At 44.5% G+C, this 72,089-nt stretch overlaps 2 protein-coding genes across 6 annotated transcripts in view; both read right to left on the bottom strand.

The window, feature by feature from the left end:
• LOC121569489 (MAGUK p55 subfamily member 3) overlaps positions 1-14,865 on the bottom strand; it is a 53,157-nt gene extending 38,292 nt beyond the window's left edge. For 2 of the 4 annotated variants that reach the window (XM_045213654.1, XM_045213655.1), the window contains exon 1: positions 14,695-14,863. The gene's annotated coding sequence lies outside the window, so the exon portion shown is untranslated. Of the gene's footprint in view, positions 1-14,694 lie in introns of all 4 variants that reach the window. The other 2 variants (XM_045213652.1, XM_045213653.1) reach the window with 2 other exon arrangements.
• A 16,604-nt stretch (positions 14,866-31,469) lies between these two features.
• Positions 31,470-57,278, bottom strand: LOC121569490 (mucin-5AC-like). Of its 2 annotated transcripts, XM_045213650.1 has the most exons (13): positions 57,097-57,278; positions 37,930-40,002; positions 37,482-37,724; positions 37,254-37,360; positions 37,096-37,154; positions 36,738-36,883; positions 36,326-36,460; positions 35,211-35,253; positions 34,957-34,994; positions 34,741-34,828; positions 34,119-34,314; positions 33,666-33,698; positions 31,470-33,278 (listed from the first exon to the last, which is right to left on the bottom strand). In XM_045213650.1, exons 1-13 carry the CDS (start codon positions 57,146-57,148, stop codon positions 33,147-33,149), a joined length of 3,345 nt encoding a protein of 1,114 aa, XP_045069585.1. In that variant the 5' UTR covers positions 57,149-57,278; the 3' UTR covers positions 31,470-33,146. The 2 variants fall into 2 exon arrangements, with proteins under 2 accessions (XP_045069585.1, XP_045069586.1); XM_045213651.1 differs by lacking the exon at positions 33,666-33,698.
• Between the last annotated feature and the right edge of the window lie 14,811 nt (positions 57,279-72,089).

The following is a 72,089-nucleotide window of genomic DNA, read 5'->3' as shown; positions in this document are numbered from 1 at the left end:
TTACAAGTTTATCAACTTTGAAAGCAGAATTACTTTCCCAAAAAACAGAATTTCAAATGTTGCTACATAACACCGATTTGAGCCGGTTGGTCACATATAGTCCACTACTTTTGACCACAGCCCTATGTGCCCTGGTCGAAAGTAGTGCACTATTGGAATAGAGTGCCATTTGGGATGCATACCTAGACTGTGGGAGGCAGAGTGTCACTGTACTGTAGACTATATGCAGCCACTGTTGCCAGCAAAGCCAGTGTTAACACTGATGCCACCACTACAGCCACAGCTGATTCAATACTATTGAAATGCTATTGAAATTCAACTAACATTTTTCAAGTCCTGATTAAACAACAATTACCACATATGCAAGTGCATCTTACGCTTCCAAATTGCACCCATTACACCCATCAAAACACAGACACACACACACAGACTCAGAAACAATTAATACACAGGCAGATCCACTCAGTCGCACTCACACTCACAGATGCCAAGCCGAAGGCTATTTGGAAGGCAGGCACTTCAAACAGTGAGGCTACAAAGGACCTGACTTGTTCAAGCAAAACACAGAATCCTCAGCATCAGCTCAGCCAACCAGCCAGACAGATGGAGAGATAGAGATAGAGAGAGAGAGGGAGGGAGAGATAGAGAGAGAGAGAGAGAGAGAGAGAGAGAGAGAGAGAGAGAGAGAGAGAGAGAGAGAGAGAGAGAACAACTAACTGTAATATATGGAGCTGGAGGGGAAGAGGGGAAAGAAGGAGGTAGGCGGCAGAGAATGTAGATGGAGAGATGGATGGAGGTGTTTGACACTCACCTGCGAGGGTGTTGATGCTAAACTTACATGTCAAACAAAATAAAACGAAGTATAGGGTTGGATAACAATGCATTGCCCTGTTCTCTCTCCTGCAATGACTGACACATCCATGGCCCACTTTGACATCTCTATTGGCAGAAACAGAGCTTCCACTCGTGGAAACGGTTATATAACACAATATATGTGATATATATAAGCTTGTTGATGTATTTTATCTTTCATAAGGACAAGCTGCATTTAGCTCTGCATGCACAATAACTAGTGAGGTGGAGAGTGCTTCATGTAAGGTTTAAGCAGGTATAATAATAGCTCTTTCCAGGTGTAGTGTTGTAACCCAGAGTGTATCCTCCTATCAGAGTGTGCTTCAGATCCTTCCTCACCGTGCTGCTGCGATGCTACGTAATTACAGCAGGCTTAACTCCTACTGAGACAGCAACCAGCTCATGAATTATGAACACAGAGAATGAAAAAGTGAGAGAGGGATGGAGAGATGAGAGAATGAGGAGGTAAGGAGGGAGGGAGGATGCCTCTTTCTTGTTCTGTACCTCCTGTGAGAATAGAAACTTCTGTTCCCAAGTGCCACACCACAAGGGTAGCCATTTTTTCACTGAGAAGATGAAGACAAAAAGAAAAAACATAAACACAATTCTTTCTTGGAGATGCACTAGAATGACAGTTGGTAACAATCTAACTGAAGCAGTAGGCCCTATACTCTCTTGAAAAACCCCAGCACGAGAGCATTCTTAGAAATGCCATGTCTGTCGGCTTTATTGCAAGATGGCGCCGACAGACATGGCAGCTCCGCTTCTAGCTCCTAAGCAACTTTGCAGTATTTTGTTTTTTTGTGTGTTATTTCTTACATTATTAGCCCAGATCTTTTTTTTGTCACAAGCATTTCGCTACACCCGCAATAACATCTGCTAAATATGTGTATGTGACCAATAAAATGTCATTTGATTTTGATTTGAACAGTTGACAGCAGTCTTGCTGATGCAGTATACTCAAGGACAACTCGTGACAAAACCCAGCAGGAGAGCTACAACATCAACATTCAATTACATGCACTATATGTGCCTATTGCCTACGATGGGTATGTATGTATCCCTTTAAAAGTTCCCCTCCTCCCTCTAACCGCTCCTTTGACAAGCAGAATCAGTGGATGGGGAACAGAAATAGGGAGATCAAATTTTTATATCTCATTTTCCTATGTGCAGAGACTGAGGTTAATAAAGACAGGGTGGGAATGCCTAATAAATCGAACCACAAAGACGGCCGAGAGAATTGGAGCTGCAGAGAGAAGAGAGGAAAGACAGGCTCACAGTGCCTCAACACACTTATCATACTCTCAAATGAACAAACCATACAGTCACAAAGATACAGAAAGATAGAAAGTTATAAAAACAAAGGCCCTCTAAGACATGCACAGAAAGACACCTGAGGACAGGACAGGGAAACATACACACACAGCACCACGCAGGCCCACATGGTGCCATAGGCAGGTAGCAGAGGCATCAGTACCTTGATGGTGTTGATTAGAGGCCTGGGTAGAGGCCTGGGAGGAGGCCTGAATAGAGGCCTGGGAGGAGGCCTGAATAGAATACTGGGTAGAGTCCTGGGTAGAGGCCTGGTTAGAGGCCTGGGTATACCTGACAGCCACAGGAGGCTGCTGAGGGGAGGACAGCTCATAATAATGGCTGGAATGGAGTGAATGGAATAGTATCAAACACATGGAAACCATGGAAACCATGTGTTTGATGAGTTCGATACCATTCCATGTATTCCTTTCCAGCCATTACTATGAGCCTGTCCTCCCCAATTAAGGTGCCACCAACCTCCTGTGCTGACAGCAAGGTTGTAACCTTGGCCTGGGTAGACCTGTCTCAGCCTCAGCCTCTCTCTTGGAACAGCAGGGGTCTCCTAGTCTGACAGGCATCATACTGTGTGACAGGCACCATACTGTGTGACAGGCACCATACTGTATGACAGGCACCACACTGTGTGACAGGCACCATACTGTATGACAGGCACCACACTGTGTGACAGGCATCATACTGTATGACAGGCACCACACTGTGTGACAGGCACCATACTGTATGACAGGCACCACACTGTGTGACAGGCATCATACTGCTCTACAACCCCATCACCCCAGGCAACAAGACACAGGGGTCATAGGCTAGAGTTTGCCCCGGAAGAAAAATCAGCAGGAAAATTGTCATCATCTTCATCATTTTAACCACCAACCATATCAAAGACTACAATCCATACTATAGCATAAATTATAATGACTCTACTAGATTCTAGGGAATAAAATGGAAGCCACCATACTGGACAGGAGCAGTGTTAGCAGAGGACAAATTAGTAAGGGACCATCCTAGGTGAAAGATAAATATGGATATATAGCATCTTTACAGCAGTGAGAGGAGCTTGGTCCCCCACTGCACATAACATAATGTTGTCTCTCTGAGTCTGCTGGGAGGATGACATCACCTCCAGGGCAGGTTGCACAGTCCCATTGTGAGGTCATCAGAGAGAGAGAGGCAGTGTGGAGGCACATCTAAGTAGGACCCGGGGGTGTGATGGAGCCAGGATTAGGAGGAGGAGGGGGGCGGAGAGAAGCAATGAGGATGGGGATTACATTTGAGACAGGTCTGTGGTTAGGGGACAGGGGACAGGGGACAGGGGACAGGGGACAGGGGACAGGGGACAGGTTCACGGGGGGAACAGGGAGGGGTGTCAACTGTAATGGAGCTCAGTGATCTATGGTAATAGGGTGCGTCCCAAATGGCACCCTATTCCCATATAGTACACTACTTTTAACATGTCTCACTTCAACTGGGCTGTAACCATCAAATGCTAGCTCCTGTCAAATACACTGACAAAAATATTCTAGCAGCACAAACTGATAAATACTGCCAAAAGGATTCAAAGACAACACATAAACACCACTGCTTCTTATCTAGCTGCACTGACTCAGAAAAGAATCACCAACGTGATATTTCCATTTCCACTGAGAAATATTCTCGACATTTCTCCTTGACATTTCTCCTCAAATTAAATTAAGCTTACACACGCAAACATGCTCGTCTGTGAAGTTATGCAAAACTCAGAACTCAGCCAATCAGATCCTAACCTCCAGAATGAATCCCTCGTCCACAGAGACTGCATGTATTAGTGTCGCCCAGTGGATTACTGCCAGTATGGTGATTCATGCGTCAATGTATTGACCTTTGGTTTACATACATAGATAAAGTATGTTGAATGGACATTCTCATTCAGTTAGATGGACCCAAAGATTGAGATCACACAGAACAGGACTCGCACAGCATTCATGCTCAAATTCTATCAGTGGTGGATAAAGTACCCAATTGTCATACTTGAGTAAAAGTATAGATACCTTAATAGAAAGTTACTCAAGTAAAAGTGAATGTCACCCAGTAAAATACTACTTGACTAAAAGTCTAAAAGTATTTGATTTTAAATATACTTAAGTATCACAAGTAAATGTAATTGCTCAAATATACTTAAGTATCGAAAGTAAAATAATAAATCATTTCAAATTCCTTATATTAAGCAAATCTGATGGCACCATTTTCTTGTTTTTAAAATGTACGGATAGCCAGGGACACACTCCAACACTCAGACATTATTTACAAAAGATGCATTTGTGTTTAGTGAGTCCGCCAGACCATAGGCAGTAGGGATGACCATGTGTTCTCTTTAAAAGTGTGTGAATTTCACAATTTTCCTATCCCACTAAGCATTCAAAATGTAACGAGTACTTTGGCTTGTCAGGGAAAATGTATATGTACTCACATATGTACATACTCAGACTTTCTGTCTCTAGGACCCTCCCACAGAACTTCTGTCTCTTTCTTTCTCCAAAAAGCCAAAACAAGCATTTCTCTCTCTCTCTCTCTCTCTCTCTCTCTCTCTCTCTCTCTCTCTCTCTCTCTCTCTCTCTCTCTCTCTCTCTCTCTCTCTCTCTCTCTCTCTCTCTCTCTCTCTCTCTCTCTCAAATCAATTCAATTCAGTAGACAATTACTTACAGTACATTGTCAAAGTATACATATAACAAAAAATGGTGGGACCAATAGCAATAAGGCATCAATAATAATAGTAGTAGTTGTAGTAGTAGTAGTGGAAATGGGATTACCATTAACAGCAACTACAACAACAATATGAATGGTAATACAGTTTTTCTCAATTGCTAAAACACAATTTCTGAAACCTTGCTCCATTTCCTGAAAACATTAAACACAAAACCTCATCTTCAAGCACTATTTACAAAACCTCTGACTCCTCTCGCAAAATGAAACATTCGCCTCAAAACAGTTTTACATGTGTTCAAAATCAAACACTGCTCTCAAATCATAAACAAAGTGATCAAAATGATATACACTCTCAAGCAGTCAGTAAACAATACACCGAAAAATAGAAAACACATTGTTCAAAACATACAGTTCTCAGGGAGAAGTACATTTTTAATCTCTAAACAAATTTCATATTTTTCCGTCATTGTCTTTTGATGAACGAAAACATGTTCTATCATAGTAGCTCAAAATGGATCAGAAATTACTACTCTGCTTTGCTCTTTGCAATTTTGTTTTTTGTTCTTCCTCCTCCTTGTACCCCTATTTTTACAGTACTGTACCCTGCATCTCACAAACTTGTCCTTTGTCTCTGTGATACTGTAATTCTTGTTCTTTGTTGATATGAACCTGCAACCAGTCAAAATCTATTGAGCAGTCAGTACTGTTAACAAATGGAAAGCACAATGTTCAGGGCCATACAATATGTCCATTGTACAGTATACAGCCTACAATGCACTGTACTACAGTATACAATACTAAAAGGGACAAAAATCAAAGGAGTAAACATGTGATCAATGTGCTTCTTCTTGTCTTTGGGCTGGGTCAGGCCAGAGCACTTCGTCGACATCACAAGCAATATTGTCCCTCCTGAGGCAACGGGGGAAGAAGCCTCTTGTGTGCCGTATCCAGCCCTGACATGATTCCTCACCTATATCACCACAGGCTAAATCCATGGCTTGCAGCAGATTTACTCTGGTGTAGGGTTGTCTATCATACACTTTCCATCTCCAAGAGGAGAAAAACTCCTCAATCGGATTCAGGAAAGGCGAGTATGGAGGGAGGTACAAGTTCATAAACTGCCCATTGATGTCAAACCATTCCCTTACCTGAGCAGCTCAGTGGAAACTGACATTGTCCCACACTATCACATAGGTGGGAATGGGATTCTCATTTAGCTCTTGACCCTGCTGCTCTTGAACCTGCTGCTCAAATAAAATATCTCTTAGATTGGCAATAAATCTTAGAAGGTGCTGGGTGTAATATGGCCCGAGTGTAACATGGTGATGTAGAACACCATGGTTGCTGATAGCAGCACAGATTGTGACATTGCCACCTCGTTGACCAGGGACTTCAACAATGGCCCGCTGTCCAATCATGTTTCGGCCTCTCCTTCTCCTCTTTGTTAGATTGAAGCCTGCTTCATCGACAAAGATGAACTCATGGGGTCTGTCCAAGGATTCCAAGTCAAATATTGTCTGTGTAGAAATACAATATACTGTATGTAGGATTTTGTAAGTCGTACACAGACAGTGCTATACTGTAGAGTACAATTAGGCCTACTGTATGCACTTCTGATTCACATACATTGTATGTACTGAAGAGTAATGTCATTCACATAGTATGTGTTAGTACTGTAGACAATCTGGATGACAGTAAATCTTTCTGAATGTACACTTACTTGCACATACTGAGCTCGCAGTTCTTTCACCCTTGGTGAGTTGCGCTCAAAAGGTACTCTGTATACTTGTTTCATTCGCATCCTGTTACGATGGAGGACACGTCAATTGTGGAAATGCTCACACTGTCGATTCCCTGGAAGTGTGTGTTGTCTTGTATCACTCGTTCCTGGATTTCTCTGAGTCGTATTGCATTATCTTGAAGGACCATGCCAACTATAACGCCCTCTTGCTCCCCAGTGAATATAGCTGTCCTTCCACCTGCATGTGGCAGCCTTGCAATTCTACAAAAAGTAGTTGTGCAGTTACAAACCATATTCATGCAGTACAATATATACAGTGATTAACTTTACAAACGTCTATTGAAACAGCTGCATATAGTGTAGTACAGTAAATTTGCAATTACAAAAATACAGTAGTACACTGTACCTGTTCTCTTCTCTGAATGTCCTTACTATGGTGGACACAGAAAATCGGCTCAAATTGGGTTGCACTCTAAGTCCTGCTTCCCTCATTGTCAGTCCATGGACAAGAACATGGTCTATGACTGTTGCTCGAATTTCATCAGATATTTCCACTCTTTGTCTTCCTCTTCCTCTTCGTCCTCCTCTTCCTCTTTCTTGCCCTCCTCCTCCTCTTCCTCCTCGTCGCCCACCTCGCATACGCACTCGTCCTCATCCTCTCACATTGTTTATTCTATCCATTCTCAGACTTTCTCCTTCCCACCTTCAACAACCTGTTTGCTCTCTGAACTGGCTTATATTGGTTGTGTCGCATCATTTGAAACAGGTTAAATCAATTTTGAGTGGTTGTGTTCAATCAATGTGTTCTCTATTTGTATTTGATTGTTGCCACTTGTGTTTACCAGTATGGATGACATGTGCATTAGAGTGCAGAATGTGTTTGGAGAATGAGAATGTGTTTAGAGTTTTGCTGAAAAGTCTTAAGTGAGATCTGCAAATTGTGTTTTACCATGTGAAATGGTTTAAGGTATTGACAACAGACTGCATAATTAGCTAAATGAGTCCAGGCAACTGAGAACTTTGTTCAGCCAATGGGTTTTAGTGTTTTAGCAATTGAGAAAAACTGTAATAATAATACATTAAAGCAATAGTAATAGGCCAGTCTCAACATGACTGAGAAGCCACATTGCATGGTATGAAAGCCAAAACAAAACAAAAAGGGAAATATTATTGACATTACATTGCACTTCTAACTGGCTGTCCATCACACATATTTGGCTGCCAAAACATTTAGGCTTTTCACCCAATAAATATGAGATTTTTTCTTCATATTTTATAGTTTCAAAATCTTTTTAAAAATTATATATTTATTTATTTTTTGGTGGGGGGGGGTGGATCAGCTTAATATTGCAGATAGATTGTATCTTCTATCAATGTAATTGTCTGCATCACTTCCAATCCCCCATGTTTTTTTATATATATACTCCCCTTTATTATTATGTACTCCTGAGTGGCGCAGTGGTCTAAGGCACTGCATCGCAGTGCTAACTGTGTCACTAGAGATCCTGGTTCGAATCCAGGCTCTGTCGCAGCCGGCCGCGACCGGGAGACTCATGGGCGGCGCACAATTGGCCCAGCGTCGTCCAGGGTAGGGGAGGGAATGGCCGGCCGGGATGTAGCTCAGTTGATAGAGCATGGCGTTTGCAACGCCAGGGTTGTGGGTTCGATTCCCACGGGGGGCCAGTATAAAAAAATATGTATTCACTAACTGTAAGTCGCTCTGGATAAGAGCGTCTGCTAAATGACTAAAATGTAAATGTAAATGTAAATTACTTTTCAACCCCGCCATCCTTTCCCTACTTGGAGTAAATTAGTGAACAACAATGCCCAGGCCTCTACTTCCGGTCTATACTTACTATCTACACCTTATGGACAGAGTTAATTTTACAATAATTCTATGATATATATATATATTTTTTTTTTTGCTCCTGAACTTCTTCTACTCTCAACCTCTCCGATCATTTTCATGATGTCCATCCGGTTTGCTTCTATATGCCATATCTTTCTAACTGTGCTCTTTCCCAAAAGCTCCCAACATACAACCTATATACTTATTATGGACACAGTATGCTTACATTATTAGCTATCTTTGTTATTATTTGTTGTTATTTGTTATTAGTCCCATCCTTCAACTCTATTCAATACCTCCCATCTATCTCTTAACACCATCCATATAGGATTTCTATTTGCCATATATATTTCAACCGTACTGTGATGTTTTACAAAAGTTCTGAACCTTTCTATTCTCATTGCTTCTACAGATTGTGAATTAAAAATAAACATTTTTGCTAAAAGTATTATTATATTATTGATTGATTGACTATGACTTTTCAGATTTTCAGTTTCAAATTCTTTGTACTGAATGATAATTTTGGGAAAGAAAGATTCTCTTAGGTCTGAGTGTTTGTCACAGTGTAATAGGAAATGCGTCTCTGTCTCTACCTCTCCCCGGGGGCAGAGTGAGCACAGCCTGTCCTCTCTGGGCAGATAGGTTTGCCTGTGATGACCGGTCTCTACAGTCGTGGTCAAAAGTTTTGAGAATGACACAAATACTAATTTTCACAAAGTCTGCTGCCTCAGTTTTGATGATGGCAATTTGCATATACTCCAGAATGTCATGAAGAGTGATCAGATGAATTGCAATTAATTGCAAAGTTCCTCTTTGCCATGAAAATGAACTTAATCCTAAAAAAACATTTCCACTGCATTTCAGCCCTGCCACAAAAGGACCAGCTGCCAACATGTCAGTGATTCTCTCTTTAACACAGGTGAGAGTGTTGACGAGGACAAGGCTGGAGATCACTCTATCATGCTGATTGAGTTAGAATAACAGACTGGAAGTTTTAAAAGGAGGGTGGTGCTTGAAATCATTGTTCTTCCTCTGTTAACCATGGTTACCTGCAAGGAAACACGTGCCGTCATCATTGCTTTGCACAAAAAAGGGCATCACAGGCAAGGATATTGCTGCTAGTAAGATTGCACCTAAATCAACCATTTATCGGATCATCAAGAACTTCAAGGAGAGAGGTTCAATTGTTGTGAAGAAGGCGTCAGGGCGCCCAAGAAAGTCCAGCAAGCGCTAGGACCGTCTCCTAAAGTTGATTCAGCTGTGGGATCGGGGCACCACCAGTGCAGAGCTTGCTCAGGAATGGCAGCAGGCAGGTGTGAGTGCATCTGCACGCACAGTGAGGTGAAAACTTTTGGAGGATGGCCTGGTGTCAAGAAGGGCAGCAAAGAAGCCACTTCTCTAGGAAAAACATCAGGGACAGACTGATATTCTGCAAAAGGTACAGGGATTGGACTGCTGAAGTCATTTTCTCTGATGAATCCCCTTTCCAATTTTTTGGGGCATCCGGAAAAAAGCTTGTCCGGAGAAGACAAGGTGAGCGCTACCATCAGTCCTGTGTCATGCCAACAGTAAAGCATCCTGAGACCATTCATGTGTGGGGTTGCTTCTCAGCCAAGGGAGTGGGCTCACTCAACAATTTGCCTAAGAACACAGCCATGAATAAAGAATGGTACCAACACATCCTCCGACAGCAACTTCTCCCAACCATCCTTTTCCAGCATGATGGAGCACCTTGCCATAAGGCAAAAGTGATAACTAAGTGGCTCGGGGAACAAAACATCAACATTTTGGGTCCATGGCCAGGAAACTCCCCAGACCTTAATCCCATTGAGAACTTGTGGTCGATCCTCAAGAGGCGGGTGGACAAACAAAAACCCCCAAATTCTGACAAACTCCAAGCATTGATTATGCAAGAATGGGGTGCCATCAGTCAGGATCTGGCCCAGAAGTTAATTGACAGCATGCCAGGGCGGATTGCAGAGGTCTTGAAAAAGAAGGGTCAACACTGCAAATATTGACTCTTTGCATAAACTTAATGTAATTTTCAATAAAAGCCTTTGACACTTACAGAATGCTTGTAATTATACTTCAGTTTACCATAGTAACATCTGACAAAAATATCTCATAACACTGAAGCAGCGAACTTTGTGAAGAACGATACTTGTGTCATTCTCAAAACTTTTGACAACGACTGTATAGCCAGACTGTGCTCACTGAATCTGTACCTAGTCAGTGTTTTCCTCAGTTTTCTAACAGTCACGGTGGTTAGATAGTCTGCCACTATGTACTGTCTGTCTGCAGATTTTGTTGTGAGGATACAGAATCAATACACCATTTGTTTTGGTATTGCCCTCAGGTAGCCTGTTTCTAGTCTGTTTCAGGTTCAGGAATGGCTGAAAAAGCATAACATTAATCAAAAATGGATCCTAGAAATAGCATTGTTGGGAGATCTGGAGAGACCTGGTCAATCAAATACTAATATACTAATACTCTTAGTAAAAGTATTTATCTTCAACTCGCAATCTGTGGATTCTATTTGATTAGATAGATTCAAATTGTATGTTAAACAGCATAGTTGAAAGATATATGGCGTGTAGAAATCCGAAGAGGGTGGCCAGCAGAGATAGGTGGGATGGGCTGAGGGAAGCTGAGGGTTGGGATGTGGAATTGGAGACAAGTGGGAGTGGAGTTACTGGGCGGGGGATAGAATGACGGTCAAAGATATATATATTTTGAATAAATAAAAAGTATGTTTGAATGACACTGAGGGGCAACATTGTTACATCTAATGCCTGTTTGCCTGAGGCTGATGCCGCGCAGGTGTTTGTACGCATGTAGCTGGCTGAGGGGACTCTTCTCTTGTTTCTTCTCTTGACATTGTAGGGCTGTGTGAGGAACTGTTTTGGGGTCGCATGTTTTTAGATGGTTGTAAAATTTGATGGCTCTTTTATCTATTCGAATAAGGAGGGGGTATTGGCCCAATTCTGCTCTACATGTGTTCTTTGGAGTTTTTCTTTGCACTTGCAATACAGTCTTGCAAAACTCTGCATGCAGTATTTCGACTGGATGTTTGTCACATTTGGTAAATTCATTATTATTATTCTCTCTCTCTCTCTCTCTCTCTCTCTCTCTCTCTCTCACAGTCCCCAGTCGTCCTTCCCTGTTCCCCGGAGGGGTCCTTCCTGACGTCAACAGGTTCAACAGCAGGAGATAATTGAACATGCTCCAGTGGGCCTCGCCTGCCTCGCTGCTATCAACAGACCCAACAACAAGACCCAGCCGGGCCCAGCACCATTTGTTCCTTCGCTATCAAAACTGCACCCATAAGAGCCCCTCAGGCAGGCTACTACAGTACAGCCACCGTATGCTACCTGCCTGCCGGGCCCTTATGTTGTTGTAGTAGCATTGTCATGGCAAATGTCAGAGATTGCTGAGAGCATAGATTGCCTGGCTGGGCTGATGATGTTGGGTGAGACTCAGAGGGCTGTTCCAGTAGACTGAACTGGAAAGAAGCACAGATCTGTGACTCGCATAGCATGATCATCTTCTTCTAATGACCACTGCTCCTATAAAGGTTCAAAGTGATGCTTATCTGTCTGGTTCTTGGTGTGTCACACCATTAATGAGATGTATACCAGGTGCAAGTTGTATGAATCACTGTGCTTGCTTAGCAAGTACCGCTTCCTCCTGATTTGGCTCATACCAAGGCTTGAACCCAGGACCTCTGTCTTGCAAACACACGTGACTGCCCTTCTGAAGTGTCTTACAAGTCGCGCCACGGAAGAGCTAGCTATTAAGAGGCATAAGTGGGGACACTTCAGGCTGAGGAGTGAGTTTAGCACATGCCCATGTGCTACATTCACCCCTCAAACTCACTCCACAGTTACCCCAGCTCAACTGCAGATCCAATGGTCCACCCTTCTGAAGCGTCTTACCAGTCACGCCACGGAAAAGCTATTTGGCAGCGCACTATTTGGTAGTTAGCTTAGACAGGCACACACAAATCTGTGAGGGATGGGTGAGTCAAAACAAATTAGTGGGTTATCAGTCATCCAGAGGCCTTAAAGTGGCAGGCATGGTCATATAGATCTCTCTCTCTCTCTCTCTCTCTCTCTCTCTCTCTCTCTCTCTCTCTCTCTCTCTCTCTCTCTCTCTCTCTCTCTCTCTCTCTCTCTCTCTCTCTCTCTCTCTCTCTCTCTCTCTCTCTCTCTCTCTCTCTCTCTCTCTCTCTCTCTCTCTCTCTCTCTCTCTCTCTCTCTCTCTCTCTCTCTCTCTCTCTCTCTCTCTCTCTCTCTCTCTCTCTCTCTCTCTCTCTCTCTCTCTCTCTCTCTCTCTCTCTCTCTCTCTCTCTCTCTCTCTCTCTCTCTCTCTCTCTCTCTCTCTCTCTCTCTCTCTCTCTCTCTCTCTCTCTCTCTCTCTCTCTCTCTCTCTCTCTCTCTCTCTCTCTCTCTCTCTCTCTCTCTCTCTCTCTCTCTCTCTCTCTCTCTCTCTCTCTCTCTCTCTCTCTCTCTCTCTCTCTCTCTCTCTCTCTCTTCACCTTACTCTCTGCAGTAGTTAGTGAGACTACTAGAAATGGTACCTGAGTATGGATTGATATACGCCAAGAAGTTATTCTGTTATTCTGCTATCCCAAGGAAGCACAGCTGAAACATATCATTGATTATTGAACTGAAGCTGTCTGGAACCACATTATATAGATGTTAAAGGGTTGTAAACGACATGAGAAAGTGAAAATTAATTGCTTCCTCATTAGGAACAAAAAGAGCTCTTTGGACAAAAGGTCAGCCATCACATTATAAAACAGCATTGGCCACTACTTTAAAGCAAAAAAACGATGACCGTTTGGAGGATGAAGCGTTCACGGTTTGGGTCAAAACTGTCTAACCCACGTTTAGGGTCAAATGCTTCCGTTCTGAGCCTGTGGGTTTATATTATACACGTATTATACATTACATATGTTATGTTGCAGGCACCAAATGCTATGTTACAGAAACCAAATGTTATGTTGCAGGCACCAAATGTTATGTTGCAGGCACCAAATGTAATGTTGCATGCACCAAATGTAATGTTGCATGCACCAAATGTTATGTTTCAGGCACCAAATGCTGTAGAGAGTGGCCTGATGCCAATACCAAATGGCTTCTAACTCAGTATGTCAGTACATCAACATTCTACACAACAGTCAGTGAGTGGGAGATGACACGCAGCGCATACAAAATCTAAAATCAGTGAGAGATGATAAACCTACCCCCCCCTCTGCACCCACACACACCTGCCTCCACACTGACTAAGTGATGAACATTTTCTCACTGACAGCCCTGATCAATAATGAGGCAGACTGTGTCTTGTCTAACACCTCTGCTCCACGATACTGGCTACTGGCTACTGGCTACTGGCTGCACAAACACACAACTAATCCACTGCCACTGAACAGCACTGACAGCAGCAGCAGGCAGGTTACCATACTTGGCCAAGGTCCAAATGTGTCTTTCACATACAACACATGTTACCCTCACTACTAGCCCCTCAATCTTCCTCTAACCGACATGTATTTTACAGCAGCTGAGACATGGACTTTGGCAAACAGCCAAAACGCTGTCTCTTTAGTTACAATCACACACACAAGCACATACACACACACAGGCATGCACACACATGCGCACAAGCGCACATACACACACACACACACACACATACACAGGGAGGTGACAACATCAGGAATCTCATGTTGAGAACACACAGGCGAAGTAGCAGTGCGGTCCAAGGAATCCAAATATCATTCATCATTTGCAATATGGAGGAAAACCTTCAGTGTTGACATTTCACATCCTCCTTGCTGCATGGTGTCAGTCAATCCCACCCCGCCCCCTCTCCTCTCCTCCACCACGCACTAAAACATCCACACCGTTCTAATGGCCAGGCAGGCTCACTTGCTGGGAGCTCCCTCTATTTCTGCTCTTTCCTCTCTTCCTCTCCCTCGCCCTCCCTCCATTCCCACTTCCTGTCTGTGTAGCATCCTCTGCCTGATGCGCGCTCTCTCCCTCTCCCTCTTCCTCCCTCCTTCTGTCATCTTCCTCTCTCTGCAGTGCTACGGTGCTCTGCTTTCCTCACATCGCCAGCCGGCCAGCAGAGAAGAAACACACAGGATAACACAGAGCATCTTCCTCTAGCTGACGCTTCACAGAAAGACTAGAAATACAAAACAGCAGCAGACATGACAGTAATGTACACACAGACTTACCGTTCTCTCTGTCTCTCTGTCCTTCTCTCTCTCTATGTGTCTCTCCTTCCTCACTGCAGCCACACTGTTTATTTCGCTCTGATTCCTCCTCCGGCTTCTGCGCTCACAAACCTGCTGCTACAGAACGTCCGCCTCCTCCCCTCTCTCCCTCTCCCTCTCCCTCTCCCTCTCTCTCCCTCTCTCTCTCTCTCTCTCTCTCCCTCTCCCTCTCCCTCTCCCTCTCTCTCTCTCTCTCTCTCTCTCTCTCTCTCTCTCTCTCTCTCTCTCTCTCTCTCTCTCTCTCTCTCTCTCTCTCTCTCTCTCTCTCTCTCTCTCTCTCTCTCTCTCTCTCTCTCTCTCTCTCTCAAATCTCCTCTCCCCTCACGGTCCTCCCTCCCCTCCCCTCCCCTTCCCCCAGCCTACTTGCTCTACTGCACTCTCTCTCTCTCACACTACACCCCCCTCTCTCTCTCTGTCTACAGCATCAGAATGCTTTGGAGCTGTATTGGAGCTGACAGCTGGGATTTTTATATTGCTATCTGCTATGACATACACAGGGCATACTGTATATGATCAGTACCCTCCTGATCAAAGCATCTATTCTCCTCCATTAGCCCTCTCTCCCTCTGTTTTCTCAATCCTCTCCCCTCTGGCCTCCTGGTTAATTGCCTTCACCCGGTTGTCTTTGATACTCGGCGTGTTCTCTCTCTCATTCACAATCAGTCTAGAGGATGAAAAAGAGACAGAGAGAGAGTGCTGTCCCCTCCCCCTCTCCTCCTGTGTCGGTGCAGTGGCTGCTGGCTGGCTGGCTGAGGTTATGGAAGCTAGCTAGCTAGCGGCTGCTGCTCCTTTGTCCACTAACGTGTAGCTCACTCACAAAGACACACAGCGTCTGAATGAGGGGCTCCCCCCTGTATTCTCATGGTAATACGGGAGGGCAAGAGTTGTCTGTGTGCTTTTGTGCCATGTAAGGATTTCTCCCAGGGTCCTCGGGGTAACAAGTGACCAGCACAGAGAAACACACCCACACACACAAAGACAGTCATAATTCTCAAATAAAGCATAAACATACCATACATTGGACTTATTATAATGCCTTCATAGCTCAGAATTATATGGAAATGTGTATTTCCTGCCTCTGTGCACTGTGACACTGGCACAAGCTCACACCCACCCACACACACACACACAGACAGACAGACAGACAGACAGACAGACACACAGACAGTCAGACACACAGAAACACAGACAGACACACAGACTCACAGACAGACACACACACACACACACACACAGACACACACATGCACATGCACGCACACACACACAGACACACACACACACAGAGACAGACAGACAGAAACACAAACACACACAGACACACACAGACACACACACACTGTTGCTGTCGTGACCTGGAATATGTGTGTATCTCAGCATTGTGACACCCCTGGCTCTGAGAGGTCACATGGTACGAGGGGCGTCCTCCTCCCTGCCAACCGGTCTCGTTAATTACAACAGAGGTTGTTATGGGTCTCTGATCTAACTGATTCACAGGCATCTGTTAACCTCATCCTCTCTGGGGAGAAAGGATGGACCAATGGAGGGATTTGGGGAGCGTGTGTGTTTAGTGTGTGTGTGTGTCTGGGTGGGGGTGTCAATAGAAAAAGGGGCATTACCATCTGTCTGTTTTTCTGTACTGTACATTATGTGCTTGTCTGTTTCCTCATAGCATCCCTCTCTCCCTCTCTCCCTTTCTCAGCCGGCCCTCCATTTCACATATAGGTCACAGAGACTGGGTCTGCAATAAACATGTGACACACTGATATCTCCGACTACAAAGACAACATATGGAGAGACAGAATAATTCTACCTATCTTGTGTTTCTATGATTCACATCATTCAGGTTAGAATGAGTAGGAAGGATTCAATGTCTCATATGGACTGGACCACCTGTCACCACATATACTGTACAGCCTATAAGAATCTTACACAATATCCACAGCCAGCAGACTCAGTCCAATAAGTTCAGTGAAATAAGAAATAAGACAAAAAAACAGAAAACCTGAGCGTGCATAACTATTTACCTCCCCCCAAAGTCAATACTTTGTAGAGCCACCCTTTGCAGTAATTACAGCTGCAAGTCTCTTGGGGTATGTCTCTATAAGCTTGGCACATCTAGCCACTGGGATTTTTGCCTATTCTTCAAGGCAGAACTGCTCCAGCTCCTTCAAGTTGATTGGGTTCCGCTGGTGTACAGTAATCTTTTAGTCATACCACAGATTCTGAATTGGATTGAGGTCTGGGCTTTGACTAGGCCATTCCAAGACATTTAAATGTTTCCCCTTAAACCACTCGTGTGTTGCTTTAGCAGTATGCTTAGGGTCATTGTCCTGCTGGAAGGTGAACCTCCTTCCCAGTCTCAAATCTCTGGAAGACTGAAACAGGTTTCCCTCAAGAATTTCCCTGTATTTAGCGCCATCCATCATTCCTTCAATTGTGACCAGTTTCCCAGTCCCTGCCAATGAAAAACATCCCCACAGCATGATGCTGCCACCACCATGCTTCACTGTAGGGATGATGTTTTCGGGGTGATGAGAGGTGTTGGGTTTGCGCCAGACATATCATTTTCCTTGATGGCCAGAAAGCTCAATTTTAGTCTCCCATATGTTTGGGGAGTCTCCCACATGCCTTTTGGCAAACACCAAACGTGTTTGCTTATTTCTTTCTTTAAGCAATGGCTTTTTTCTGGCCACTCTTCCGTAAAGCCCAGCTCTGTGGAGTGTACGGCTTAAAGTGGTCCTATGGACAGATACTCCAATCTCTGCTGTGGAGCTTTGCAGCTCCTTCAGGGTTATCTTTGGTCTCTTTGTTGCCTCTCTAATTAATGCCCTCCTTGCCTGGTCCGTGAGTTTTGGTGGGCGGCCCTCTCTTGGCAGGTTTGTTGTGGTGCCATATTCTTTCCATTTTTTCATAATGGATTTAATGGTGCTCCGTGGGATGTTCAAAGTTTCAGATATTTTTTTATAACCCAACCCTGATCTGTACTTCTCCACAACTTTGTCCCTGACCTGTTTGGAGAGCTCCTTGGTCTTCATGGTACTGCTTGCTTGGTGGTGCCCCTTGCTTAGTGGTGTTGCAGAATCTGGGGCCTTTCAGAACAGGTGTATATATACTGAGATCATTTGACAGATCATGTGACACTTAGATTGCACACAGGTGGACTTTATTTAACTAATTATGTGACTTCTGAAGGTAATTGGTTGCACCAGATCTTATTTAGGGGCTTCATAGCAAAGGGGGTGAAAACATATGCACGCACCACTTTTCCGTTATTGATGTTTTATACTTTTTTTGAAACAAGTTATTTTTTTCATTTCACTTCACCAATTTGGACTATTTTGTGTATGTCCATTACATGAAATCCAAATAAAAATCAATTTAAATTACAGGTTGTAATGCAAGAAAATAGGAGAAACGCCAAGGGGGATGAATACTTTTGCAAGGCACTGTACATTACATAATGGATTACAACAATTACATAAAAATGATCAAACATTACATTTATTAATAACAGCTGCTGATAATAACCTCTGAGAGGAGCCACATCGTGATCTAACCTCTGGATCAGGAGAGCAGGAGTCGTGATACATCCTAGCCTAAAACAGGCCCCCACACTGGGTATGAGTCACTTCGTCACCCGCCCCCCTCTCTCCAAGGACTGGATGACTTACAGGCTCAGACAGATAAACAAACAGCCGATAAATAAATAAATGAGGAGGCAGAATGCACACAGATTGTGCCACTGCCAAGCATCAGCTTCTGTCAAGAGTTGTACTTGATTCAGTACTGATCTATGAGGAAACGTAGGCGTTTCTCTGTTATGGAAGAAGTCTTTCCTTTATAGGAAGAAGTCTGTCCTTTATTGGCAATTTTCTTGCATTACACTTAGTCTACATAAAATATGATCTTATGAGAATGGATTATTATTGATGTTATTATTTTATGTTCCAGTGGGTGTACAGTAAGGGCTTGAGGTTATACTGTTTTATATATAAAAATAGGAAAGGATTAATGGAGAAATCACAGAGCCAAATCATTAAATCTCTCTGGGCTAGAGCTAGCTAGACGACTGTGCTTAAATGTCCTGATATTAACTGGCCTCATATTTACTGCTCTCTGTCATTCTCTCATTCTCTCATTCTCTCTCTCTCTCTCAGATATAAATCAGATTGCTGTCGTTTAGTTGGATTGGAGGCTTAATGCCCCTTTGGCCTAATGCCATTCAGCGCCAGGTTCTAACTGTTTTCTCTCCCAGTAGTAGCCAGGAGTGTTCGATATGATTGTCTATCTCCTCCCTCCCTACCACTCCCTGCATTAGCTCCTGGCAGACAGCCTTCTCAAGGCCTAGCTCTCAACTCACACCCCTCCATCGCCACTTCTCTGTCCAGGCTGTTGCAGATAACAGCTAGGAGAAAGATCCGATATGACCAATAACAGTGGAACACATTCAAGTTTGAAGCTATCAGATAGATAGCTTTGCAAGAGATACTGCATTTGGACTAGAAAATAGGATGAACTCATAGCACTGCAAATTAGGCCCATTTTCAGTATAACTGATACAGTATTTAAACAAGCAAACCACAGGTAAGACATCGAATTCATTTCATCCACGCCCGTTTTCTCCTTTACACTACATTTGAAATGCATAGCTTTTTATTAAAAGTCAATATTGCAGAGCACATAAAGGGCAAGAAGGACCTCCAGATATCATGAGTGAATAAATAAACAGATGCTTGACGGATGGATGAATGGATGGTTGTATGATTGGAGGGACGAATGAGTGAATAAGTGAAAGGAGGGGAATGATCAGTGAGGTGCCTAGCTGAGGGGACCATGGGACGTTTTGGCAGCTGCCAGCCGGGATTCAAGGTTGCTGGGAAATGTTTAATTGTGTTTAAAGCTGCGGTTCTGCAGGAGTAGGATACATTAATTTAAGTCAATTACAGCCTGCCTGCTGCCTGTCTGCACCAAGCAGAGAGGAGAGGGAGGGAGGAAGGAGGAGAGAAGAGGGAGAGAGTAGGGAAAGAGGAGACAGTGGACAGGATCCTTTAACAGCTATAAAATAGTTGACCAGACCAGGTGGCTCCAGCTCTCTTTGTAGTACCAGTATTCCCTTTCATAGAAATGTAATAGCTATCATCATCTGTCATGCACTGTTAAACTCTAAGTTATAGTGATAGTAAACAATGACATCCACCATCTGCCAGTTACTCCTCTTCTACTCCCCATACATCAGCCCTTCGACATCTGCTCTCCATGCAGCTGTTTGTGGTGCCTCTACACAACTAACAATACATAGGATGGGATAGGAACAACTATCTCAACATTTCAACACTCAAATATCCTCCGATAGGAGTTGCCACTTTTTAATATCTCCTAATATCTCATTTGTTTTTCACACGCTTCCTTAAACAACAGGTGTAGACTAACAGGGAAACGCTTTCTTACGGGGCCTTCCCAACAATGCAGAGAGAAAAACTCTGAAGGATTACTTTATCCTATCCCAGGTATTCCTTAAAGAGGTGGGGTTTCAAATGTCTCCGGAAGGTGGTGAGTGACTCCGCTGTCCTGGCGTCGTGAGGGAGCTTGTTCCACCATTGGGGTGCCAGGGCAGCGAACAGTTTTGACTGGGCTGAGCGGGAACTATGCTTCCGCAGAGGTAGGGGAGCCAGCAGGCCAGAGGTGGATGAACGCAGTGCCCTCGTTTGGGTGTAGGGACTGATCAGAGCCTGAAGGTACGGAGGTGCCGTTCCCCTCACAGCTCCGTAGGCAAGCACCATGGTCTTGTAGCAGATGCGAGCTTCAACTGGAAGCCAGTGGAGTGTGCGGAGGAGCGGGGTGACGTGAGAGAACTTGGGAAGGTTGAACACCAGACGGGCTGCGGCATTCTGGATGAGTTGTAGGGGTTTAATGGCACAGGCAGGGAGCCCAGCCAACAGCGAGTTGCAGTAATCCAGACGGGAGATGACAAGTGCCTGGATTAGGACCTGTGCCGCTTCCTGTGTAAGGCAGGGTCGTACTCTCCGAATGTTGTAGAGCATGAACCTACAGGATCGGGTCACCGCCTTGATGTTAGCGGAGAACGACAGGGTGTTGTCCAGGGTCACGCCAAGGCTCTTCGCACTCTGGGAGGAGGACACAACGGAGTTGTCAACCGTGATGGCGAGATCATGGAACAGGCAGTCCTTCCCCGGGAGGAAGAGCAGCTCCGTCTTGCCAAGGTTCAGCTTGAGGTGGTGATCCGTCATCCATACTGATATGTCTGCCAGACATGCAGAGATGCGATTCGCCACCTGGTTATCAGAAGGGGGAAAGGAGAAGATTAGTTGTGTGTCGTCAGCGTAGCAATGATAGGAGAGGCCATGTGAGGATATGACAGAGCCAAGTGACTTGGTGTATAGCGAGAATAGGAGAGGGCCTAGAACTGAGCCCTGTGGTGAGAGCACGTGGTGCGGAGACAGCTTCTCGCCACGCCACTTGGTAGGAGCGACCGGTCAGGTAGGACGCAATCCAAGAGTGAGCCGCGCCGGAGATGCCCAGCTCGGAGAGGGTGGAGAGGAGGATCTGATGGTTCACAGTATCAAAGGCAGCAGACAGGTCTAGAAGGACAAGAGCAGAGGAGAGAGAGTTAGCTTTAGCAGTGTGGAGAGCCTCCGTGACACAGAGAAGAGCAGTCTCAGTTGAATGGCCAGTCTTGAAACCTGACTGGTTTGGATCAAGAAGGTCATTCTGAGAGAGATAGCAAGAGAGTTGGCTAAAGACGGCACGCTCAATAGTTTTGGAGAGAAAAGAAAGAAGGGATACTGGTCTGTAGTTGTTGACATCAGAGGGATCGAGTGTTGGTTTTTTGAGAAGGGGTGCAACTCTCGCTCTCTTGAAGACGGAAGGGACATAGCCAGCGGTCAAGGATGAGTTGATCAGCGAGGTGAGGTAAGGGAGAAGGTCACCGGAGATGGTCTGGAGAAGAGAGGAGGGGATAGGGTCAAGCGGGCAGGTTGTTGGGCGGCCGGCCGTCACAAGTCGCAAGATTTTATCTGGAGAAAGAGGGGAGAAAGAAGTCAAAGCATATGGTAGGGCAGTGTGAGCAGGACCAGCAGTGTCATTTGACTTAACAAACGAGGATCGGATGTCGTCAACTTTCTTTTCAAAATGGTTGACGAAGTCATCCACAGAGAGGGAGGGGGGGATTCAGCAGGGAGGAGAATGTGGCAAAGAGCTTCCTAGGGTTAGAGGCAGATGCTTGGAATTTAGAGTGGTAGAAAGTGGCCTTAGCAGCAGAAACAGATGAAGAAAATGTAGAGAGGAGGGAGTGAAAAGATGCCACGTCCGCAGGGAGTCTAGTTTTATTCCATTTCCGCTCAGCTGCCCGGAGCTCTGTTCTGTGAGCTCGCAATGAGTCATCAAGCCACAGAGCTGGAGGGGAGGACCGAGCCGGCCGGGAGGATAGGGGACACAGAGAGTCAAAGGATGCAGAAAGGGAGGAGAGGAGGGTTGAGGAGGCAGAATCAGGAGATTGGAGGGAGAAGGATTGAGCAGAGGGAAGAGATGATAGGATGGAAGAGGAGAGAGTAGCGGGAGAGAGAGAGCGAAGGTTGCGACGGCGCATTACCATCTGTGTAGGGGCAGAGTGAGTAGTGTTGGAGGAGAGGGAGAGAGAAAAGGATACAAAGTAGTGGTCGGAGACTTGGAGGGGAGTTGCAGTGAGATTAGTAGAACAACAGCATCTAGTAAAGATGAGGTCAAGCGTATTGCCTGCCTTGTGAGTAGGGGGGGACGGTGAGAGGGTGAGGTCAAAAGAGGAGAGGAGTGGAAAGAAGGAGGCAGAGAGAAATGAGTCAAATGTAGACGTAGGGAGGTTGAAATCCACCCGGAACTGTGAGGGGTGAGCCATCCTCAGGAAAGGAACTTATCAAGGCGTCAAGCTCATTGATGAACTCTCCAAGGGAACCTGGAGCTTAAATGGGCTAGTGACTGTGACAGCATGGAATTCAAATGAGGAGATAGACAGATGGGTCAGGGGAAAAATTGAGAATGTCCACTTGGGAGAGATGAGGATTCCTGTGCCACCACCCCGCTGACCAGATGCTCTCGGGGTATGCGAGAACACATGGTCAGACGAGGAGAGAGCAGCAGGAGGAGCAGTGTTTTCAGTGGTAATCCATGTTTCCGTCAGCGCCAAGAAGTCGAGGGACTGGAGAGTAGCATAGGCTGAGATGAACTCTGCCTTGTTGGCAGCAGAACGGCAGTTCCAGAGGCTGCCTGAGACCTGGAACTCCACGTGGGTCGTGCGTGCAGGGACCACCAGGTTAGAGAGGCAGCAGCCACGCGGTGTGAGGCATTTGTGTAGCCTGTGCGGAGAGGAGAGAACAGGGATAGGCAGAGGCATAGTTGACAGGCTGCAGCAGATGGCTACAATAATGCAGAGGAGATCGGAATGAAATGAACTAAACATCTGGGAAAGGAGAGAGTGGGGCCTCCCTCACCACAACTCCCAAATATAACTCTCCCAACTTCCACCTCAGAAACTATAATTGTTGTAAACTACAGCAGTTCAATGTTTTCTAGGAATAGACTAACTTAGTTTATTCAGCTAGCTAACTAGGTGCAGTATTATTCCGTGAAAAACGTCCGGGCACCTCGTCATAAGACGCCACAGCCAGCTAGCATGCCGGTCTCCAACAACACGGTTTAGCGCCAATACTCGGCGACAACAAACCACCAGTGTATCAACACGCAAGCAGATCGTTCGTGTCCGTGTCTAACGTTGTGGGTTAGTCCCGACAGCTTGAGCGAGTCCGTCGTCAACTTATTCAGCCAGTTAGTTAGCTAGAATAGTTAGCAAACTAGCTAGCCATTGCTTTCAGACAAAGAAGAACCCCTCCTTTCACGGCACGAACACACAGAGAGAGCCAAACTAACGTTAACTAGTCACCCATGTCCCGAATTCCTTGAACGACTCGGGCTATCAATATGTAAAAAACTTAACACAAGTGTAGGTTATGACTTACCCCTAGCAGCTACTGTTAGCTAGCCAAGTGCAAAGCTAGCCACTGAATTGACTCAGCCAGTTCGCGTCTGTTCGCTCGGTCGTTCCAGCTATTGTTTACTAGTAGCTATCCAGGTAGCAACAAGCTAGCTAAATTTCAAGCACAGTAGCCACTTGCTACCTAACGTTAACGGTTCAGACAATGAGGTTAGAAAACAGCTGAATGGTAGGCAATTATTGTATGTAATTATTGTAGGCAGCCAGCTGGCGTAATTACAGGCACTCTCAGGCGTGAAACAACTATACCGTTGCTAATAGCTACTCGCCAGCTAGTCCAGGTGGTGAGTTAGCTAGCTAGCTAGCTTCGTGCTACACCCGGCACAGCCGAATACAATACTAACCTACAATAATTACACACAACAACCCACGATACCTACCTACAATACCTAACTACAATCTAAATACATAGTTTAAGCCTTACTCGACAAAGCCCAAGCTATGTATAAAGCCAAGCTTACCCGACGCCAAGCTTACCCTCCGACCTCCTCCGTGTCACGCCCTGGCTCTGGGGACTCTAGTATGTTGAGCCAGGGTGTGAGTTTTCATTTGTTTATGTTCTTATTTGGTTTGTGTTCAACCGTAGACATCACGTTTTCGTCTGTTGTTTTGATCGTGTGATCATACTCTAATAAATATAAATATGTTCACCTTCAACGCTGCACATTGGTCCTCCTCCTTAGACGATCGTGACAGAAGAAACCACCAGAACTGGACCAAGCAGCCTAGTGAGGAGCAGAGTGGGTGGACTTGGGAACAGTGGAGGAAGAGCTTCGACTGGGTCAAGCCGAATGAGGAGCTGAATGGCGGAGATTGGAAGCAGAAGAGCGAGAGTTGGGCGAGAATTATAGAGGCCTGGCCCACGGGGAAGAGAGACTCCCAGAAATTTTTTTAGGGGGGGGCTCACGACGTCGGGGCAGCAGGAGGCCGCGATAGAGCGGCCCAGCGGGTTGCCAGAGGAGGCCGCCAGGTTACGGGGGCCACTGGTCGAAGAGGGGATGGAAGGTGGAGAGGCACGGCGAGAGGTACTGGGGTGTGTTACCAGTCCGGTCCAGCCCGATCCAGATCCCGGTGTAGGGCCAGTGGTGTGTGTCCCCAGTACGGTCCGGTCTGTTCCTGCTCCCCGCACCAAGTCAGTGGTGCGTTTCGTCAGCCCTGTCCGGCCCGTTCCTGCTCTCCGCACCAAGTCTGTGGTGCGCGTCGCCAGCCCAGTCCGGCCCATTCCTGCTCCCCGCACCAAGTCAGTGGTGCGTTTCGTCAGCCCTGTCCGGCCCGTTCCTGCTCTCCGCACCAAGTCTGTGGTGCGCGTCGCCAGCCCAGTCCAGCCCATTCCTGCTCCCCGCACCAAGTCAGTGGTGCGTTTCGTCAGCCCTGTCCGGCCCGTTCCTGCTCTCCGCACCAAGTCTGTGGTGCGCGTCGCCAGCCCAGTCCGGCCCATTCCTGCTCCCCGCACCAAGTCTGTGGTGCGTTTGCGTCAGCCCTGTCCGGCCCGTTCCTGCTCTCCGCACCAAGTCTGTGGTGCGCGTCGCCAGCCCAGTCCGGCCCATCCAAGCTCCCCGCACCAAGTCAGTGGTGCGCCCGTCAGCCCGGTCCGGCCCGCTCCTGCTCCCGCACCAAGTCAGTGGTGCGTTTCGTCAGCCCGGCTCGGTCCGCTCCTGCTCCCCACACCAAGCCAGTGGTGTGCGTCGTCAGTCCGGCACGGCCCGTGCCTGTTCCACCGGTGGCGGGTCCGGCACCGGTCAGGTGCTGCGTCACGCCGGAGCTAGAGCAATCCGCTCCACCAGTGTTCAGTTCAGCTCTGGTCAGCAGGGCCAGACCGGACCAGGGGTACTTTGGGGGGTTAGAGAAGGAGTGGGGGTCATGTCCGGAGCCGGATCTGCCGCCGAGGCGGAGTGCCCACCCGGTCCCTCCCCTGTTGTATTTGGTTGGCGCGGTCGGAGTCCGCGCCTTTAGGGGGGGGTACTGTCACGCCCTGGCTCTGGGGACTCTAGTATGTTGAGCCAGGGTGTGAGTTTTCATTTGTTTATGTTCTTATTTGGTTTGTGTTCAACCGTAGACATCACGTTTTCGTCTGTTGTTTTGATCGTGTGATCATACTCTAATAAATATAAATATGTTCACCTTCAACGCTGCGCATTGGTCCTCCTCCTTAGACGATCGTGACACTCCGACCGTGAATACAAGACTACTTCCGTACCATCAAGGTTACCACTGGCAAACTCAGTCTTCAATCAAATAATTTACAAGTTGTAGAGGATATGCACTTTAAGAATAGGTAAGAAATAACTTTCAACATTTTCTCTAAGGGGTGTGTGTCTGTACCCCTCCCTACACCCTGTGTGTGGCCTGGGCTACTATTAGGAAGGTGTTCCTAATGTTTTGTACACTCAGTGTAGGTAGGTATAAAGTGACTAGGCAACATTATATATAATAAAGAGCAGCTTATGGCTTGGGGGTAGAAGCTGTTCAGGGTCCTGTTGTTCCAGACATGTCTATGACTTCGGTGGCTGGAGTCTTTGACAATTTTTAGGGCCTTCCTTTGACACCGCCTGGTATAGAGGTCCTGCTATAGGGTTTTGGATGTAGTCCCTGTCCCCCTAATAGTGGTGTGATAATCCCTGTCCCTGGTACAGTGGTGGTGTGATAAATGGTCAAACCACAGCTCTATCTCACCGTGTGAGTCTAACTGAATGAGACAGACTGGATCTCTGGGTAATTTATCTCTTTATCTGTTCAACACATGAAGAGGAAGCTATGGAAGGCCTTTCAAAAGGATCAGGGGAAGTTCCTCGAGACGGCGCCCTGGCTCTGGTTGCTCGAGGCTCGATAGTTATTGGATTGCGTCCCCATTCCCACAGCTCCGGTGGGTCAAATGACTGGGATGTGTATCGCACGGACACTAATTCAGCTGGATGTGCCTATGGGCTGGGATGCGCTGATCTAGTCTAAATAGCATGAGGCATCCTCCATGTACAGTGCCTTCAGAAAGTATTCATACCCCTTGACTTATTCCACATTTTGTTGCGTTACAGCCTGAATTCAAAATGGATTAAATAAATAAAGAATCACACCCGTCTACACCCAATACCCCATAATGACAAAGTGAAAACATGTTTTTTGAAATTTTAGCAAATGTATTGAAAATGAAATACAGAAATATCTCATTTACAGAATTATTCACACCCCTGAGTCAATACTTTGTAGAAGCACCTTTGGCAGCGATTACAGCTGTGAGTCTTTCTGGGTAAGTCTGTAAGAGCTTTGCACACCTGGATTGTACAATATTTGCCCATTATTCTTTTAAAAATTTCTTCAAGCTCTGTCAAGTTGGTTGTTGATCATTGTTAGACAGTCATTTTCAAGTCATGCAATAGATTTTCAAGCCGATTTAAGTCAAAACTGTAACTAGGCCACTCAGGAACATTCAATGTCGTGTTGGTAAGCAACTCCAGTGTATATTTGGCCTGGTATATGAAGAGTGGGACTCAGTGATGTGTTGTGTTGAATTTGCCCCAAACATAACGCTTTGTATTCAGGACATAAAGGAAGGCCCTAAAAATTGTCAAAGACACCAGCCACCCTAGTCATAGACTGTTCTCTCTGCTATCGCACGGCAAGAGGTACCGGAGCGCCAAGTCTAGGTCCAAAAGGCTTCTCAACAGCTTCTACCCCCAAGCCATAAGAATCCTGAACAGCTAATCATGGCTACCCGGACTATTTGCACGGCCCCCACACCCCACCCCATCCCCCTCTTTTACGCTGCTGCTACTCTGTTTACTATTTATGCATAGTCACTTTAACTCTACCCACATGTACATATGACCTCAATTACCTCGACTAGCCGGTGCCCCCGCACATTGACTCTGTACCGGTACCCCCTGTATATATCCTCCCTACTGCTATTTTATTTTACTGCTGCTCTTTAGCTATTTGCTTTTATTTTTTATTTTTCTTAATTAACACTTTTTATTTTACATTTTTCTTTAAAAAACTGCATTGTTGGTTAAGGGCTTGTAAGTAAGCATTTCACTGTAATGTCTACTGTAATGTCTACACCTGTTGTATTCAGCGCATGTGGCAAATACAATTTGATTTGATTTGATCAAGTTAATTTCTTTGCCACATTCTTTGCAGTTTTACTTTAGTGCCTTATTGGAAACGGGATTCATGTTTTGGAATATTTTAATTCTGTACAGACTTTATTTTTTCACTCTGTCATTTAGATTAGTATTGTGGAGTAACTACATTGTTGTTGATCCATCCTCAGTTTTCACTTATCACAGACATTAAACTCTTTAACTGATTTAAAGTCACCATTGGCCTCATGGTGAAATCCCTGAGCGGTTTCCTTCATCTCCGGCAACTGAGTTAGGAAGGACGCCTGTATCTTTGTAGTGACTTGGTGTATTGATACACCATCCAAAGTGTAATTAATAATGTCACCATGCTCAAAGGGATATTCAATGTTTGCTTTTATTATTTTTACCCATCTACCAATAGGTGCCCTTCTTTACGAGGCATTGGAAAACCTCCCTGTTCTTTGTGGTTGAATCTGTGTTTGAAATCCACTGCTTGACTGAGGGACCTTACAGATAATTGTATGTGTGGGGTACAGAGATGAGGTAGTCATTCAAAAATCATGTTAAACGCTATTATTGCACACAGAGTGAGTACATGCAACGTATTACGTGACTTGTCAAGAAAAATGTTACTCCTGAACTTATTTAATCTTGCCATAGCAAAGGCGTTGAATACTTATTGACTCAAGACATTTCAGCTTTTCATTTGTAATTAATTTGTAAAAATAAAAAATTAATTCCACTTTGACATTACAGGGTATTGTGTATAGGCCAGTGACACAAAATCTAAATTTAATCCATTTTAAATTCAGGCTGTAAAATATGGAAAAAGTCAACGGGTGTGAATACTTTCGGAAGTTACTGTACTTTCCCCTATAAGGCCTACTCACGAGAGCTATGGCTGCAGGATTTGTGTGGGTGTAGTTACAGACAGAATGGTGTTAAAACCTAAAGCTAATGCCAATAAGGACGGGTGTTAAACTGCAGAACAGCATGATTAACACACACACACACACTGATACACACACAAACACACACATGCATGCACGTACACACATATACGCCAGCCCCTGATTTCAGCCCCCTCTGTGTGTGTGGGTTTCTGGGTGTGCTCTGGTGCCCCACTAGCCAAGATTAAGACCTCTCAAAGCCAGCTTTAACAGCACCAGTCTGAATCCCTGTTTACCCTTAAGAGCATATGAGGATCCGACTCCTAAGTCCTAATGCCACAACATCATTCTGCTTGCCAAATATTCACAGCCATCCCTCCTCCCACAGCAGGCCTCTGGAGAGGTTAGACCAGGGCAGCAGGCCATCCTGGGTGGCAACGGCTGTGTCCTAAATGGCACCCTATTCACTATAGGCCAGAAGTAGTGCACCATAAAGGGAATATGGTGCCATTTGGGACAGCCAGTGTAATAAAGGACTGCTAGTTGAAACGCGGTGAGAATAGCAATAACATGAACGGCTATGTGTAAGGAAGGATCTCCTTCACACTGTGATTAGTGTGGCGACCCAGTCAGGTTTCTATAGACTACTGTGAAATGCATTATGTACAGTGCCTTGCAAAAGCATTCATCCCCCTTGGCGTTTTTTCCTATTTTGTTGCATTACAACCTGTAATTTAAATTGATTTTTATTTGCATTTCATGTAATGGACATACACAAAATAGTCCAAATTGGTGAAGTGAAATGAAAAAAATAACTTGTTTCAAAAAATTCTAAAACATAAATAATGGAAAAGTGGTGCGTGCATATGTATTCACCCCCTTTGCTATGAAGCCCCTAAATAAGATCTGGTGCAACCAATTACCTTCAGAAGTCACATAATTAGTTAAATAAAGTCCACCTGTGTGCAATCTAAGTGTTACATGATCTGTCACACGATCTCAGTATATATAAACCTGTTCTGAAAGGCCCCAGATTCTGCAACACCACTAAGCAAGGGGCACCACCAAGCAAGCGGCACCATGAAGACCAAGGAGCTCTCCAAACAGGTCAGGGACAAAGTTGTGGAGAAGTACAGATCAGGGTTGGGTTATAAAACAATATCCGAACCTTTGAACATCCCACGGAGCACCATTAAATCCATTATTAAAAAATTGAAAGAATATGGCACCACAACAAACCTGCGAAGAGAGGGACGCCCACCAAAACTCACGGACCAGGCAAGGATGGCATTAATCAGAGAGGCAACAAAGAGACCAATGATAACCGAAAGGTCGCTAGTTCTAATCCCCAAGCCGACTAGGTGAAAAATCTGTCGATGTGCCCTTGAGCAAGGCACTTAACCCTAATTGCTCCTGTAAGTCGCTCTGGATAAGAGCGTCTGCTAAATGACCAAAAAAAAAAAAAAAAAAAAAAAAAAAAGGAGTTGCAAAGCTCCACAGTGGAGATTGGAGTATCTGTCCATAGGACCACTTTAAGCCGTACACTCCACAGAGCTGGGCTTTACGGAAGAGTGGCCAGAAAAAAGTCATTGCTTAAAGAAATAAATAAACAAACACATTTGGTGTTTGCCAAAAGGCATGTGGGAGACTCCCCAAACATATGGAAGAAGGTACTCTGGTCAGATGAGACTAAAATTGAGCTTTTTGCCATCAAGGAAAACGCTATGTCTGGCGCAAACCCAACACCTCTCATCACCCCGGGAACACCATCCCCACAGTGAATCATGGTGGTGGCAGCATCATGCTGTGGGGATGTTTTTCATCGGCAGGGACTGGGAAACTGGTCAGAATTGAAGGAATGTTGATGTTGAAATTCAGTCCAAATGTATTCCTGAAAAAAGAGCATAAACAAAACTGCCAAATTATTTTCTAGGTAGCATCTGTTAGTTGGAACCTAAAGCTCACCACAGCAGATGTTGTTTTCACTGTACTTCCTAATTTCCTTGTGAAGAAATGCAAATCATTCTGAACTAACAGAAGGTAGAGAACCGAGAAGCATGAATATCAGTGCAGGAAGTTGCTATGCTCACGTTTGAGTGAATCACTTGATCCTTAAAAGGGTGATCCTTCATCTGTCCCTCTTCCTTCTCGCTATATTGTCTCACACCAAATGTGTACAGTATCTGACAGCTTTGCTATGAAATCTCCACGAAAGCACATCTAGCATCTGCAGTGCACTCTTCCTACACAAGGTCAGAGCAGAGCCTCTAACCTCTGATGAATTTAGTGGAGATTTATTTGGACCAGCAGGATGGGCCAATTCCAACTCTGTCCATATGGGCTAAATCTAAATCCACTCCACCTCCCTCTGCTACACACTGTGTTACTGTGGATTACCAGCACTAAAATGGAGCTCTGTCTTTCCATCTATAAAATGGGTTACATTGGAGGCAGACATCATAGGATTTAATCATTCCTCAGACTTGATTAAAGTCTAGTAGACATGGCTTCCAGGGCTCTGCACTGCGACTGACTGACCATGTGCTCCTCTTAACAACGTGTGTCATGTGATTGTGTGTTGTCTAGGGAAGTTGTTGGGATCAGAGCAAAAATATGAATTTCCTTCGTAACAGGTGGACTATACACAGATACATCCACTAATGTTTATAAACAAAACATTTCTGCATGATAACATAAGGAAAAGCCATGTTGTGTGTTTAAGTGTATTAATTTATTTTCATCGCACTTCCATCATTCTCTGCAGTAAGACGTTTCATTTACAAAAGTTGTATATACATTTAGAAAATAGTGCACTGTCTCCAAGACACACGTACTCACAAATACACACAGACACATGAAAGACTTCCAGAAACATAACATTTTTGCGGAAGTGTATAGATATGGTATTTGGCACATCCGAGAACAAGCTTTGTCGAGAGCTTTTTTTGCATAATTTTCCTATTCTTCAAAAAGACCAATCGAAATAGGCACGTTTGCAGATGCAGACAGCTTCAGCAGGGAAGCTACTAATAACAGAGAATGTAGGTCTACTCAGCTCCAGACCAGACTAATACAAAATATCCCTTTTCTGTATAAACCCCTGAACTAGGGATCCAGCTCCTTCAACCATTCACACACACAGCTTCCCTCATCAAAACACAAGCAATCCTAAAGTAAAAATACAAAAATACATTTGCTCTCACTGAGAATGTGTCTATGATTCCCCCCGACCCAAACAAATAACATGTAGTGAAACACAATATATAATTTAGTGCAATTAGCAAGAGATGAATCATTTTGAAATACTATGGTGATTGTGAGAGCACAGACACTACAATGCAGAATGACCAATCTTCAATAAAATATATCAGTAATCTCTTCAATAAGACATAGAAATACAGGTAACTAACTGTACCAGCATACTGCAGAAAAAAAGAACATGAAAAGCTTGACCCTGAACAATGGTGACACCTACTTGCTATGACGAGCTATACTCAGCTCACTCTTCATTCAATAAGGCTGCGTTTAAGGCAGTCCAATTCTGACCTTTTTTCCCACTAATCGGTCTTTTGACCAACCACATCAGATCTTTTCACATCAGATCTCTTTCAAAAGACCAATTAGTGAGAAAAATATAATTTGGGCTGCCTGTCTAAATGCAGCCTAATAGACACAAATAAAACATAATATTATATATATTTTTTATAAATCTTGTTCAGAATTGTAATGTAGAACAGGATAAAGAATATGATCAGATGAACGGAATGTTTCAAAAGTAAACAATGAATTTATAGTGAACAAAATCCTCTTTGGTGGTGTCAGTTATTGAAGTGAATCCCTGTGAAGTCAGTGAATGTTTGACCCCAGATCGTTCTGAATCATAAAGCTGATTTTGAGACTCTATTTAAGAAGAACATATTTAAAACCCTGCTGTCAAGTCCCTTGTAGTTGTGTCGTTAAATCATAAATGACTCCAGTCCTTGAATGACTGTAAACCATGAATTACTCCAGATGCCCTATACAGTATAGGGCATCTACCAGAACTTCCTGATTAAAAGGTATACACAGAGTTATACACAGTTCAACACAATACAGTGAGAGGATGTACCTATACCCGGTGTTACTATAAGTCAGTGACTTCTCAATTTGATCTTTAGCCATTTTTGTGAGATACCCCCCACCTTCCCTGTAGCCTTCCCTCCTCTCTCTAACCTGTCATTCTCTCCTCTCAATGGCAAATATTCACAAAGCATCTCAGAGTAGGAGTGCTGATCTAGGATCAGGTCTTCCCTTTTTAGTCATTATGATTTAAGAAGGCAAAAATGATCCTAGATCAGTATTTCTGCTCTAAGATGCTTTGTGAATACGGGTCCTTGTCTCCAGACGTCACTGAGGTTCTCATACGGGTCTCCTCTCTTCTGCAGGTATGAAGTAAGGGTTCTCGTGGCCCTGCACCAGGTAGGAGTAGCGAGACTGGTTCTTCCCCTTGAACGTGTTCATGCTGTCTGAGGACAGGTCATACGACCCGGTCTGAAACATTGACAGGCGGGAATGTCAGAGAACATGCAGACACACATGCACACACACAGACACATGCAGACACACACACAAACACACAAATCAAACAGCAACATACATGAAATTAAGATGACAAAACTGACCATTCATGAACGCTTGTGTTCCCGGTATATTTTGAACTATTGAAACCCAATAAGAGTTATTTTCCTCATAAACCAAATGGTGGATCACATAAGGTATTGGAAGCTATTGACTATTCCACCAAGCGTTCATTAAGTTTCAATCTTTCCCATCAACAGGTCAAAGGACAGGGTAGGTTTAGTAAAATCATCAGCATAGGTTATAGGCTTGATTAGTAAGGAGAGGGAAAGCAAAGCATTACTAGACTTAGAACCTTACCTTCTTCCCCCGTTTATGCATGATGTGGAATCCCTAAAGCAACACACTGGGAGTCAGGCAAGGAAGGGAAGGAACACATACATGCTAACTAACTCGCTAACATAAACACTAGCAAACATTAACTCTCCACTACGACAGCTACAGTTATAGCACAACAAGCAACTCAAATATTACATACGATTTACGCACGTAATATAGGAGTTAAATAACAAGCACCACACAGCATTTAAGGAGACAAAATCTCAAAGCATCTTAAATATGTTACACAAGACAGAGAAGATCTTGGAGTTAGCGTATTAGGTTTCCAGAGGACAAACGCAGTGAGAGGAAAGCAGACAGGACAATTACAATTTGGGGCAATGTACAAGCGAGAGGTTTATCTAGCAATAAGTCTCCATATGGTCTAGAATACATTAGGCCAGAAGAATACAGGCTTAATCACAAGTGACTCACCGCTCCGTTGGTGTGGGGATTCTTGTCGTGTGTTCCACCCCCCTCGGTCATCTCCATGGGGGCTGAGTCCCAGTTGGTGTTGGCTCGGGGGATCGGGGTGATGCCTTGGGTGGTGGACCAGGGGCCCTGGAAGTCCTCCACAGGGTACGGGCTGCTGAAGTCTGCTGAAGGCTTATTCACCGACTGCGACCGGCACCTCCGAGACACACAGATAGGACAATGTAAATGTACAGCCCTATATCTATAAGTCTATCTGATGATACAATTTGGTGAGAGAAATAACGTCAAGATTTTGTAGGGTTGGTGTAGAACCAGGGGTGCAGCTAAGAGTAATGGTTAGGAGAGGAGAGAAGAGAAGAGAAGAGAAGAGAAGAGAAGAGAAGAGAAGAGAAGAGAAGAGAAGAGAAGAGAAGAGAAGAGAAGAGGAGAAGAGAAGAGAAGAGAAGAGAAGAGAAGAGAAGAGAAGAGAAGAGAAGAGAAGAGAAGAGAAGAGAAGAGAAGAGAAGAGAAGAGAAGAGGAGAGGAGAGGAGAGGAGAGGAGAGGAGAGGAGAGGAGAGGAGGGGACGGGAGGGGAGGGGACGGGAGGGGAGGGGAGGGGAGGGGAGGGTTTTATATTCTTACCAGCAGCAGTACGCAAACAGGGCCAGCAGCATGATGATAAGGACTCCCCCCAGTACACAGGCGATGACCACCACTGCCAACAGAGCCGCTACATAGAGAGAGATACACACACACATGAACACACTTCAGATAACTTGGAAATACAAACACCACACTAACTTTTATAAAATCTCTGGACCCATTTGGTTAAGAAAGAGGAGCTTTAGTGCAACTTACAGTCAGTGCAGTTGAATCCAGCGTAGCCAAACGGGCATCTGGAATAGAACAATAATAGCAAACATGATACACATTTCATATCATCTAACCACAATACATTGTCTTAGGTCACAGTAGTTCCTGGTGCAATTACACAGTAAGGGCACAAGGGGGCGCTAGTTATTTGCAGCTATCTACTATGCTTTAATGCAATTTCAACAAGGGAACTCTGCCTGTCTCAACCAAACAAAAAGAGATTAAATTAAAATACTCACGGCACACATGTGTCTCCCTCTGCCCTTTGACCACTGGGACAGGCTATGGAGAAAGAGGAAACATGAGAGAGACAGCCAAATAATTAAATATAGAACAATGTGAATTATAGGATCTCTATGGAGACAGTGATGTCACAGTGTCACAGAGAGGAACTAACATGGGAACACTGTGATCTTATCACCCACTCTGTGTACTGTAGCTCCGCTATCACAGAGGAGACCAGGAGAAGCTCACCAATGTTTGCTCAATAAATTAGCTGAATAAGCCACATAACAAACACTTGCTCTTAGAGAAGATGCTATATGCTGTAACATCAGCATGTACAATTTTAGATTTGAGGAACAGGCTACACAGTATGTGTAGTTTACCATGGGGCCGTGGGGAGTACGGTCATCTACATTACTTATTGTTTAGTAGTTCTCCCCATCCAATAACTGCCCTGCTGGACAAAACTAATCCAGCCCCTGGCTCGGCAGATAGTGACCATGATTCTTCAACTGGTTTCCAGGGCAACGCCCCCTTTGCAGACAAATACATTAAAGAGATATATAGTGCCATGGGTCAGAGAGGAGAAACATCTACACAGAACTTGACTCTCTCTCTCTCTCTCTCTCTCTCTCTCTCTCTCTCTCTCTCTCTCTCTCTCTCTCTCTCTCTCTCTCTCTCTCTCTCTCTCTCTCTCTCTCTCTCTCTCTCTCTCTCTCTCTCTCTCTCTCTCTCTCTCTCTCACACACACACACACACACACACACACACACACACACACAGAGACACACAGAGACACACAAAAGTATTTTAATGAACGCAAATGCATTCTTTTGATGGTAACTTTCCCATTTTGTTCACACTGAAGCTAAGCCAAGTGTACTTGACCTTGCTCTGAGTCTGCCTCTGTCTGTCTGTTTGTATCTCCTTTGCTCATCTCTCTCTATGAAATGGAATGTATTCAGCAGCTCCATTATACGGTAGCTAAGCTGTTAACTTGTATCTTGTGTAACATTCCAATGCACTCAGTACGTACAAACACAAAGACTACTAATATATATAATCACGACTCCTATCTCGAATAACCTTTCAATGAGCATAAACCCATAAGAGACAGGTTTGTACTCACCTGTGCAGCTGCGGTTTGAGTAGAGGCTGTTGATGTAGCCAGCTTTACAGAAGCATCTGGTCACTCCATCTTTGTACTCACAAGTAGTAGAGGGGACATCACACGGTAGGGGGGTCTGATCACATAGGTTGGTGGCTGGGAAAAGGACAGGGACACACTCCAGTCAGGATAATGACACTATGTAATGGTACTTCCTGTTTTATGGCACTTTGTTTTATGTCTACAGAAGTACAAGAATGTCAGTATTTTAGTCTACTGTTCTTTGCCATTACATTCTCCCTCTGGTATAATAGAGTACCTATCTACCTATTATTTTAATGAATAGAAAGTATGGTTAAAGCTCTCAGGTAGTAAGAATCTCCCTGCTGGTCACTCCTTCTACACAGGGTGAACAGTAATACACAGTACCCACCGGTAAATGTAGCTCTGTCCAGTACAGTCCCACAGGTCGTCTCACATCCTTGTATGGCTTTCTCTATAGCGGCAACGGTCGAAGTCTGGGTGGCACTGGAACCTAGTTTAAACACGTTGTTCACGGTCGCTATCACACTGCCTTGCCTGTAGGGTCACAAAGACCATACATAATCACGATTATAAACCAGCTGATAAAATGTATGGTCAAACCAATGTCCTGGTCATCACAACAAATCCCACTGGGCACACACTGGTTGAATCAACGTTGTGGAAAAGATGTTGAAATTATGTCTGTGCCCAGTGGGATATACATTGGATAACAACCATTCTTGACAATGTAGCGTAGAGAATCTTACCTAAGCAGCACAACATCAGTTTGGTTGTATCCAGACATGTTTTCCAAGGCTCCTCTCAGCTAAAAATAAGATAAGATAAGAGAGGATTATTGTCCCCCTCTGTAGCTCTGAGAGGAGAATACATTGTAACTACTGGGCTTTGTGACTGAAGGACCTACTGCCTCTGAGATCTTGGCTGCTGTTTTCTGAAATATCACTGATGACCGGTTGCTCATTTCTTCCTGAAATGTCTGGCTGAAATGTAGTTCTCCAGAGAACACTTGGGCTGAAAATGAAGGGGAAAAAATATCATCACCATCATCCCCACCACCATCGCCATTATCAGCATCATCCTCAGCATCATCACCATCATTGTCTTCATTATAACACTAACAACTAGCACTAACCTGGTACACAGCTGCCCTCTAAGAGGAAGGTCCCAGACACACACTGGCAGGTGCCACTGAGACAGATGCTATTGTATGGACAGGGAGTGGAGGGACACACTATGGAGATTGGTGGAGGCAGGGAGGTGGCAGCAGTGATGGCTGACTCTGGCTGGGTGGTGCTTCCACCAATAGGGGAGGTGGAGGTGTGGAAAGGAGGAAGTGGGCTCTCACTAGTTTTGCTAGTTGGTTGTCCAGGAGTTTCTGTGGTAAAAAAAAAAGAAGGAAAGAAGACATGACAAAGATCAAATTAGAAAGGAAGCTTCAACATTGATTAACATCTCACAGTGAAGATAATATATTTGTTTTTAATCAGTTTGCTGCATTCAATTTAGTCCTCCTTCAGATATAACACAGACACAATCATGTTTACAACAAATGACCCGGACAATGAAATCTTGAAGCGTACCTCCTGTAGGTGTGATGGTGGGTGAGGGGGCAGGGGTGGTGGTGGAGGTGTCTATGGGGGCAGCAGTGCTGCTGCCTGGGGTTTGGGTTGAGCCTGGAGAGGGTGGGCTGGAGGTGGGGGGCGAGGCTGGAGTGCCAGTTGTGGTTGTAGAATCTGTAGTCCCCTCTGTTCCATTGGTTTTGTCTGTATGAGGGCTCCCTGTAATGGTATCGGTGGGGGTTGAGGACGGGGTGCTATCTGTCATTGGGAGAGAGGTCACAGCGCCCTTTGTAGTGGGGGTCTGGGAGCCCTCTGTATTGGCGGTGGTCGAGAAAGAGGGCAAAGTACTATGGAATACTGGGAGAGAGGTCACATTGCCGTTTGTAGTGGGGACCTGGGAGCCCTCTGTATTGGCAGTGGTCGAGGAAGAGGGCAAGGTGCTATGGAATGCTGGGAGAGAGGTCACATTGCCCTTTGTAATGGGGACCTGGGAGCCATCTGTATTGGCGGTGGTCAAGGAAGAGGGCAAGGTACTATGGAATGCTGGGAGAGAGGTCACATTGCCCTTTGTAATGGGGACCTGGGAGCCATCTGTATTGGCGGTGGTCAAGGAAGAGGGCAAGGTACTATGGAATACTGGGAGAGAGGTCTCAGGGCCCTTTGTAGTGGGGACCTGGGAGCCCTCTGTATTGGCAGTGGTCGAGGAAGAGGGCAAGGTGCTATGGAATGCTGGGAGAGAGGTCACATTGCCCTTTGTAATGGGGACCTGGGAGCCATCTGTATTGGCGGTGGTCAAGGAAGAGGGCAAGGTACTATGGAATGCTGGGAGAGAGGTCACATTGCCTTTTGTAGTGGGGATCTGGGAGCCCTCTGTATTGGCGCTGGTCGAGGAAGAGGGCAAGGTGCTATGGAATGCTGGGAGAGAGGTCACATTGCCCTTTGTAATGGGGACCTGGGAGCCATCTGTATTGGCGGTGGTCAAGGAAGAGGGCAAGGTACTATGGAATGCTGGGAGAGAGGTCACATTGCCTTTTGTAGTGGGGATCTGGGAGCCCTCTGTATTGGCGCTGGTCGAGGAAGAGGGCAGGGTACTATGGAATACTGGGAGAGAGGTCACATTGCCTTTTGTAGTGGGGATCTGGGAGCCCTCTGTATTGGCGCTGGTCGAGGAAGAGGGCAGGGTACTATGGAATGCTGGGAGAGAGGTCACATTGCCCTTTGTAGTGGGGATCTGGGAGCCCTCTGTATTGGCGCTGGTCGAGGAAGAGGGCAGGGTACTATGTGATACTGGGAGAGAGGTCTCAGGGCCCTTTGTAGTGGCGGCGGAGTGTGTAGAAGACAGGGTACTACCCTCTGTTACTGGGAGAGAGGTCTGACCAGTTGGTGGGATGGTGGTCTTTATGATCCCTGTACCTGTGGTCTCACTGTCTTTGGTACCTGTATCTGTGGTAGCTGTATTGATAGCTGTTGTTTCATGTTTGCCTGGCTCTTTGGTGCTGCTGGTTGGGACAATGTCTGGAGTTGTGTTTGACTCTGTGGGGACATCAGCTGAGGTACGGCCTGTCTCAGTGGTGACAGAGGAGGAGGTTCCGTTATGTTCCGTGGTAGACAGAGAGACACCTCTGCTAAGGGCAGGTGGTGTCGTGCCGCTGTCTGTAGATGGACTGTCTTTTTCCGTCGACTCAGGGGAAGTGACAGTGTACGCTGTGGTCTTGTGGGAGGAAGTAATCTCTGCTATGCTGACTGACGAGATAGTTATGGTTTCTGTCGCAGTGGTGCTGACTGCTCGTGTAGACTCTGTCGTATCAGAATTTGAGGTCCGGTCTGTTGTAGTAGAGACCTCTTCAGTTTTAGAGATGGCTGCTGTTGTGGGTGAGGTGCCCTCAGTGCTAGTGAGGACAGTTGAGGGGTCCTGGATGGTGGTGGTGGCTCTGTCTGTGGTGGTGGAGCTGGGTTCAGTGGAGACTGGGGTCTTTGTGGATAAGAGGGTGGTGGATCTATCTCCTGGGGTCATGGATGTATCTGTGGGCCCAGAGCTGCCATGTGTGCCAGGAGTTGAGGTGTTGGACTCTGCCCCTACAGAAACAGATAACACTACAAACATACAGTCATGAGCTTCGTGTGCCCCATACACACTCTGCAAAACACCCCAAACCTGCAATACTGAAACAGAGAAACAGACCTGTTATGTTAAGGTCAAAGGTTAGGGAGTCAAAGCCTGGTGTCTCAACCAAAAGTCTTAAACCTTGGCCTTCGAGGCCAGTTACTCTTCTGGTGTTCATTTCCCCCCTATAATCAGAGATGACATAGACCTGAGACTGATGAATGAATTGAACTATCAAAAAACAGACGTGTTTGGGCCCTCCAGGAATGCAGTTGAATAGCCCTGGTTTACAGCATGCATTCGAATCTGCAAAAGCACTGGAATCTAAATACCAAAAGAGTTCAGTGTTTGAGCTTCGTGATGAAAAGTCATTGTGGCGTTTGCTTTAGCTTTAGCTGAGATCACCATTCCAGTTGTGTCACAAAGACATACAAAGGTGCATCACGTCATAAGCGTGACAAAAGACAAGTACACAATCATCCTCTTACTGACATACCTCAAATGCCACTCACTGCATCACGTAATAGGTCAGTGTTGTGTTTATCCAAGTTCATTACCCGTCTCTTCAAAGAGGACTCAGCGTCTTATTTATCTTAGCGTGTTGTGCTGACGCCTGTCCACGGTGCTGTTAAACCCAATCTGCTCTGGTCTCTTTGTGTTTGGAGGAGAACACAGGCAGCTTCACAGCAGCTTGAGGAGCAGCACACCCAGCAGGAGGCCTTTGATAGAATACTGCCTCAGCCTGTTTACCCCGAGCCGCAGAGCTGGGTCCTCATCTGTATGCATTGGCTGAATACATCCTTTTCTATTCCCTCCTCCTGCTAGAGTAGAGAGGGAATACATGTACAACAGGGCTGCATCCCAAATGGCATCCTATTCCCTACATAGTGCACTACTTTTGACACTGGTCAATACAGGATGCCATTTGGGATGCGACTTAGGCAGATGGCAGTGGTTGCCTAACGCCTTATACAAACCCTGTGTTGCTCCTACCGTACCAGGCAGCAGAGATGCAGGAGGAAGTGGGGGGGAAACCAAAACGAATATCTGATTCTGTTTGTGATTCAATTATTTTCCAGGAACACACCGTACACACCAGAGTGTACATTGCCTCGTGTGACCTAATGGCTCTGTCGCTTGGTAACCAAAACCCATTTACAGATGAAAAATGACCAGAGAGCACACACACACACACCTGTCGAGGCCGAACATAATGGCCATCCGTATTTGAGATAGAGAACACACTTGTATGCACACAGACTCTTTCATCACACACACACACACACACACACACACACACACACACACACACACACACACACACACACACACACACACACACACGTACATCCCCTTCCACACACAAGTGGTACATGTGGTATGAGGGAGTGGATTGAATAAATACAGAGTTATCTGATAGGATGGGTGGTGGACTGAGAGAAAGGCTTTTATGATCACAGCTGACGTAATATACATTTTATTGGTTATGATGATAACAAGGCAAGGTGACCGAAACCAGAAAACGGCTCCCGGAACTAGACCAGTGTGGGACCAATGCTGCAAAACACAGATGTAGCCTACAGTACTGTATCAATCTGTTAGTAGCTCATGTAGATTAATAATGAAAGAAGATAGACCCAAGGGTCTTAGTTGATTACCAGAGATTAAACCCAACAAAGACTAATGAGAAAACACAAGATTTAATTACCCCCTTTTATTCACAGTGCAAGATGCAAGAAGTCAACAGTATGATCTTATAATTAGATATCTGTCAGATATGCCCATCCCTCTACCTTTATATGATGATATGATGACATAGCTATGAGTAAGAGTCTTCTCCCCTCATACTGTACATTCTGGGTGTATCACCACAGTGCATCACAGTACAGTTTTATCTCTTGGTAACCAAATTAAAACATTCTGCCCATTGGTTAGATTCCTTCGCATAGATTTGCCAGTGAGCCTTGGTGATGCAGACATGCCTGAGAAAATGTGTTGTGTTCAGACCAGCGTTTTAGCAGAAACCTGATAAATGCACAATAATGAAGCCTAGCAATGTGGTTGCTAACTAAAACCTGGCAACCTAATATATGGTCCATTGCACTGGAAAACAACCATACAGATTCCAAACATAAGAAATCACCCTGGCAACCTGAACAAAAGAGTAGGCTAACCATAGATCATCCAGTGTGATCCTGGACAAGGCAGGCCAATGGCTGGAATGGACTACCTATCTAAGATATACAGTTGAAGTCGGAAGTTTACATACACCTTAGCTAAATACATTTAAACTCACGTTTTTCACAATTCCTGACATTTAATCCTAGTAAAAATTCCCTGTCTTAGGTCAGTTAGGAGCACCACTTTATTTTAAGAATGTGAAATGTCAGAATAATAGTAGAGAGAATTATTTATTTCAGCTTTTATTTCTTTCATCACATTCCCAGTGGGTCAGAAGTTAACATACACTCAATTAGTATTTGGTAGCATTGCCTTTAAATTGTTTAACTTGGGTGAAACGTTTCGGGTAGCCTTCCACAAGCTTCCCACAATAAGTTGGGTGAATTTTGGTCCATTCTTCCTGACAGAGCTGGTGTGACTGAGTCAGGTTTGTAAGCCTCCTTGCTCGCACACCATTTTTCAGTTCTGCCCACAAATGTTCTATAGGATTGAGGTCAGGGCTTTGTGATGGCCACTCCAATACCTTGACTTTGTCAAAGCCATTTTGCCACAACTTTGTCCATTTGGAAGACACATTTGCGACCAAGCTTTAACTTCCTGACTGATGTCTTGAGATGTTGCTTCAATATATCCACATAATTTTCCTTCCTCATGATGCCATCTATTTTGCGAAGTGCACCAGTCCCTCCTGCAGAAAAGCACCCCCACAGCATGATGCTGCCACCCCCGTGCTTCACCGTTGGGATGGTGTACTTCGGCTTGCAAGGTCCCCCTTTTTCCTCCAAACATAACGATGGTCATTATGGCCAAACAGTTCTATTTTTGTTTCATCAGACCAGAGGACATTTCTCCAAAAAGTACGATCTTTGTCCCCATGTGCAGTTGCAAACCGTAGTGTGGCTTTTTTATGGCGGTTTTGGAGCAGTGGCTTCTTCCTTGCTGAGCGGCCTTTCAGGTTATGTCAATATAGGACTCGTTTTACTGTGGATATAGATACTTTTGTTTCCTCGAGCATCTTCACAAGGTCCTTTGCTGTTGTTCTGGGATTGATTTGCACTTTTCGCACCAAAGTACGTTAATCTCTAGGAGACAGAACGTGTCTCCTTCCTGAGCGGTATGACGGCTGCGTGGTCCCATGGTGTTCATACTTGCGTACTATTGTTTGTACAGGTCTTGGTTGATTTCTTTTGATTTTCCCATGATGTCAAGCAAAGAGGCACTGAGTTTGAAGGTAGGCCTTGAAATACATCCACAGGTACACCTCCAATTGACTCAAATTATGTCAATTAACCTATCAGAAGCTTCTAAAGCCATGACATAATTTTCTGGAATTTTCCAAGCTGTTTAAAGGCACAGTCAACTTAGTGTATGTAAACTTCTGACCCACTGGAATTGTGATCAAGTGAATTATAAATGAAATAATCTGTCTGTAAACAATTGTTGGAAAAATTACTTGTGTCATGCACAAAGTAGATGTCCTAACCGACTTGCCAAAACTATAGTTTGTTAACAAGAAATTTGTGGAGTGTTTGAAAAACGAGTTTTAATGACTCCAACCTAAGTGTATGTAAACTTCCGACTTCAACTGTATCAATGCCAAGCGCAAACATTTACAGTAATGTAATGTGTAAATGGGTGTTAAAGCAGATGGTGGTGACAGAAAGCAGGCCCCAAAACACAACTACTGGGAAGTCAAAGCCTAATTTAGCATTTACACACAATAGGCAGTAGCCCACTACTTCCAGCTATTCTCCATCCAACACAGACCTTTCTCTCAGTCAGGCCCATTGGTAGCTCTGAGGTGTCGGTTAAACGCCACTTGATTTTACACCCTCTAAGTTAGCCTTTCTTAAAGTAGGGGTCGCAACCCAAAGTGGGTAGAATTGCAGGAAATTAGCTGTAAAACTGAAATGTTTGTCTCTCTGTCCCATTGCAAAATGAGCAGAATTGCATGAAATGTGTTATAAATTGCTAAATGTTCTCTCCGCCCCATGGCATGATTTGTAGAATTGCAGAAAACTTCCTGTAAAACCGCTACATTTTCTCTACGCAAAATGGCAACATTTGAAATTCCTGAACACTGAATTTCTCATTTGGGTTCCAGGCTGAAAAAGTTGAAGAAACCCTGCTCTAAGTCATGAGCTTTAAAAAGCTGTTGTGAGAGGTGAGAACAGTTGAGAACTGTTGAGAACAGTTGAGACTAGACTGGATGTCAAATCAACAACAAACTGATACCAAAGATGAAACTGGATGTAAAATCAACAGACGACTACGCACTATACAATACTTTCTAAAAACATAAATAGTAAATCATCTATACATCCATACAATGGACACCATGATATCCAAGGCAACAGAGTGGAAACAGAGGGAGGGGTAAGTGTATCGGATGGTAAGTTAAAGCAATGATCACTTCTCTCTCAGCACTGCAACATTGACAAAACTGCCACAAAAAAAAAATGTATTCTTAAAGATCAGGACTGGTACGTACTCCAACTACCACTCATTTGAAACTTTATCTTACATTTACATTTTAGTCATTTAGCAGACGCTCTTATCCAGAGCGACTTACAGTTAGTGAGTGCATACATTTTCAAACTGGCCCCCCGTAGGAAACGAACCCACAACCCTGGTGTTGTAAGCACCATGCTCTACCAACTGAGTTACAGGGGACTACTATCTTCACTAACTTATTACCAGGAACTACTGGTAATGCTGGATAGAATAAAGCATATCAAACCAGAAGAGATACTGTACAGGGTGCAGTACAATACAGTGTATATTATGTATACGGTATATTGCAGGACAGTCAGAAGCCCTCTTCTAGGTATTAACCTAGTGTTACAGCCAGCTAATCTCAAGCAGACACAATGAGATGATGGGGTTAAATCAGACCACCCAGGGGTCAAAGGACACCTATAGGACTTCACCATAGGGGACCACACACTCAGGAAGAGCTCATATTTTTTGTAAAGTGTATTGAGATGTGAAATGCACTACAAATAAAACTTGACTTATAACAGACAAAATGGTCCAGTTTGGGTTGGACCAGATTCACATCAAGTCACTGAAACAGTGTATACATTAGTGTCATACAGTGTCACACGCACGTCACACCCACAGTGAAGTAAACACAGACAAACTCACAAACAGAGTGAACTAAACATGGTCACAGTCTGTCACCCTACCCCACCCCCACCCTCCCCTTCCCACACAGGAAGAAAAGGGAACAGCATCGAGCGGAGGCTGAGGGACTCGCACGCCACCGCTAAGCAGTGTAGGAGTGTGTCCGTTGCCAGGAGACATCCATTACCAGCTGTCAAAGCTCTGATGGCCACACTACAAATCACTGAGGGAGAGAGACAAAGAGACAGAGAGAGAGAGAAGGGGGGAGAGAGAGAGCAGGGGAGAGAGGAGAGAGAGGGAGAGAGAAAGAGGGACAGAGAGAGAGACAGAGTGAGAATGAGAAAGAGAGAGAGACTCCACGCCAATGACGCTCGTCTGTCATCCCAGCGCCACACTTCACAGGCTTTCTTTTCATGTGGCACAATGGTACTTCTGTGAAGTGCCCTTTTATGAACTCAACCGACTGCCAGATAAACAATTACCTTGCTACCTGTTGCCCCTTCAACCCCAACCCCAACCCCCACAGACTCTACTCTGTAATGTACTTCAAGCCAATCTGGGTCCCAAATGGAACCCCATTCCCTACATAGTGCACTCCTTTTGACCAGTCTGGAGTCTGCAGATGACAATGCTCGGGGAGGGAAGAAAGGGTTTAAATACCCAGGAGGAGTCATGACTGTTCCCGGAAAGCTTCCTACAGTAGACACTTTTAGTCACTTGGAGTTGCCACGGAAACATGCCCAGCTTACGGGTGTGGATTAGGGAAGCGCGTTCCTGAAATAGTTTTTATCACATCTACCAGCAGAAACACAGACCTGATTACGGAATGCTCACAGAAAAAAAACGGAGAAAGAGAAAGAAAGAAAGAAAGTAAGAAAGAGAGAAAGAGAGCGAGAGAAGACAAAGAGAGAAATAAATATGGGCCACCAGGTTAGTGTCTGACCCCACAGAGACTGATAACGAAATTATTTTCTAATTAGTGTCATCACAGTAATGTGACGTCCCTTAAGAGTAGATTACTGTAGTCTAGTCCCTCTGTCCATGCTGTTCACTGTTTACAAATGCGCTACTAATAGGAATAATAATTACTAATAGTGCTCACAAATGACATATCAAACACTCTAAAACAATAGGGGGTGTAATAGCATGTATAACACCTCAGTACATAACATAACATGTAAATAACAACATGTACATACCATAGGACTAGTAATGTAGGACTTCAGTCCATGCTAATTAGAAGTCCAGGTCCAGGCCTCAGAGCCGGCTAATGAGATGAACATTTCTAACATACTGCTTTATGACCTGGTGGAGCAATGCTTGTAGGGGCTCTGTAGGGAATGTTCCCCTTCTTACATCACACACACACACACACACACACACACACACACACACACACACACACACACACACACACACACACACACACACAACAGTAGCAGGTCAGTTTCCTTCAGCTTCCCCTGGTGTAGTGAGTCTATCTGCCCTTGGGGCCCTGTCCATTTCTCTGTTACCACGGCTGCCACATCAAAGCAGGGCAGCTGACGCCAGTTCACCAGGGGTGACCCTATCTCATGGAAATGAGGAGGAGCTTTCATTTTCACCTCTTACAGACCAACCACCGCCATATCCCTGTGTCTGCTATTCTCTTTCAATCACTCTCTTTCTCCTCCACTCCCTCTCTCTCTCTATCACTCTCTCTCTCATTAAAGCGGTGCCTCATCCAGATAATAGTCCTTTCTCAAACCTCTTCCCTCGGATATGGGGATATAAACCTTCTATTGAACCGTCATGTTTATTCGTCCTTCTGCTTAGTCTGCCGTTGTTTGATCTTGTTTTTTGTTTCTACAGTTGTATAGAGACTTTGGGTCCTTGAAAAGCGCTATATAAATACCATGCATTATTATTATTAAGGTTGCTGATGCCGCTGCACTTTCTCTGTGTCAAAGATTCCTCACACTGTAAAAATGCTGCTTGGGGGACAGATTCCTAACTCGTCTAATCAAGCTGAACATGTCCATGGTCAACGGAAGGAATGAGAATGGTCCTATCTCACTACATGCATCCAGTATCATGATGATGAAGTTTACTGTGTATAGTTGCTCATGGGACAGTAACTTGTGACAGCGTATACCACATCTTACACTCTTCAAATCAACAGGACAATAGACATGTGCATTGTCATAACTGGGTAAAGCAGGTAGCCTCGCGGGCAAGAGCATTGGGCCAGTAACGGAAAGGTTGCTGGATTGAATCCCCGAGCAGACAAGGTAAAAATCTGTCGTTCTGCCCCTGAGCAAGGCAGTTAACCCACTGTTCTCCGGGCACCGTGGATGTCGATTAAGGCAGCCCTCCACACCTCTCCAATTCAGAGGGTTTTGGTTAAAGACACATTTCAGAGGAATGCATTCAGTTGTACAACTGACTAGGTATCCCCCTTTCCCTAAAGGTCTTCTATTATTTGTCTCTGAGAAAATTCTGGGAGATTACATTTAGGGAATCAACAGGTTTCCTAATTGCTGAAAGACAATTACACACTGTTCTCAAATCAAAGTTTATTTGTCGCGTACACAGATTAGCAGATGCTAAAGCAGGTGCAGCTAAATGCTTTTGTTCCTAGGTCTAGCAGTGCAGTAAATGTCTAACAGTACAATACTAATACACAATTATAAACTGGGTGGTTCGAGCCCTGAATGCTGATTGGCTGACAGCCGTGGGATATCAGACCGTATACCACGGGTATGACAAAACATTTATTTTTACTGCTCTAATTACATTGGTAACCAGTTTATAACAGTAATAAGGCACCTCGGGGGTTTGTGATATATGGCCAATATACCACGGCTAAGGGCTGTGTCCAGGCACTCCGCAATGTGTCGTGCCTAAGAACAGCCCTTAGCCGTGGTATATTGGCCATATACCACACCTCCTCTGGCCTTATTGCTTAAGTAACCCACCCCTCCCCCCAAAAAAGAAGAAACAAGAGATTAAGAAATATCAGAACGAGCAATGTCAGAGTCTGGGATATACACGGGTTACGGGACGAGCAGAGGCTTGAATTTTGTTTCAGACAGGGCGTGTTTGAGATTGCTCAATTTGTTCACAATGCCTGGAGGAGAAGGAGAAATGTACTGTTTGGCTAGATGGTAGCTGTACTAGCCATGATTATTCTATGCATATAATCTGTAAAATGCTATTTTGTTTTATATTGTCTTGTAAGCCCATGTGGGCTGGGCACCGGTAGGTGTATGACACTTAAATAAATCATATCATATCATATCATACTGTGATGAGGTGTGAATGACGGAGTCAGGCGCAGGAGGTAAAACACCGAAAGAGTTTATTCAGTGTACAATAAGGTAGCGCATATAGCGACAGAACGAAACTAGCACAAGGGAAAATCAACCTTGGCTGAATACAAATAAAGAGTAGCTCAACCGAGCTACTCACTCTCACAACGAACAATCACTCACAAAGGACAAGGGGGCAGAGGGAACACTTATACACAGACTAATGAGGGAATGAGTACCAGGTGTGTGTGATTGACAAGACAAGACAAGACAAGACAAATGGAATGATGATAAATGGAGCGGTAGTGGCTAGTAAGCCGGTGACGACGAACGCCGAAACCTGCCCGAGCAAGGAGGAGGGGCAGTCTCGGCTTGTCCATACTGTCTATACAAAACACATATTTACAGTATGTGTCACGAATTCACCCCCCTCCCCTTGACGCGCAGCTCCTCCGCGCGCCGTAACCAGTCACCCACCGCAGGAGCTTCGGTCTGGCTCTGGTGCCACGGTGCCAGAACTGGTTGATAACCTAAAACACACTGAAATGGTGTTAGGTTAGTAGAGGAGTGGCGGAGAGAGTTCTGGGCATATTCTGCCCATGGAAGGAACACCGACCACTCCCCCGGCTGGTCCTGGCAATAGGACCTCAGGAACCTACCCACGTCCTGATTAACCCGTTCCACCTGCCCATTACTCTCAGGGTGGAACCCAGTACTTTTCGGTCAGGCAGCGCACTGTACGACCGATACCTGGGTGACCAGAGGAGGGTGTGCTCAGTAGATCAGACGATCACGGGTGAAGAATAGGGCCCACCTGGCCTGGCGAGGGTTCAGCCTCCTCGCTGCCCGGATGTACTCCAGGTTATGGTGGTCCGTCCAGACGAGGAATGGGTGTTTCGCCCCCTCGAGCCAATGTCTCCACATTGTCAGAGCTCGGACAACAGCCAACAGCTCCCGATCACCAACGCCGTAGTTCTGCTCCGCCGGGCTGAGCTTTTTTGAGAAGAATGCACAGGGGCGGAGCTTGGGTAGCGTGCCCGAGCGTTGAGACAGGACTGCTCCCTTCCCAACCTTGGACGCATCCACCTCCACTACGAACGGTAGTGATGGATCGGGGTGGGCCAGTACCGGGGACGATGTGAACAGTTCCCTCAGGTTACTGAAGGCCCTGTCAGCCTCAGCAGACCAGCGGAGCCGGGACGGCACACCCTTCAACAGAGATGTAATGGGAGCTGCGACCTTGCCAAAGCCCCGGATAAACCTCTGATAATAGTTGGCGAAGCCAAGGAAGCGCTGCACCTCCTTTACCGTGGTTGGAGTCGGCCGCAATGCGGTCGCCCTCCATCTCCACACCTGTGGTAGAAATGCGGTATCCGAGGAAGGAGACAGACTGCTGGAAAAACGTACACTTTTCTGCCTTAGCATAAAGGTAATTTTCCAGCAGTCGGGCCAGTACTTTGCGAACCAGGGACACATGCTCGGCGCGCGTAGCGGAATACACCAAGATGTCATTGATGTAGACCACTACACCGCGACCAAGCATGTCCCGAAACACCTCATTCACAAAGGACTGGAAGACTGAGGGAGCATTCATCAAACCATATGGCATCACCAGGTATTCATAATGCCCCGTGGTTGTGCTGTCTTCCACTCATCTCCCTCTTGGAAACGCACCAGGTTGTACGCACTCCTGAGATCTAATTTAGTGAAGAAGCGTGCTCCATGTAATGACTCAACCACTGATGGAATGAGGGGGAGAGGATAACTAAATCTAATCGTCTCCTTGTTCAGTGGTCGATAGTCAATGTACGGGCGCAGACCGCTGTCTTTCTTCTTCACAAAAAAGAAACTCGAGGAGGCGGGTGAAGTGGAGGGACGTATGTACCCCTGGTGCAGGGACTCGTTGACGTATGTCTCCATAGCCTCCGTCTCTGCCTGCGACAGGGGATACACATGACTCCTGGGAGGTACAGCATCTACCCGAAGGTCTATTGCGCAATCCCCTGCCCGATGAGGTGGCAATTTAGTCGCTTTACTTTTAGAGAAGACTTGTGCCAGATCAAGGTATTCGGGGGGATTGCGCACGGTGGAGGCACCGTCTGGACTTTCTACCATGGTTGCACCAACGGAAACACCCATACACCTACCCTGACACTTTCGTGACCACCCCGTGAGAACCCTCTGCGGCCATGAGAAAGTGGGGTTGTGGAGTGCTAGCCACGGAATACCTAACACCACAGGGAAAGCAGGAGACTCAATGATGGAAAAAGTGACCTGCTCACAATGCGTCTCCTGTGTGATCATGGTGACTGGTACCGTGACTTCCTTTATCAACCCGGACCCTAATGGTCGACTATCAAGTGCTCTGATGGGGCGTGGAATGGATAGGGGAACTAATGATATGCCCTGGCGGCGTGCGAAAGTTTTGTCCATAAAGTTCCCAGCTGCGCCTGAATCGACTAGCGCCTTACACTGGGGAACTCTCATGTGATCAGGGAAGTATGTGGGTATAGTACAGTGCTCAGCAGAGGGCTCTGAACAAGAGTGGGTGCTCAATACCTGGGGTGATGCGAGAGTGCCCTGCCGGCCGCCTCCTGACCCAAAAGAGCGCTGACGACAACGTGTGGTGGAATGTCCCTTCGTGCCATCCGAGTGGCACTGGCGCTGTCGTCCTCCGCTCTCTCGGTGCAGCTCCATGAGCTCTGGATCCGCGTCGGTCGGGGCGGAAACGGGCAGACCTCCTCCAGGACGTCCTCTGGTTGCCAGCAGGTTATCCAGACGAATGGCCATGTCCACCAGTTCGGTAAAAGACAAACTGGTGTCACGACAGGCTAGCTCCCGTCGGACGTCCTCCCGTATATGGCACCGGAACTGGTTGATCAGGGCCCGCTCGTTCCACCCGGAGCCTGCTGCCAGGATCCGGAACTCCAGCGCGAACTCCTGTATTGTCCTCGTCCCCTGCCTCAAGTGGACCAGCTGCTCACCCGCCTCTCGACCCTCGGGCGGGTGATCGAAAACCGCCTGAAATAGGCGGGCGAACTCCCTGTAGTCCTCCAACGCGGCTCCTCCTTCTCTCCAAACCGCGTTGGCCCACTCCAGGACTTTCCCCGAGAGGCAGGAAATGAGGACGGACACCTTCTCTCGATCTGATGGCGCCAGCCTGACACTGGAGCAGTACAGCTCCAGTTGGAGAAGGAATCCCTGACATAGAGCCGGCGTCCCATCGAACGCCCGAGGTCGGGATATCTGGATCCCTCCGGGTGCTGTGATGTAGGTGGCTGGATCCGGTTGGCCAGCTGGTCTCGACAGATCGGTTCCTCTTCTCTCCAGGCGTTCGACGACCTGAAGAACCCGATCCATCGCTTCCCCCAAGCTGGCCCGCATCGTGGAATGCTCCTGGACCCTTGCTACGATTCCAGATGTGCACTCTTCTCCCGCTGACTCCATAGCTGGTGAGTGATTCTGTGATGAGGTGTTAATGACGGAGTCAGGCGCAGGAGGTAAACCACCGAAATCAAGAGTTTATTCAGTGTACAATAAGGTAGCGCATATAGCGTCAGAACGAAACTAGCACAAGGGAAAATCAACCTTGGCTGAAGAGTAGCTCAACCTACTAAAGAGTAGCTCAACCGAGCTATTCACTCTCACAATGAACAATCACCCACAAAGGACAAGGGGGCAGAGGGAACACTTATACACAGACTAATGAGGGAATGAGTACCAGGTGTGTGTGATTGACAAGACAAGACAAGACAAGACAAATGGAGTGATGATAAATGGAGCGGTAGTGATAAATTAGTAGTAAGCCGGTGACGACGAACGCCGAAATCTGCCCGAGCAAGGAGGAGGCAAATATGTGTCTTGTATAGACAGTATGGACAATATATAAGTAGGACAAAGTTATGTACAGCAGTAGTTATATAGGATTAGCTATGTCCAGAATACTAAATGTAGTAATCAATGAGTAATCATTAAGTAAAAATGTTCAGAGATCAAATTGAAATCTATAAATACAGTGACACTCCATTCCCATTCTCCATGCCCATTAAACATATAAATAGATTCATAATAATCAGTAGTGATTGAGCTATGCACATATTGACATCAAAGTGTCCTCTTCCCCTAGGCTAGGTCTGGTTCCCGTCTGCATACAAAGCAAAGAGGAACTCATCTGGTCTCCAGCTCGTACTCTTCCTGTGCTTCGCCTGCCTGGGGTAGGGACTGCCTGACACACACAAACACACACACACACACACACACACACACACACACACACACACACACACACACACACACACACACACACACACACACATCACTGACAGAAACAAAGACACACACACTGACAGAAGAAAGGCAGTAACACAGCTAGAGGGTCTTGTACCACAGCAGGACTCATCACTACGGGTGGCACAGAAGGACACACAGAGCACAGTATTACTTGCTCTATTAGGGAAAGATCAGAAGGTTTAAGTTGCAGTCATTGTTTATTCTCTTGTCTTTTACTTCATCGTTACCTCCGTTTATTAATCTCCATGCTTATCTCCCTTGGTCTCTCTCTCTCTCAGTGACCTCTCTACCTTCAGCTTGACCCGTGCCTTGCCCTAGTTGTAAGACTTAAGGGTAGTGAGTTGTGTGTGTCTACGTCTCCCTCCCTATGTCCTATATCAGCACAGAGTGCTCGTCCAGCCTCGACTATCTGTAGGTAACAGATGGTTCCCTAGAGCAGCTAGCGCTCCTCGCTCACTGGGCCTCTGCTCTGAGCACATATCATATCCTATTAAAGCTCCGCCAGCACATGCTTTCCAATTACAGTGTGAGATTTACATCCCCGGAGAGCAGCCCTAATCCAACTCAGCGAGAGGGAGGAAAGAGGAGGGGAGAGAGGTGACAAGATGAAAGAGAGCCTGGAAGAAAGAAAAAGATGCAACAGTGTCTATGAAAAGGGGAGTGCAGGCAGCAAGAGAGAGAGAGAGATTGTGGGTAAAGGCTGGGCGCTATAGTGAGGAGAAAGGAGAGGTCTCAGACAGGCTCCACTGAGAATGCTCTATGAATTAGCAATATAAGAGGAGGAGGGCAGGGGGGACATTGTTGGACAATGATGTAATCCGGTATTTTAAATTATGATTTACCACCCGATGGTGATTCAATTTTCTGGAACTGGTCTAGGATCAGTTTGCACTTTGACACACAGAGAGAGAGACACTAACAAACCCTGACACACTCACTATTCCCCTTTACCCTGACCTCGGCATAGTGATCACTCGTTGATATCTGGGCTTCATCACACTTAAAAGGGAGGACTGATGAATGTGTGTGTGTGTGTGTGTGTGTGTGCGTGTGTAATGTGTGTGTGTGTCTCCTCGCTCTGCCCACCCCATCCATTACCTCCTGTAAAGACCCTGCATGCTCTGCACATATAATATCATGACTAACCACCAAGCTATGAAGCTGCTGACATGAAGAATGTATGACATGAAGAATGTATGTGGTCAGAGAGGAAAGAGACAGGGTTAAGAAAGGGAGGAGAAGAGACACTGAACATGCTCTTTTTCAATCTTTGAGAGGTTTCTTATCGGGGGCACACACACGCTGGCCGATGGCGTCCATGGCGCCAGACTCAGGGGAAGAGGTGCACGACCCTTAGGAGGTCCTTTCATCTGTATCTTTTTACTGTTGCCTGCCTGCCTCACACACACACACTCAGTCATACTCCTTGTACAAGCCTCCTTCAGTTCAGAGCTCTCTCCCTGAGTTACCGAGTCCTTAAACACATGACAAGTGATTCAACTATAAAAACAGCCTGCAGGCTGAGGGGACCAGGGGACCAGCAAGGACTGAGCCACATGAAAGTGGCTCCTCTCAGTCCTCTGATGGTAACCTTTGACCTTAAATATGGTCACCCTATAGGGCAGTGATGGGCAACTTTGAAGGGGTTGGGGGCCACAAAAAATCTGAACTCATCATGAGGGGCCGCAGTGGTTTGCGGGTATGCGTACCCACATCCATATACCCACACATGCAGTCAGAGGCTTTTTGGGGACCCTATGTTTTTTGGGGGGCCTAAGCGATTTTGCCATGGGGTGGAGAGAAGATTTTGTAATGTTTTAACTTATTTCCTGCAATTCTACACATTTTGCCATAGGGTGGAGAGAAATGTTTGCTGTTTTCTTATATGATATCTGATTAGAGTGACTAACAAAATCCATTGGGGCCTCCGGTCGGTAATTCGACCATGATACTACAAGTTTAGATAGCTGGATGCTAGACTAACTTACCAATCTAAAAAATGTTAGCTGACATTATCTATTTAAGTGACTGTCAGTGACTGATATAACATAAGAGAAAAACTGCTGATGCACAACCAAATTTCGAAATTGTACCTTGTGTATTCTACTATTTTAACTCTCAAAAGTAAGTTAAGATCCCGACTCAGTTCCTTAAAAATTAAATAATAATTGATACGTGGGCCAACAAAAGGGGGCAACGTGCTATAGGGGGCAACGTGATGCAGCAACCCCAGAGCAGCCCTACATAAGAGACTGCGACCAATAGAATCAACTTCCGTATAGGGCAGCAGGGCTAAGCAGCAGCATGGCTGAGCCTATAGGCTAATTAAGATTCCACAGTACACTTTGCCAGTGTTGCAGGCTGAAAGACTATAGAAGAGAGAGTACAGAAAGAGCTAAACTTCTCTGAATGGTTAAGATGCGTGTTGCAGGGAATTTTGACTCTATCCCCCATCCCTGACTCACACCCAGTCAGAGAGCAGTAGAACCAATGACTCAGTCTTCAGTAAGTCCTGGCTTCTATTTGGAGAGTTTTGGGGAACCCCCTGATAAGAGTCTAAGATAGCCACTAGTTTTTAAGTATTAGTACTGTATATATGAAAAGAGATCTATCAGAGCCTTCTTAAATAATGGTTTCTTACCTTACATAATGATGGATACAATAACACTTACACTATATATATAACAGTACGTGGACACCCCTTCAAATTAGTTGATTCCGCTATTTCAGCCACACCCATTGCTGACAGGTGTATAAAATCGAGCACACAGCCATGCAATCTCCATAGACAAACATTGACTTTCAACATAGCACTGACACAGGATGCCACCTTTCCAACAAGTCAGTTCGTCAAATTTCTGCCCTGCTAGAGCTGCCCCGGTCAACTGTAAGTTCTGTTATTATGAAGTTGAAACGTCTAGGAGCAACAACGGCTCAGCCGCGAAGAACGGGACCGCTGAGTGCTAAAGCGCATAACAATTGTCTGTCCTCGGTTGCAACACTCACTACCGAGTTCCAAACTGCCTCTGGAAGCAACGTCAGCACAATAACTGTTCGTCGGGAGCTTCATGAAATGGGTTTCCATGGCCGAGCAGCCGCACACAAGCCTAAGATCACAATGCACAATGCCAATTGTCAGCTGATGTGGTATAAAGCTCGCCGCCATTGGACTCTGGAGCAGTGGAAACGCGTTCTCTGGAGTGATGAATCACACTTCACCATCTGGCATTCCGACGGATGAATCTGGGTTTGGCGGATACCAGGAGAACGCTACCTGCCCCAATGCATAGTGCCAACTGTAAAGTTTGGTGGAGGAGGAATAATGGTCTGGGGCTGTTTTTCATGGTTCGGCCTAGGCCCCTTAGTTCCAGTGAAGGGAAATCTTAACGCTACAGCATACAATGACATTCTAGACGATTCTATTCTTCCAACTTTGTGGCAACAGTTTGGGGAAGGCCCTTTCCTGTTTCAGCATGACAATGCCCCCATGCACAAAGCAAGGTTCATACAGGAATGGTTTGTCGAGATTGGTGTGGATGAACTTGACTGGCCTTCACAGAGCCATGACCTCAACCTCATCGAACACCTTTGGGTTGAATTGGAACGCCGACTGCGAGCCAGGCCTAATTGGCCAACATCAGTGCCCAACCTCACTAAAGCTCTTGTGGCTGAATGGGAGCAAGTCCCTGCAGCAATGTTCCAACATCTAGTGGAAAGCCTTCCCAAAAGAGTGGTGGCTGTTATAGCAGCAAAGGGAGGACCAACTCCATATTAATGCCCATGATTTTGGAATGAGAAGTTCACGTACTTTTGGTAATGTAGTGTATTTGAAAATGTAGCTTAAGTGAATCTAGGGTAGGCTAGTGATGGTAAATATAGCCTAGTTTGAGTCTATTCACTGCATTGCTATCCACTTGGCAGCTTTAATGTTATTACATCGTTATTCCAGTGACATTGCAAAGTTATGGAACAAAAAAATAAACATAGCCTATTGCAATGGATAGGCAAAAATTGGCAAAGTTTGGAGATTGATTTAAATACCCTACAGAGCTCAGGATTTTCCTTTATATCCTTAAAGAAATGGCACCTGCTTTGAGAAGTATATTTGGAACAATGTTCCACAGAATGATCCATGCATTCAAGGGCGTTTCAATAACATGACATCATTATCCTATAAAACATTTAAATCAAGCTTACCTGTGACAACAATCCATAGGAGGATGAAAAGTTGATGAGCAAATAATGTCATGTTCACTCTGTGTAACGTTTCGTCCGAGTTCAGATAATCAAGAAGAACAACAACAATGGTGAACGGCTTATGCCCGGTAACAGTCTTGCTGGAGACGCAGTAACTAACTCCCTTCGTCTGTCCGTGTCTGCCACAGGTGGGTTTCTCTCTGAGCCCGTTTAGAGGTCTCAGCAGAATTAAATACTTAGTCCCTCCTCATGGGGCGGGCCCTGCTGCCTCCCTCGGTCACTGAGTGTCCTCTCTCCACAGCCGGGAAAGTAGATAAGGTGAGTGCGCCCAAGACCTAGGCCTGTGGTATTTTTTGGCATTGTCTGACGGCGATTAATTTATGTGCTTTTATATGACGGTATTTTAACTATTCATTTAAAACTTGGATGATGACAAATTAAGGATAAAAACGTTTTGTAAGACCTGCACTATTTGCTAATGTCCCTAGCCGAAGGAAACGTTTTGATAAACTGAAGCCTGCTAAATTTTTCATACAGGACTTGTTTATACAAATGGGCAATTAAGCTTGATTAAATACAAAATTGCGAGTCTTTATGAGCTATAACCTACTGTAGGATAATTTTCCCTTTGGGAGGATTGTATGGCTGTATCAGATAGCATGTCCATCACAACATGTGTCATTTGTTTGCAACTGGTAATATCAACCCAACTTGTCAACATTTATATGGTTCCTGGACCATGGTATTTATAACTTTATGGATTCAAATAGATGTGAGTGATCCGTTTAGGCAAAATTTTGTAATAGCCTACTGAAAAGACAAAGGCAAATGATGGACACTACACAAAAGGTGCTATCTAGAATCTAAAAGGGTTATTCGGCTGTCTCCATAGGAGAACCCGTTTGAATAATTATATTGGGTTCCAGGTAGAACCCGTTTGGTTCCAGGTAGAACCATTTTGAGTTAACATGTAGAACCCTTGCCACATAGGGTTCTACATGGAACACAAAAAGGTTATACCTGGAATCAAAAAGGGTTATCCTATGGGGACAGCCGAAGAACCGTTTTGGAACTCTTTTTTTCTGAGTGTACCTAACCATTTCTCTAATTAAATCAAATTAGCCTGAGCTGTTATTGCTCTGCAGGTTTTGTTGATCTGAAGACGTCAGACATTTGACAGCACAAAAACTGTCTCAAAGGGTAACATATTAATTAATACGCACATATTTGATCTCGACACCAAACTCGACACCAAACTCCTCAGTTGCATCAAGTGCTTGTCACTTATCGTCAGATATTTGAGGAGTGCCAAGGATAACATCCCAGTAGGCTAGCCTATGCAGTGTCCCCACTAGATATCATCGACAACCACAGACATCTTGCTTAATTAATGAAAGTCACTCCATGATAGGCATATCTGTCTGACAATGCCTTTTTAATCGTTCCTTAGAGTTAAGTGATTATTACAGGTTAATTGATTGGATTCAATTTAATTTAATTTAATGGAATTGATTGTTTGCGCTGGTGTTAGACAAAATAATCTCCAATCCATTGCCTAATCTCCAATCAAAAACACCAATTGGGTCATTTATTTGCAGGCCTACGCTAGCCTGCGTAAAAATCATGTGCAGTCGACCAGTTTTTTAAAACCTCTCAAATTCAACCATAAAGCTTTTGTTGTGTCTTATAAGGGGTTGCACCTTGGTCTCATAGACTAGGACGTCAGCGGGGTTTAGGTGGTTTAGGCTTTACAATGAGTCAAGTCGTGGGCACGGTCCGAGAGAGAACAAGGGACATCGGCATGGCATGCCATTGTGCACTTGACTGGTGGGCCTTAGGGTAATTACGCACGTTTAGCTATTCAAACAGATAAAGCAATATTGTGCTACACTCTTCAGGGTTTCCCTCACAGTCAGGTGATGGCCAGTATTATCACCGTGCGCATCTGCGCGCAATTAAAGCAGCAATGGGATTCAGTCCCGTGGGTGACCTGGCCGATGTCATGGTTGGTATGAGGTAAACGCATCCGGGTAAATGATACTTCGTGCGTGGAGCGAGATTAACTTTGAACTTCCGATACAGGCAAAATTGCTAGACTGCTGGCGTCTCTTTGGGGTTCTCTCAGTTGCCATCAGTTTTCAGTTGTCTTCTCATCAGACTGTTGCATAATGGTGTTTTTTTCTCTCCATTTGATAACCTACAGGACTTGTTTTCGGATGTATGTTCCACTTCTATTTTTATTGGTGGTTTTATTTAAGCATTTGTCCAGTCAGAAGTTGTATATTCTTTGTGATGAGGCAGCCTGGTCTCATAGACTAGAAGTAACATATTAAACATTAATACGAAATACAGAATTTAGTATGATATGTTACATTTGGTATGGTTACATAAGACAGAAGGTTATTTAAATTGGAACTGAAAGCATTTTAACCTCTTTGCAGATATGACACAAACAGACAATCATAATATCAGTAAAAAATATCAAATTCCCAGTTTATGCTTCAAAACCAACTTTATAAGAGGTTTTAAAAATAGCTTCTATTTGACTCAAAATTCCATGATGTACAGTAAGGCATTGTTGGCAGAATAAATAGATGGATGCAGTTCAATGCATGATTAATATAATTCACCAATACATTTCTTGGTAGTCCAGAAAATTTTACTCTCAGGTTGTAAATCAAAGCTGGCCTTGTACATTGCTTGCTGCCGCCACCCATTCAGTTTCAATGACTCAATATTTTGAACAAAACCAGACGACTGTCTGTAACTAAGGCTGGGAATGTCAATACAATCAAACTAGCAAGGGCAATGATCACAGTCATAACGTGGCTAAAAGGCTAGCGCACGTGTCAAACACAAGGCCTGCGGGCTGAATAGGACACACAAGCGAGTATAAATGAGTCAAGTTGAGTCATCTACTTTATGAAATTACAGCCTGATGCGCTCGCATTGCTGAATTCAATTTCAATTGCGCTGCTTTTGTGTGGCCCGTTTACAGCGGAGGGAAAGAGTATAGACACATGCCAAATTCCTAGCTACTAGGCTACTAAAATGTTGCAGACTTGCTACGGTTTTTAAAGCTTGACAACGAATAACCAAAAACAAAACCTGCAACAAAACATGAAGGCCTACTAGAGCAACGTTTGAGCAGTAGCCTAGGCTGGCTACTCAGCTACAGTACATTTTGAGTGCACCATACTGCAATGCTGCATTCAACTGCACTGGTGATCCATGCAGTGCAAAAAAAGGAAAAACATGTTTTAAGTTGAAATGTCACAACGACCTATAGCTATGTTTTTGTTATTTGGAGTTATTAAATACTTTTTGATCACATCATATTATGCACATCTGCAAGCATAGCAGCAAAGGCTAGACAAATATTATTTATCTCTTCTTTTGTTTTAATATGTTAAAATACTATAAACAACATCCTAAGTGGACATTATAAAGGGCCATCTTTTTTCTAATAAAACAATGGCCAGTTTGGGTCGCAGTTGCACGTTTTTTAAATAAAAACAAATAGGCTATGTCTGGCCTGCGAATTAGTTGTTTTTTCATTATGGCCCGTGTACTGATTGAGTTTCACACACCTGGGCTAGCGTATCTATTTACTCTACCAGTCAAACATTTGGACACACCTACTCATTCAAGGGTTTTTCTTTATTTTTTACTATTTTCTACATTGTAGAATAATAGTGAATACATCAAAACTATGAAAAACACATATGGAATCACGTAGTAACCAAAAAAGTTTTAAACAAATCAAAATATATTTTATATTTGAGATTCTTCAAATAGCCACCCTTTGCCTTGATGACAGCTTTGCACACTCTTGGCATTCTCTCAACCAGCTTCATGAGGTAGTCACCTGGAATGCATTTCAATTAACATGTGTGCCTTCTCAAAAGTTCATTTGTGGAATGTATTTCCGCCTTAATGCGTTTGAGCCAATCAGTTGTGTTGTGACAAGGTAGGGGGTATACAGAAGATAGCCCTATTTGGTAAAAGACCAAGTCCATATTATGGCAAGAACAGCTCAAATAAGCAAAGAGAAACGACAGTCCATCATTACTTTAAGACATGAAGGTCAGTCAATACGGAAAATTTGCAGTCGCAAAAACCATCAAGCGCTATGATGAAACTGGCTCTCATGAGGACCGCAGCAGGAATGGAAGACCCAGAGTTACCTCTGCTGCAGAGGATAAGTTCATTAGCGTTACCAGCCTCAGAAATTGCAGCCCAAATAAATGCTTCACAGAGTTCAAGTAACAGACACAGTTCAACATCAACTGTTCAGAGGGGACTGTGTGAATCAGGCCTTCATGGTCGAATTGCTGCAAAGAAACCACTACTAAAGGACACCAATAATAAGAAGAGACCTGCTTGGGCCAAGAAACAATAGCAATGGACATTAGACCGGTGGAAATGTGTCCTTTGGTCTGGAGTCCAAATTGGAGATTTTGGGTTCAAACCGCCGTGTCTTTGTGAGACGCGGTGTGGGTAAACGGATGATCTCTGCATGTGTAGTTCCCACCGTAAAGCATGGAGGAGGAGGTGTTATGGTGTGGGGGTGCTTTGCTGGTGACATTGTCTGTGATTTATTTAGAATTCAAGGCACACATAACCAGCATGGCTACCACAGCATTCAGCAGTGATACGCCATCCCATCTGGTTTGGGCTTAGTGGGACTATCATTTGTTTTTCAACAGGACAATGACCCAACACACCTCCAGGCTGTGTAAGGGCTATTTGACCAAGAAGGAGAGTGATGGAGTGCTGCATCAGATGACCTGGTCTCTACAATCCCCCGACCTGGTCTCTACAATCCCCCGACCTGGTCTCTACAATCCCCCTACAATCCCCCGACCCGGACGGCAGAGTAAAGAAAATGCAGCCACCAAGTGCTCAGCATATGTGGGAACTCCTTCAAGACTGTTGGAAAAGCATTCCAGGTGAAACTGGTTGAGAGAATGCCAAGAGTGTGCAAAGCTGTCATCAAGGCAAAGGGTGGCTATTTGAAGAATCTCAAATATAAAATATATTTTGATTTGTTTAACACTTTTTTGTTTACTACATGATTCCATATGTGTTATTTCATAGTTTTGATGTCTTCACTATTATTCTACAATGTTAAAAATAGTAAAAATAAAGAAAAACCCTTGAATGAGTAGGTGTGGCCAAACTTTTGACTGGTACTGCATATTGTTGGCTATTTATTTATAAATCTAAAACCACAGAGCCTAACGTTAGCTAGCTAGCTGCTGGGAGGATATCATGTCATCGGTGGAGTGGGTGAGTGATCGACTTTTTCCCCGCTTATCGTTTTTTTGGTGGCTACAGCTAGAGATGCAGGTGTCATTTGGTTAGCTAGCAAGAAATGTAAATCGCTTTGCTAGCTAGCTAGCTATGCTGAACTTGAACAACTGTTATCCACAGTTAGCATATATCTTAGTTGATAAATTACACATTTATTTGGCATCGATCAAATGGGCAGGCAGGCAAGTTCCCATTCAGTTGTCAAAACGTGTGTTGGGACAAGCATGCATTGGCAGGCAAGCTGCAGAAGGACGAGCAGGCTACTATTCCCCATCGTTTATTAGTGTAATTTTGACTGCCAACTAGCTCATTTTAGCTCATCTTGCTCTGGCTAGCATTAGTTGTTGATCTTGTTGTTGTTGATGTGCATAGGGAACTGAGGGAGAGCGAGCGTACCTTTTCATGGTTGTTTGATCAATAAAATGTGAAGTTCCCAAATGTAAGAGGACTCCCGTGGTATTTACATATTTGCAGAAATCCATTCAGGTGTATTTTGTGGCTTTTGGCGAATTCGTTCTAATGATCTAAAGTCGTGCTGTTGCTACTGCCTGTAAACACACAGTCCAGTTCAAAGATAATGAGGGCAGGCCTGTGTGGCAGTAGCATACAGGCCCACTGTAGCTCTGATTGGCTATGGCGCACCGGTCTGCGTAGACTCCGGTCCTGGACAACACAGATGTTTTTATTAGGTTTTATTTACTGCAGTGTTCATTAATTGTCCAAACGCATGGCCGCTTTCCCACTCTATATTTCAATAGAATTTTCACAAATGCCTTACTATATGTCTTTCACAAACATTCTATGAATTTATGAAAACGTGAAAATGACCATATCTAAGTGCTCGCTTGTCAGAAAATGTTAAGAAAAAGGTGTCATATTCTTCCTGGGGGTGTATATGAACAGATTTTAATAAGATTTCAGGTTGCTAAAATGCTGCCAGTTCCACTTTAAGGCAAAAATGAAAGTAGGGTGGTTGGTGAGGGTGGATGGGTAGGAGTATAATGCTAGGCATATAATTGAGTAGGCGTATAACCCAAATGTTGCGTGTTCGAATCTCATCACGGACAATTTTAGCTTAGTAGCAACTTTGCAACTACTTACTACTTTTTAGCTACTTTGCAACTACTTAGCATGTTAGCTAACCCTTCCCCTAACCTTAACCCCTAACCCTAACCCTTAGCCTAGCTAACATTACCCACCTAGCCACATAGCTAACATTAGCCACAAATTGGAATTCGTAATATATCATACGTTTTGCAAATTTGTAACATATTGTACGAATTGCAATTTGTAACATATTGTACAAATTGCAATTCGTAACATATCATACGAAATGGATGATGGACATCCACAAATTAATACATACCCAGGGGTGAAAGTAAGCTGGAACGGTACGGAGTACCTGTAAAATAAATAGTGGGGGTACACTGTACCGGTAAAAGATGAGCCTATCACAATAATTAAAACATAGATTCCAAGAAAACAGTAGGCTATTACACAATTTATCATTACTGCATGTCAGTCGCATGAAACATTTGTGAATAGACTCAACGTTAACACTGACATTTTGCCAACGCAGAGATGAGTGGCCCAGACCGCAGTGTACGCATCAATTCAGGTTAAAAGACTTGTGTAGGCCTAATGAATGATGACAATCACTGAATGTCATTCATAACACTTTTGGGTGTTTTGTAAATTATGTCTTTTTGCATTTATCAAATGGCACTGTATGGATACCGGAATTATTTTAGAGTGGAGTACACTCTTAGAAAAAAGGGTTCCAAATGGGTTCTTCGACTGTCCCCATAGGATGGTTCCAGGTAGAACTATTTTGTGTTCCATGTAGACCACTCTGTGTAAATGGTTCAACGTGGATCTCAAAAGGGTTCTACTTGCAACCAAGAAGTGTCCTTTAAAGGGTTTTCCTATGGCAGGGTTCCCCTGGCCCGTGGGTTATCCCCCCCCCCCCCCCCTAAGTTTTCTGAGCAAAAAATATATATATTTTATTTTAATGTTTTATTGTTGGACATAAAAGACTGTAAAAACACCAGGAGAGATTTTAATTTGAGAAATCTGTTCCCAAGTATATTAGAGAGACACGTGATCGTATACAAATGTAAGTAAGGTTTGAAATGATTATGTTTTAGTCAAATATTATATCTGTTTGGGATTCTTGCGGTCAATTTGCAGTCAAATGATTTGTAATTATGTTCCGGCCCCACAACCATCCGCTCAAGAAAAAAATCGTCCCATGGCTGAATCTAATTGATGATCCCTGTCCTATGGGGACAGCCAAAGAACCCTGTTAGGTTCTAGATGGAACCTTTTTTTCTAAGGGTGTAGCCTAATAGTTGGAATAGTAACTGAAGCTTTAACACTGAATGTAGTCCACACATGTAGTAGCCTATTACAGTGAGGGAAAAAAGTATTTGATCCCCTGCTGATTTTGTACGTTTGCCCACTGACAAAGAAATGATCAGTCTATAATTTTAATGGTAGGTTTATTTGAACAGTGAGAGACAGAATAACAAAATAATCCAGAAAAACGCATGTCAAAAATGTTATAAATTGATTTGCATTTTAATGAGGGAAATAAGTATTTGACCCCTCTGCAAAATATGACTTAGTACTTGGTGGCAAAACCCTTGTTGGCAATCACAGAGGTCAGACGTTTCTTGTTGTTTCAATTCTCTGGTAACAGCTCTGGTGGGCATTCCTGCAGTCAGCATTCCAATTGCACGCTCCCTCAAAACATGAGACATTTATTTTTTTTATTTTTTTCATTTAGCAGACGCTCTTATCCAGAGCGACTTACATGAGCAATTAGGGTTAAGTGCCTTGCTCAAGGGCACATCGGCAGATCTTTCACCTAGTCGGCTCGGGGATTAGAACCAGCGACCTTTCGGTTACTGGCACAACGCTCTTAACCACTAAGATGTTATAGACATCAGTGGTATTGTGTTGTGTGATAAAACTGCACATTTTAGAGTGGCCTTTAATTGTCCCCAGCACAAGGTGCACCTGTGTAATTAATGATCATGCTGTTTAATCAGCTTCTTGATATGCCACACCTGTCAGGTGGATTATCTTGGCAAAGGAGAAATGCTCACTAACAGGGATGTAAACAAATGTGTGTACAACATTTGAGATAAATAAGCTTTTTGTGTGTATGGAACATTTCTGGGATATTTTTATTTCAGCTCATGCCAGATGGGGCCAACACACTGTTGCGTTCATATTTTTGTTCAGTATAGATTGTTGATGATGCATTGATCATTCTATCAATTTATGACATTCTTGTGAGCAAGGCTTTATTTAGTATTCTAGACGAGCCTCAAGTAATGACAGAAGAGAAGCTGCATATATCTAATTATAGACAGGTTGACTTACAAATAACCTACCAATTGTCGAAAATTATAAGCAGAAAAATATGTAAATGAGGCTTAAAAACTATTTTTTCCTGCATCGCCTGTCTTTCCGCCGTCCCTGAGTAACGTGTGCAGGTAGCCTACATGAAAACATCATGACTGGTTGTGTTTATGCCACATTTAAAGGTAGGCTAATACATTTTAAAAATTAAAAGGACAAATCTTGACTATTAGGCCCATAGAAATCCTATTAAATTAATAGGGATGCACATGGGTTCCCCTGTGGCTCAGTTAGTAGAGCATGGCACTTGTACCGGGAATACATTTAATCTACTTTCACCCTGGTCCATACAAAACGTAACATATCATAATATAATTTCAGTGTCCCAGATTTACATTTACTATGTTACATCTACCCCGGAGTCCAGGTTGAATGAGCCCCTTTCCATGAACAAGAGAGGCCTCTAATATAGAATATATCCATATATTATGTCTCAAACTGATTGCACAAACCTTCCATGAGAATTGGCAATTTCCTTTGCATTTTTTTCCTTGGATTTTCAAATACGCTTGCCCATTTTAAAATAAATTGGCTATGTTGAGTTGAAGAACAGAATGTACAATGAAAGCACAGATTTCAAAATGACCCAATTTCAAATTATTTGTGTAGCCAAGCAACTATAAAGTTAGTAAAAATATTGTAAACTGCTGTAAACTCTCTCACTTTACAGCATTTCACGTAACTCATGACTAATTATCAAGGAAGTTATTACTCAGAAATGGGGTCAATAAAATGTACCACTATGTCATTGTGTTTTCCCAAGGTGTGGTCAATATTATTTATTTTTTCTCATACTGAGATAGCATAATGCACTAACCATTAGAAGAACACACATTAGTTTGGCTTCCAAGTCTTAAAGCTTACTGGTATTCATTAAACAACAAAACCCAACTACTTAATGCTTTGTTGAGGATAAGGATGAGCTAGAGTAGCCTGGTTTCCAGATCTGTTTGTGCTTTTGCCAACTCCTCGCCCGTATGGTGTGAAAACAGTCTTTAGGAGTTGTCTAAAGCACAACGAGATCTAGCGACCACACTAGAGTTAGACACACATACATCTATAGGTGAATTTCTCACTGTTCTATATTTGGCAGGTGTGCTGCCCAAATTGCGGCCTTCCCGAGTCCGACTGTAAGTGCTTGTGAAAAAACTTAATCCACAGTTATTTTTTAGAAGTTATTGATCCTCTGTAGCTAAATTATGTTCTCTCGCGTAGTATTTGGAAGTATTTTATTTTTGTTCAGACAGGAGTAATATCATTTTTGGGAAAATATGTTTTATAGCCTCATTTTGGCTAATTTATTTCGATTTATCAGGGGGTGCTGCAGCAACCCCACCACCCCTACTTCCTGCGGCGATGTTTGCCATACAGGATTTGTTTTCTGATATACAGTATCATGGAATGGATGATGGACATCCACAAATGAATACATACCATACGAAACGTAATATATCATACTAATTTCAATGTCCCGGATTTACCTTTACTATGGTACATCTACTCCTGGATCCAGGTTGTATGAGTCCCTTTCCCTGAACAAGAGGGGCCTGTAATATAGAATATATCCATATTATGGTGTCTCAAACTGATTGCACAAACCTTCCAGAACAATAGCAATTGTCTTTGGATGTTTTCTTTGGTTTTTCCAAGTACCCTTGCCCAGTTTAGAATAAATTGGCTATGTTGAGTTGAAGAACAGAATGTACAATGAAAGCACAGATCTCGAAATGACCCAATCTCAAATTATTTGTGTAGCCAAGCAACTATAAAGTTGGTCAATACAGCTGGCAGGACTGTTATTATTTGCTCTACGTGAGTTAGATAGGTTGGCCTAGATTGGTTTGGGGATAGATACTGTATGTGTTATTGAGATGATAAAGGATCAGTGTGGCCCATCAGGCAAATAGAGTTGATGACCACAGGATAGCTATTTGAAGGTGGTGTCCGTGACCATACTGTATCTTTCCACAGTAAATTACTGATAGTGTTACCATTTTGTTACACTTTCAGTAAGTGTAATGTGGAAAGACCCATCTGTGCTTACGCATCGTTTGGCTAGACAATAAGTTGGAAAAACAGAAATGTACTGCCTGGCACCCAAGCTACAACTTCAACACTGAAGAATCCATGATGCAAAACAAAAGCTGCCAAAGTTCAGACATCTGCCATAATGAATATACGACTGTAACAAAACAGACACATGATTTTTACATTACATAAAATGGTCCCCTATCAAATTCACATGGCATGACATTAATCATACAAAAATGAGATCAATTGACCACTTAATGATACCCTCTTGACAGCTCCTAACAAAGCACAAGGAACTGCTCTCTCAGTTTACAGCATTTACCATAACTCATGACTAATTAACAAGAAAGTCATTAGACGACTCAGAAATAGAGTAAATAAAATGTACCACTATGTCATTGTGTTTTCCCAAGGTGTGGTCAATCGTTACATTTTTTTTTCTCATACTGAGATACCATAATGCACTAACCATTAGAAGAATACACATTAGTTTGGCTTCCAAGTCTTAAAGCTTACTGGTATGCATTAAACAACAAAACCCAACTACTTAAAGCTTTGTTGAGGATAAGGATGAGCTAGAGTAGCCTGGTTTCCAGATCTGTTTGTGCTTTTGCCAACTCCTCGCCAGTATGGTGTGAAAACAATCTTTAGGAGTTGGCTAAAGCACAACGAGATCTGGCGACCACACTAGAGTTAGACACACATACAGTGAGGGAAAAAAGTATTTGATCCCCTGCTGATTTTGTACATTTGCCCACTGACAAAGAAAGTATCAGTCTATAATTTTAATGGTAGGTTTATTTGAACAGTGAGAGACAGAATAACAACAACAAAAATCCTGAAAAACGCATGTCAAAAATGTTATAAATTTATTTGCATTTTAATGAGGGAAATAAGTATTTGAACCCCTCTCAATCAGAAAGATTTCTGGCTCCCAGGTGTCTTTTATACAGGTAACGAGCTGAGATTAGGAGCACACTCTTAAAGGGAGTGCTCCTAATCTCAGTTTGTTACCTGTATAAAAGACACCTGTCCACAGAAGCAATCAATCAATCAGATTCCAAACTCTCCACCATGGCCAAGACCAAAGAGCTCTCCAAGGATGTCAGGGACAAGATTGTAGAACTACACAAGGCTGGAATGGGCTACAAAACCATCATCAAGCAGCTTGGTGAGAAGGTGACAACAGTTGGTGTGATTATTCGCAAATGGAAGAAACACAAAAGAACTGTCAATCTCCCTCGGCCTGGGGCTCCATGCAAGATCTCACCTCGTGGAGTTGCAATGATCATGAGAACGGTGAGGAATCAGCCCAGAACTACACGGGAGGATCTTGTCAATGATCTCAAGGCAGCTGGGACTATAGTCACCAAGAAAACAATTGGTAACACACTACGCCGTGAAGGACTGAAATCCTGCAGCGCCCGCAAGGTCCCCCTGCTCAAGAAAGCCATATACATGCCCGTCTGAAGTTTGCCAATGAACATCTGAATGATTCAGAGGAGAACTGGGTGAAAGTGTTGTGGTCAGATGAGACCAATACGGAGCTCTTTGGCATCAACTCAACTCGCCGTGTTTGGAGGAGGAGGAATGCTGCCTATGACCCCAAGAACACCATCCCCACCGTCAAACATGGAGGTGGAAACATTATGCTTTGGGGGTGTTTTTCTGCTAAGGGGACAGGACAACTTCACCGCATCAAAGGGATGATGGACGGGGCCATGTACCGTCAAATCTTGGGTGAGAACCTCCTTCCCTCAGCCAGGGCATTGAAAATGGGTCGTAGATGGGTATTCCAGCATGACAATGACCCAAAACACACGGCCAAGGCAACAAAGGAGTGGCTCAAGAAGAGGCACATTAAGGTCCTGGAGTGGTCTAGCCAGTCTCCAGACCTTAATCCCATAGAAAATCTGTGGAGGGAGCTGAAGGTTCGAGTTGCCAAACGTCAGCCTCGAAACCTTAATGACTTGGAGAAGATCTGCAAAGAGGAGTGGGACAAAATCCCTCCTGAGATGTGTGCAAACCTGGTGGCCAACTACAAGAAACGTCTGAACTCTGTGATTGCCAACAAGGGTTTTGCCACCAGGTACTAAGTCATGTTTTGCAGAGGGGTCAAATACTTATTTCCCTCATTAAAATGCGAATCAATTTATAACATTTTTGACATGCGTTTTTTTTCTGGATTTTTTTGTTGTTATTCTGTCTCACACTGTTCAAATAAACCTACCATTAAAATTATAGACTGATCATTTCTTTGTCAGTGGGCAAACGTACAAAATCAGCAGGGGATCAAATACTTTTTTCCCTCACTGTACATCTATCCTGTAGGTGAATGTCTCATTGAAAAGATCCATGATTCAACAGTTCTGACCATCATGTATCTGGGATATCTGTCAGTCAGTTTCAGGACGGAATGGGGTCCAACCAGAGTCGAAGGTCTCCATCTACATTTGCGCAAAATGTCCTTGAATCTCCCATACTGCACCATCCCCAAATCAACACCTAAGCCCAATCCTGGCTGAGGAGGAAGAGCCTGCCGCTCCAGATTGGACAAGCTCAGGTCTGGCCTTGGTCAGTATGAATGGAGTTCAACTCCCTCTCTCATGATTGTTTACTACTCAATATCTCCTGTATATGTATCCTTTCTCCTACACATCCCAGATCCAACTGCTGAGTTGTAGTTGTAGTCCAGTGCTTTGATGAGAAGAAAGAAACAAGTGGATAAAGTCTAAAAGAGAGAAAAGGCTGGCAGGCCACTCTAGGCCTCCTTGATGACCAGCCAAGAACACCTCCTTGACATTCCGTTCAGCACAAACTGGGAGTCAACCCCATTGATTTGTGCAATAATACAAACAGGTATGTAAACTGTATTTTTCCTTGTTGCTGCACCCCTATTGGTATGATGGGTTTCTTCCTGTACGTTTCATTTATGACAGGAAAGGTGCAATGCGACTGCTTCCACATATCAGATTGGTCAACAATGTGGGAGTATGAAAGGAAAACACAGCCCATTGACTAAACCACGTATCATGTCTGATGTATTATACAGTTGTTGTCAAAAGTTGAGAATGACACAAGTATTGGTCTTCACAAAGTTTGCTGCTTCAGTGTTTATAGATATTTTTGTCAGATGTTACTATGGTATACTGAAGTATAATTACAAGCATTCCATAAGTGTCAAAGGCTTTTATTGACAATTACATTAAGTTTATGCAAAGAGTCAATATTTGCAGTGTTGACCCTTCTTTTTCAAGACCTCTGCAATCCGCCCTGGCATGCTGTCAATTAACTTCTGGGCCACATCCTTACTGATGGCAGCCCATTCTTGCATAATCAATGCTTGGAGTTTGTTAGAATTTGTGGGGTTTTATTTGTCCACCCACCTCTTGAGGATTGACCACAAGTTCTCAATGGGATTAAGGTCTGGGGAGTTTCCTGGCCATAGACCCACAATTTTGATGTTTTGTTCCCCGAGGCACTTAGTTATCACTTTTGCCTTATGGCAAGGAGCTCCATCATGCTGGAAAAGGCATTGTTCTTCACCAAACTGTTCTTGGATGGTTGGGAGAAGTTGCTCTCTGAGGATGTGTTGGTACCATTCTTTATTAATGGCTGTATTCTTAGGCAAAATTGTGAGTGAGCCCACTCCCTTGGCTGAGAAGCAACCCCACACATGAATGGTCTCAGGATGCTTTACTGTTGGCATGACACAGGACTGATGGTAGCGCTCACCTTGTCTTCTCCGGACAAGCTTTTTTCCGGATGCCCCAAACAATCAGAAAGGGGATTCATCAGAGAAAATGACTTTACCCCAGTCCTCAGCAGTCCAATCCCTGTACCTTTTGCAGAATATCAGTCTGTCCCTGATGTTTTTCCTGGAGAGAAGTGGCTTCCTCGCTGCCCTTCTTGACACCAGGCCATCCTCCAAAAGTCTTCGCCTCACTGTGCGTGCAGATGCACTCACATCTGCCTGCTGCCATTCCTGAGCAAGCTCTGCACTGGTGGTGCCCCGATCCCGCAGCTGAATCAACTTTAGGAGACGGTCCTGGTGCTTACTGGACTTTCTTGGGCGCCCTGAAGCCTTCTTCACAACAATTGAACCTCTCTCCTTGAAGTTCTTGATGATCCGATAAATGGTTGATTTAGGTGCAATCTTACTAGCAGCAATATCCTTGCCTGTGAAGCCCTTTTTGTGCAAAGCAATGATGATGGCA

The sequence above is a fragment of the Coregonus clupeaformis genome, unplaced genomic scaffold, assembly GCF_020615455.1.
Source record: "Coregonus clupeaformis isolate EN_2021a unplaced genomic scaffold, ASM2061545v1 scaf0136, whole genome shotgun sequence".
Lineage (NCBI taxonomy): Eukaryota > Metazoa > Chordata > Actinopteri > Salmoniformes > Salmonidae > Coregonus > Coregonus clupeaformis.
Note: the sequence above shows the minus strand (reverse complement) of the source record. Positions and strands in the feature narration are given on the sequence as shown.

Excerpts from the sequence above, each read along its gene's own strand:
- LOC121569490 (XM_045213650.1), bottom strand. The coding sequence starts at position 57,148 with ATGACATTATTTGCTCATCAACTTTTCATCCTCCTATGGATTGTTGTC. Across the intron at positions 37,725-37,929 it reads CACCATCACACCTACAGGAG|AAACTCCTGGACAACCAACT; the intron begins GTACGCTTCAAG and ends TTTTTACCACAG. Across the intron at positions 36,884-37,095 it reads ACTGATGTTGTGCTGCTTAG|GCAAGGCAGTGTGATAGCGA; the intron begins GTAAGATTCTCT and ends GTGACCCTACAG.